This window comes from Numida meleagris, chromosome 1 (assembly GCF_002078875.1).
Source record: "Numida meleagris isolate 19003 breed g44 Domestic line chromosome 1, NumMel1.0, whole genome shotgun sequence".
NCBI lineage: Eukaryota > Metazoa > Chordata > Aves > Galliformes > Numididae > Numida > Numida meleagris.
Window position 1 is genome coordinate 26,532,161 of NC_034409.1, and position 72,089 is coordinate 26,604,249.

The following is a 72,089-nucleotide window of genomic DNA, read 5'->3' on the forward strand; positions in this document are numbered from 1 at the left end:
TTCATGCTAGAAATGGGGGTACATACTTCCTGCCCATTGGAGTGAGCTACTTTCTAATGTCCTCAACAGCAATTGCAACATGCTTTTCTAATAGACTGTACCTCAATCAAGAATTAATATAGACAACTCAAACAACTTGCTCTATACCAGAAGACAGACCTTGTGATTGCAGTGGTACTTCTGGTTCTATACTCTGCAAAGCTACAAACAGACCAGATTGAAATACCGGGCTTTTTTGGTTGGCTTTACAGCCATCAGAACAAAGGCCTCAGAATACGTCAGTACAAAACTTACAATCCTGATGAATCAAAAGAGACCTTAGTGATAGCATACCTTTCTTGGAAGAAGTCTTTTTTAGGAGCTAATATATTAACAAAATAGAAAAAGCAAATAACAAAAATTCTGGAGAAACCACAGGTATACTGTTGTTGAAAGTGGTTCTACAAATATAAAAGTTTGGTAAGTGTTCACTTGTGTGTAAGATACTATTAAGTATATAAGTGAAACTTGGTAATTTTGTATTGCTTTCCAGAAAAAAATCTTATACTGCTTTACAAAAATTAATGAGCAGAGTTACTAAGAAATCCTACTAATTGTTATTATTTGCATTAAGCAGAAGACAAACTAAGAGACAGAGAGTATCCAGACTCACAGAGGAATTCCACAACTTGTTTGGGAAAGGAAGAAAAGCTGTCTGAGAGCTGTTCCCATGCTTTAATCAATTTTTATTTTTATTTTCTTAAACTAGGCACCCTGCAAAAATCCTGGCAGGTGACAATCCTGTTCTGTTGTCAGTATTGATCCAGCCCAATGTACAGTGCCAAAAGACACTCTGATGCTGAAAGTGTAGTCTCTCTGCAATGACATATAGAAAGTAAAGTCCTGAGCACTTAGTCTGTGACTTATTCTCTGTGGCACTTGTATAAGAAAGAGTTGATATTGATTTTAATGTCTTGTCAAATTCCAACTTGGGTAATTAGTTTATTCTTACCTAAACTCCTTGAATTTCTGTATGGATGATACTTTTTATATGCCCCCCCGCAGGAAACAGGACCTCTACAATTGCACCAGGACAGTTTGAAACTGTAGAAACTGTAGAACAAACAATACATCATGTCTGCCACTTCATGAAATGTTTGTAAGGGCTCTTCAGTAAAACCAATTAGTGCACCACTGATTTTAAAAGGGTATAAATAAAAATAAAATAAAAAATGAAGTTTTAATGCAGAACATCTTGTGTCCCTATGCTAAGCAAATTTTATTTTTAAATCCTGTCTTTAGAAAGTTTAGGAATTGCCTTCATGATAGCGAATGTCCATTCTTATGGGTATGTTATTGACCAGAAGACATGATCAAGTTCAAGGAAAAATGGTGAAAATGATGTATATTAGGCAACAATCAGCTTACTGGACTTAAAGTAAGAAAAAATGGACTAATAGGAAAAAAACCAACAACTCCCATCTGTTACTAGCATTGCAAAAAATCAACATAAAATGAACTAACATTATTTTGGTCTTTGATCTCTTGGATGCTTTATGACAGAAGTCATAAATCATGTAATTATTATCTGATATCAAGACAGCTTGAATTAACCTTTTACATTCCTAAGGCAATGAGAGCCCCCATCACAAGTCAAAGTCCGCTTGTGTGGAACAAGTAACCTTACTGGGAGAAACAAATCCCTTTTAGTCTAGTCCAGACTTTTGAAAACTTAGTAGGAAGAAGATGGAAAATATCACAATGAAAGTCATCGAATCACAGGCATGTTCTTTTTGTTTCTGAAAGCTGCGTCTCTGATTAGTAAATCACATTGTCACTTGTGTTCTGGCTTCTTTTAATTGTAGATTTCCTCCTTCCTTTTGCTCCTCTTCATCACGAGAGGTCAGCCCAAGATGCCTCTATGTTCTGGCTGCTGAGATCCAGGAAAATTTAAAAGGTCTTTAATTTTGACATTTTGTTCCTGCCATTGATATGAAACAGCCTACATGTGACGAGCTTCAGAAAACATAGCTGAGAATAGTACACACTTGTTTTTTTTTTTTTTCCCAATTGACAGTATTGAATGAGACTAGGTTTTGTTTTTTTATTCCTTGAATAGAAAAATTCCAGGAATACCAGTGCTTCTTTTTTTTAATCATTTAAAAATTTTTTTACTATAAATTGGCCAGCAGGAATGATGGGCATATTATGATTAAAACACCTTATTTTTATGTATACAGCAGGCAATCATTTGCAGTTGGCACCACACATATATATTGTGAAAAACAGGCACACAATAGAAGTTCCTTCACAAAAGAAATGTACTTTTCCAAAAGAGAGAAATACCAGAAATATCTTATAACAAAAATACAGCAGCTGGACTAATAACATCAGAACCAGGTCACATAGAACCATGACCAATAATTCAGCATTTCGAGTACCGGAACAAGAAAAGAAGACAATACATAAGCTTCATAATGAAAAACATAACAGAATAAACAGAGAAGTATCTTTTACTAGCAGCACTTGGAGCTGAAAGGCATCTGAAAGGGAGATGGGCTGCCAAGTTATGTGCAAATCTTCACAGGAAGGCCACTGGATTAGGTAGCCCATAAAATGATGCACTTGAAAACAGTTATGTTTGGTTTCACGTCGGCCAGGATTTCAGGTCCTATTTTCAGGCAGCTCTGGCACTGGATTCCCCATCGCTGAAATGAGAAGCTAACAAGAACAAATTTGAGAATCTGATCGTTTTCTAGTAGCGTGCCACTTTCACCATGATCAGTGACTTGCTGAAAGATTTAACCATTGTTGCTATCAGACACGGCCATCCACTTCTTTGCTTCACTCCAGCTAAAACACTTGCTTTTCACTATGCTTTATCTGTGCATCTTTATTATTTCTTTGCTCTTTTTAATTTTGGACTTACAATAGTAAAGGTGACTATTCAAATTTCTGAGTACTTACCCAGAATTATATGCAGATAGAGTATTAGATACTGCCATCATGAAACAATTGGCTCCATGGGCTTGTGTCCAGTCAGGTGCTAGAAACTAGACCCAAGCCAACATGTAAGCAGTGCAGTGTGAGTTCCCACACCAAAGCCTTCAGGTAATATTTCATTATAGGTGTAACCAGAATCTGAGGTGCTGTGGGGTCAGCACCACACTGAAAAACCCTTTTCTGTGAATACTGTAATTGTCATAGCAATAGATCTGTAAGATCTGGGGAAAGCTTCTTTTGCCCTTTTGTCCTGCATAGACATGCAAAAGACAGGAACAGACCCATTCAGTTTGCAAAGCATCCAGGCTGCAAGGCATTGTGTAAGAATAATACATCTGATTACTTGCCTAGAGTACGTGCAAACAAAGACTTGCGCAAGTGAGCAGACACAGCTCGGTATTTTGATAACAGAGATAACAAAACGTTTGGAGATTTTCCATGCCGTCGAAAGCTTTTTTTTTTAACAATGATTTAAAATAAAGATTCTGACATGAAATTTGGAATCTTCACTACTTTGTGACTCCGTGTTCCTCCCAACAAAGTGTAACTCAAGGTACAATATGGTATAGGATCAGGCATCAATCTCATACAGAGCTATTTCTGGATGAAGTTAGATAAAGACAAACTGCTATATCATATAGGTTATTATTACCATTACTTAAATGGACTCACAGAAATACTGAAATTCTTTAGCAAGAATGAGAGATTTCAGACCAATCCCTCTAGCATCATTGTCTAGACAAGACTTAGCACTTTTGAGCTAAGTCCACATTCAGTGTATCACAATAAATTAGGGTGAAATCCCCTAAAATCAGGGGAGAGATCCTTAAAACCTGCTGTAAAATGCAGGAAAATCTGATGTAGGAGAAGCACCATGAGAGAATGTAGTAATAGCCATTCTGTCATACCTACTAAATGTTCCAATCAGGCTAACGTTTATTAGTATAACTTCTAACTAAGTTCCCACAAATCTTCAGAGGAGTTTTTGAGAGTTCATAATTTTGCTATGCAGTCTATGATAGGAAAAAAAGAAAGAAACTGTGTAGGCTCTCTGTATTCAAGACTGTGTAATGGTAGATCTTACTGTGGAGTGTGATGCACAAGAAGCACATGGCTTTATGCCAGATTTACATTCTCTTGAAATTGGGGTTGACCCGACTGTCAAGTCAAAATAACTTATTCTTTACGTAAGTCACATTTGGGATAGCTGTAAGAAAAAATGAGGCTGAGAGCAGCATTACTTTCATTGCAAAACATTTTAGACTGATTATATCTATCTTTTCAGTGAACAATATTTTTGTAAACTAAGTTGCAAATATGCAGGAATTTCAGATCATTGCATACTCCTCTAAAGAAGATAAACCCAGGGCAGGGAGCGTCTCATGATATAGAATAAGTGATTTTCTGAAAGCACAGTGTAAGATCTATAGAAATCAACAGGACTTCTTGGAATTTTAGATGGGGCTCTTGAAGAACTTGGAAAAATCACTCCTCCTGCACATCACTTCATTCATCTGCTCAGTGACTACAACGTGCCCACACACACTGTGACAAGTGAGAGTCTGTCAGGTGACTCCCACGGCATTTTCCCCTTTCATCTGGGAAACTCCTTTATTAGCGATAAGCCTCTCCTTCCTGGCATCCATGTACCAGCCGAGGGGAGGAACCTGTTTGTAAACCAGATGCTTTGACGTAGGTGGAACTTGGAAGGGAGGCAGCAGTACTTGGCAAACAAACTTGTAATAAGTGCACTTTGCTTGAAATGTTTATAATTTGTTCTTGAAAAATATGCTGAGAAGATGGGCACTAGACAAACTGCTTGACTTTGAAGTTCAAGTTTGAAGGTGAGGATTCTGAATACCTCCCAAGGGACATTTGAAAAAAACAACCTGGTGTTCTGTAAAGTAAAGAATTTGCCTGAGAAGAGGGGATAGGGAGTGTTAATAAGTCCTGTTATCATGTCATCTGCAATAAATGACCAAGGTATGGAGAAAGACAGCTTCACTGTAAGCAGCAACAAGTTCTTGAGAAGTCTTCTCCATCTGCTAGCAGATTTTTAATAACAGGCACATGGGTTTACCAATTATCTTTCCAAATCATGTTGATACTCTCAGTTTAGCAGCATAGTAAAATAAAATAGGCAAATGCCTAGCACAAAAAGAGTCTAATTTAGTGCTTGATCTTTCCTTAAAATAACTCATAAAGGAGTTATTTTGCTAATCTGAAATATGTGATGCCTACTAATGATACACAAAATGCCACTCCTAAGAAAACAACAGCAATTAGAGTTCCTCCTGAAGGCAGTCTGATCAGGGAGTTCAAAACAGGACCTCTGGTTCTCAGAATGTGAAGACTTACCCAAAGATTTCTTCCTTGTGACATTTACATTGCATGACAGAGGGGAATTGCTTGCAGAAATGTTGAACAGGGATGGAATGATTTTCAGAAATCAGGTTTGGAAGAAGATTTATTGATATTTAGAATTTCACTGAATAAAAAGGGGACAGTTTCATGGTTTACATTTTTACAGTCAAATACACTTATCTCTGTTTTGATCTCAAGCTGAGGAGATACCACCACATAAAGGTGAGCTTAGGAGTTTTCTATCCAGTCCCTATCCTGTCTCCTCCTTTTCTTTTCCCTCTCTATCTCCCTTTAATGCCTTGCTCTCCTCTCATCTTAGAAGACCTTTCTTTACTGTAAGACTGTCACAGTTGGTGGGAATCACTGAGGACAGGGAGGGAAGAAATGTTTGTATGGAGCTTGTGTCCAGTCAGGAGCTACCTTGGCAGGGAACAAGGTTATTTGTAAAAGCTTAGTGCTGGGAACTGAGTACCAACAGAGTACCAAGGTTGGAAGGGACCTTCAAAGATCATAATGTCCAGCAGCTTGAGCACTTCACGGCTACCAAAAGTTAAAGCATATCACTAAGGTCATTGTCCAAATGCCTTTTGAACACCAGCAGGCATGGGGCATCAACCGCCTCACTAGGAAGCCTGTTCCAGTATTTGTCACCCTCACAGTAAAGAGACTTTTCCTAATGTCCAATCTGAACCTCTCCTGTCACAGCTTTGTGCCATTCCTGTATGTCCTGCCATCAGTTACCATGAGCAGAGTCCCGTACCTCCCTCTGCTTTCCTTCCTCAAGAGGCTGTAGAGATGAGTTCACTTCTTGGCCTCCTCTTCTCCACACTGGACATCCCAAGTGTCCTCAGCGTCTCCTCACAGGACATACCTTCCAGCCCTGTTGCCCGGATTGTGCTAACACAAGATCAATCTTTGGGTGATGCTGTAAAGATTTGGTGGCTGGTGGAAGGCAAAAATCCAGCAGGGACAATGTGGTCTGGCTGAGGCTGGCTTGGTGAGCAAAACAGTGAGGGAGCCGGGGCTGGCAGAAACTGGGAGAATTTAAGGTGGAAAGCAGGATTGTGGCAGGTTAGCTGGAAACCGGAATTTCAGGGAGGAGAAATCAGCAGTATAGGCTCTTGTACTCAGGGTTGGTCAGTGTGGCTCAGAAAAGCCCACAGTAAAGACAGAAGGCAGAACTTAAGTAGCTTTGGAACCACTGCCTTAGAGTCCATGTGAAAAGACAGGTAAGATGGAAAGAGTAATTGTAAAAAAGTACCTAGGGATTAATGGTTGCACAAAAAGCAGTCATAATCTTAAAAAATTTTGTCTGTGTTTAATTAAGCATGTGAATAGTTTTGCTGATACCTAGTGGGAATACACAAGAGTAAAGACAAACACACAAGACAGAAACATGAAATAAGAAATGTGCATAAAACCAGGAATAATTAATAAAGAATGGGAAGTGCTGAGGAAAAAAGAGAGAGAGAAAAGAGAAGGACGTTTTTTTTTTTTTTTTTTTAACAGAGGGAAACAAATTAGAAGCAAAAAAAATGTGATACTTTATTGATTCTTTTCTGTTGATGGTTTAGATGTATGAAAACACAGCGAATACTGATATTGCTTTTAAAACCTCAACCTAGAATACATTAAAGAAAGTACATTCAGCTTCCTTGGATTAGCAAGCAGGCAAGATTTGCATTTAAAATAAGAGTCCAGATCGTGCACCCCCTCAGACAGGGTTAAACCAGACCAGAAAAAATTGCAGGGTCAGGGCCAAGGCAGCTGCCTGCATGCCTGTTATGTCTGTCATTGTTTGTTTTGTCTTTTTGGACTTGTAAGCTCTGGGGCTAGGAGAGCACCGTGGGGCCCTCCCGCCGGCCCTGCCTCAGTGGCACTGGGTAAGGCTTTGTTTGCCCAGCAGTCAGCGCGGAGGACTCGGGGCCTGGCTGGGGCCTTCCAGGTACACACACGTACTGCAAACTGCCAGCCTCTCGCTGTCACCAGCAGCCACCTGCACATGTCCGTGCTTCTGCAGGTTCTCTCCTACATTGGGACTGTGCAGCTGCTGCTCAGGCAGAGCTTCCTGTCTGGTCACTGCTACGATCAGTGAAGGCAATGTTTACAGGTAGATGGAAAGGAACTTTAAGAGCCGTCTTTAAAAGCGTGTCTGCTTGTAATCATGGTAGATGTGGCACGAACTCAGAGGTGGAGAGCTCCTGGTGGCTCTTTTTGGTGGACTCTGATGATTTGCCATCACGTTTCCATGTACAAAGAGTGACAAGCACCGCCAGGGCAGAGGAGAGCTAAGCAGGTGCGAGAGGAGCCCTGCCAGCACCTGAAGCTCGGCGCTGCTAAACGCTCCATCCGCCCTGGGCCCAAGGGGCACGCAGCGCACCTCAGCCACACCACGCGCTACGCGCTGAGGGGAAGGCCCCGCGGCCGCCGCCCCTCCCCGAGCCGCAGCCGAGCGGCGCGCAGCGGGCGCGCAGCGAGGGAAGAGCGGCGCTTTGGCGCCCCCGCGTGGCTCGAGGCGGAGCAGGGCGGGCGGGGCCGGGCTGTAGTGATTCCGCGCTGTGGTGCGGCGGCGGAGCGAGGATGCGTTGTTCTCAGAACGGGGCCGTGCGGACAAAGACTCCGGGATTCAAGAATAATAGAAGAAAATCCGTTACTTTTCGTGTAGAACAACATAAAACACTTTGAAGAGCTGCCTGTGAGGAGATGCGCTGGCTGCTGCAGTTGTATTTCAGCTGCAGCCGGTACACAGGTTGGGTCACTGCAGCCCGCAGGCAGCGCACCGCTCTCCATCCACACGCAGGTGATCCAATACCAGCAGTCACGGTTTTGGGGCTGTTCCTGATTCCTGGAATGCAGCACACTGAAGCCTGCTCTGCCTATTTTTTCCCTCCCTTCCAAAATCCGTCCTCTCATTTTTTGCACAGTGCATTTTCTCAGGGTGCATCCCTCAGAATCACTGGGCACTTCATTTCTCTTAATGTTTCAGAATATTTGAAAATATTACTAAACCAGAGAATCCAGAAAAAAAAATCAGGGTAAGCTCTGACTTCTGGAGTTGGAAGAGCCTCAACATGAATCAGGTGAGTGCCTCCTCACAAGAGTTTCACCAGGAAGCTTTCAGCCAAGGAGAATGCTAAAAGTGCTGCCACTGGGGCTTTTCTCTCCATTCTGAGGAAATCTGCAGTTGCAATAAAAAATATCTGGATAAAATCCAAAGGTAGTGCTTTCTGGGGAAGGAAGAGTGACCACTAATGCTATTAAGCCTCTGTACAAAGAATCACTGAATCATAGAATGGCTTGGGTTGGAAGGGACCTCAAGGATCATCAAGCTCCAACCCCCCTGCCACAGGCAGGGCCGCCAGCCTCCACATCTAATACTAGACCAGGCTGCCCAGGGCCCCATCCAGCCTGGCCTTGAACACCTCCAGGGAGGTGGATAGTAAAAGCTTCTCATAGTGTGGCCATTTACCTTTTTGGATAGATCTCTCCTGTCCTTCATGGCAATCTGTGTCAAGGAGTGGGATCAACCTCCTCTTCATGGTTCAGATTTGGGGAAAATCCTGTCGGCAACTGGTGAAAGGGCTCTGGGGGCCTGGAGTACTGGAGTACTCTTTATTACAGAATCTTTTCTTGGACCTTCAGAGCTGAAATATAAAATTTGGGTTCCTGCAGGTGAAAATATATTTTGAGTGTTGTTTAGTGTGTGCAAATATTTAGAATGCTAAGTATAATTCTAGGCTGCCTTGTTTTGTGAGTCTGATCTAAATTACAGAAAACAAACTGGAAGGCTAAATCCAATAGTGCTGAGTAACACTTGCAGTGGTAATTTTTTTTTTAATGATTTTGTACCCAGGAAATTCTGACTGCATTGAAAACAATGAAATTCGTGCTTTCTAGAGTACAAGACTTCTTCCCTATCCGCTGCATAGAACTGCCCAAAGAGAACCACAAAGACTTCAGCATTTCAGAGTTACTTCTGGAAACAAATTGACCGGGAATTCACAGGTGTTATGCATGTTCCCATGTATTGCTTCAACATCACTTTGCGGACTGAAGAAGAAGCCTCTACATGCCTCATCCTAGGGTTAAAATTCATATATAATAGTCTTGTATTAAGATAAGGCATTACTGTCTCAATCTATGTATACATCTTCCCGTTTATGAGCAAAGCTACTTGTTAATATTGATAGAGGAATGCATTAAAAGATTCATATTGTGGAAGAAATGCAAACACTGCAAGCTGAGTGAGAAAGACACCGATATCTTTTTTTTTTTTTTTAACCTAAGTGAAAAGTGAGGATCCGTTGCATTTTGGAATTCAGCAATGAACAATTTTGCATATCAGAACATCACCACACTTTTTAGAGTTGGCATTAGCTGACTCACTTGCTACTTTCATTTGTAGCTCCCACATAGAGAAGGTATATTAGAAAAATCAATAGAGAAATCAATACATTTTAGCCAAGATATCAGATGTGCCCCAGATGCTTATGTTGCTAAATAGTATTTGATTCAAATAAAATGTATCTTGCACCCTTTGTATTAAAGTGGGAGTTGACATGTATTTATCTTCTCTCCCCTCTCCATTCCCAGTTGAGTAGCATTTGCACTCTTCCACCAATTTATGTGGAATTTCAATGTGTTTTTGAAATAAAATTGATTAGCATTTTCTTTCCTGAAGAACCATCTTAACATCATCCCTACAATTATAGGAAATTAAGTTGTATAAAAATACTTCTTAGTTTTATTTCCCAAATAAAGAAATAATGCAGCATAATGAAGGGCTGTGCAGGAGAGCTCTAGGAGTACTTTAGAAAAAGCAACAGTCAGTGAAGTGGAAAAATGAGGGAACAAAAACTGGATTTCACAGTAAACTGTTTCCATTGGATTTCATCTCTAGATATCACATTGATACTTATGTGCATACAAATTATATTCCATGGGAACACTATGGGGTAAATTAACAGTGCATTGCATATAGATTAGACATGCAAATGACTAAAATGAGAGTTAAGTATGTAGAAAATATATCCCTAAATCAGCATTTACTTAACTCATTGACAAACAGGAGCATCAGGAATGCATTTTAAGACTTACTACATTTTGCATGAAGACACACAGCTCTTAGTAAAGATGTTGGTAATGTCCTCAAACTCTTTCACAACAGCATTATCTTTAATATAAGACCCATAAGCATTCTTTTGGCAAGCTAATTGTTAAAGCAAATAAACGAGAAAAGAAAAATCCAGGGGCCACATGGTTTCATGGTGATAACGGAACACGGTGGTTCTTATTTATAGGTCACACGTTGGAATCCATTCAGTGAACTTCCAGTGAGGTGGGAGTTTCAGCTATTTCCAAAGCTTGACAACCACCCAAGAAACTCACTGCAGTTTGCACTGTTGGTACCTGTTGCTGACAGATTGAAGCGGCTAAGATTTGAAGGAATGGGAACACTGACACAAAGTGAATCTGAGGGAAAGGACAAGGTTATCCACACATGTACTTCACCTGTGCAGTATGGATTATATCTATAAAAGCAAACTTGCACTCATGCTGTGTAATTGCAGTGATATAGCTGGCAGTTTAGTCTGGAGTCATCAGAAATTTCATATTGAGTAAGCTAGCTGGCGCTGACAACTTCTGAGGTTAAATACTCACTGTGAACTACTACCCTGTCTTAACCAACTGGGCTGTTCACCTGAATGATCTTTACTACTTCATCATCACGGTGGCTAGAAGATGCATTTCGTTAAGCGTTGGCTTGAATCTATGTGCCACATTTGTATTTGTGTTTCCAGTTAGAGCTCTGTGGATAACTTGTAGCTCCTCACTTAATTTGTAACATTAAAGATGAGAAAGTCATGGAGTTCGGAGATAACAGCTCAAACATTTTGAAGCACCTAAGAAAATGGCAGTGCAAAGTCTTCACTACAATCTCATACAACTCTACTACAGAACATAGCCCCCTGTTTCAATGGTACTGAAACAAAGGACATGAAGACGTCTGGAGAAAGCTAAGGACGCGTCATGTCTGGGCAGTTAGTTAGACTGCTGTTGACAGAGAGGGCCAGCATCAGCCAGTATCTTGTTTCAGACACAGTCAATGCACAAAAGGATTTTGTCTCCTGCTTCAGCCTCTTGTGTCAGTCTTGTGTCACTTGCTTCCATCACAAACACTGATGTCAGGCACAGTTTTGGATACCAGGACACAATTGATTCACTCAGATTCAACCAAGACCTCAGAAAGATTGACCTAGCACCCCTCTCCTTCAAAACTGTTGCCAACCAGCCTTCTGCCTCTGAAAATATCTCATTTTGAGATGAATATCACTGCTCAGAGGTCTGAAGAGCATGGTTGCACATGCTTTAATTAAAGGTCATGGGTCTGACAGGCTGTGACGTTATCTAATAGATAGCTATTCCTTCAGAGCTGCAGATTGCTATTTTGTGAGCTTGTACCTTTCCCTGACTCATACCATTGACAGGATGGTCCCAAAGTAGTGACAAAACTGCAAGAACACTGAAGCTCACCTCCTGCCAGGTCGCTGCCACTTTTTCTCTTTTCTCTTGTCCTCCTGACTGAACCTGAGGCAGCTTGAGTTTGTAATAAGCCAGTGAGGGAGCAAGTATGTTCCTTCAGGATTATACAGACTTTTGGTCAGGGCTTCTCCCCCTTTGACCTTCTTCTCTCTTCTCCCCACTGAAACACATACCCCTGTCTCTGCAATGGGCTCTTTGTGGTGGCTCCATCTCTATAAATACTTCTGTTTGTAGAAGCCCTGTTCTTGATTTCCTCAACCCCCCTACACTGACCATGATGTATATTTAGGTGAAAACTGCAAAAAATAATAAATCAAGGAGAAAAAGAGGAGATCATGGAGACTTGAGATTCTAAGTCCAAAGTGAAGTGAAATTTTTAAAGGCAACAATTTGTAGGACATATAATAAAGAAGGAGGAGAGCTTTTCCCCTTCCTAGGGCCACTCTGTGGGCAGATAGCTGCCAGGGAAAGCATACACTGCAACAAGGACTGAGGTCCTTCCATGGGAAAGAAAAATGCCATGAACAGAAAGATGCTAAAGCAGCTAATGAGTTAAGATACAGGCAGACTTTGTTGAGAGATATGTGCATATGTACTGCTGTTCTCACTTCAGCATCCCTGGAAAGTCACATCAACTTCAGCCTTCACTAGAACTTGTTCTATAAACTTGGGAGCATTTCTTTTGTTATCAGGCTTCAGTACACACGCTGTCCTTACTTCTGTTTCCATCATGGCATACACTCCTTTTGACTTTTCACTTCAGAGGAGTGATCTCTGTCACTTGGTGCCATTTAAAAATTCTGTCCAGATCTCTAACATCTCCATGAGGCTGGGACAATAAGTGTCTGTGAGCTGTGAGCTAATCTTTACTCATCTAAGGCATTTTGGATCTTTCTTTTATTGAAAATGATTGTATTGGCACTTTTAGGAAGACAGAGATGATTTGTTTCAAGTGTCAGGTCATACATTTTGCCAAAAAGTCATGTACATTGAATATTGTAAATCTCTGCCATACAATTAAGAAAGTTCTACACAGAAGATACTCCAAATCATTCATTTAAGTCTGTCTCCTCTTATGAGTCATAAAAGAATATGTGAAACAAATGTCTTTACTCACATGGCCACCATTGGCCAGACTTTGCATCATCACTGACATAAACCCTTCAGTAAAATCTCTGACACTGTTATTTTGCAAAGAACAAAGACTTAATGTGCACTTTTCCTGGATATATCAACCTCCTAATGAAGACAAGTCCTAGGTAAGCTGTTAAGATACTATGGAGAAGTTTACCACCCTGCAGACAAATGAGTAATTTTACTTTGGAGAGTAGCTGCTGTAAGAGTTTTCAGAAATAAAATAATTTGCTTTTAAAAAGCAATGCTTTATTTTCTGTTACAATTAAAACTTTCTTCTTTTAGTATTTGTCCTCTGTAATCTACTGTTTAAAGTACAGCATAAATTCACAGCAGCATCCACTGGCCATGGTAGGGCATATTTCTTCTTTGATCTTTAAAGTGAGAGAGTTCTATTGAAGCACAGTTTGAAAAATTAACCTTTCCAGTTGCCTTTTGCATGTATACATCAACCTGCAGTTCTAGGGAGCAATTCATTGGCCTAGCATGTTGGATCTTGGAAACCTGTCTCTGCTTTTGTTTGCTAACAGATTACTTTGTTAATTCCAAAGGTTTTGCAAGCACCTTGTTTTTTTTCAACAGAATTTCATTTATCAGTTCTTGTTCTGTATGAATAGATTTCTTCTGGTCACTGAGAGATAGGACTTTTCCTTTCATGTTCATACATTTTCCCCTGGCTAATTATTTTAAATGTTTGACACCCCAGATGTACAAACATCCACTGGCCTCAGTGGACTTTGTCGGGCTGCACATTGGCAACAGATTGAAAACATGCACTTGGGCATGCTTTGAGTCCACCAGAGAATGTATTCACATTATATATATTTTGGGCCTATTCTCTACTGCTCTTTACAGTCATTCACATTGGCACAAAAATCTGCAAATGTTAAGAGTCAAACTGGGAAGGGAAAAATATATATCATTTGGCAAATGAAACTCCACATTGCATTCTCAGAGTTGTCATGATCAAAGTGTGTCCTTTTCTTTTCTTTTCTTTTCTTTTCTTTTCTTTTCTTTTCTTTTCTTTTCTTTTCTTTTCTTTTCTTTTCTTTTCTTTTCTTTTCTTTTCTTTTCTCTTCATTTCTCTTCATTTCTCTTCTCTTCATTTCTCTTCTTTTCTCTTCTTTTCTTTTCCTTTTCTCTTCTCTTCATTTCTCTTCATTTCTCTTCTTTTCTTTTCTTTTCCTTTTCTCTTCTCTTCGTTTCTTTTCATTTCTTTTCTCTTCATTTCTTTCCTTTCCTTTTCATTTCTTTTCATTTTTTTCCTTTCCTTTCTGTTTCTTTCCTTTTCATTTCTTTTTGTTTCTTTCCTTTCCTTTTCGTTTCTTTTCTCTTTTCATTTCTTGTCATGTTTTTCTTTCTTTCTTTTTGTATGTGTTCTTGGTGGTGATATTTTTATTTTATTGTATTTTTAATTTTCTGTTGCTTAGATTCTTCTCTTAAAAGGCTGTAGTGTTACTGGCATTCAGAAGTCAGATCCTTGGAGTATCATAAGATTGTCTTGAATGTGGTCCATTTTGATCCTAGCCTGAAATTATCAAAGAGGGAAAAGAATCACAGAGTGAGTGAGCAACCAGCTCACTCCTCTGAAAAGTAGAGGAAGATACCTTCTCCAATCCCTGATCTACTGTATGTTTAATGTTAGTAGTGAAGGACATGCTGCAGTAAGTACTGTATTTCAGAATTCCCTCAATGCTGGAAGCTGCCCCTTGCCCCTAGGCTGTAGGAACTTGTGATGTCTAGTTGATCTCTTACTTTGTGTGGTATAGCTTGTCAGTGGGAGAAGGAACATTTTCAACAGGGAGATCTACATACTTGAGGAGTATCCCATGAACTGTTGTATCGTGCATGCTACTCTAAACTGAGGTTCAGATCTTATGGAGATAGGAGGAATGCAGTTAAATGCTTTGAAATCAGTAGAACCTCAATTTTGATTTCAAAATTAAATAAATAAGCACTAAAAATGGCACTGTTTTTCCAGCTTTAAGATACATCAGATTGACCTAAGCCTCTATGCTTCTGATGCACAGTAGTCGTCAAGTTGGCTGCTGAATTATTTCCTTATAAGATCATTTAACTTCTAAACTTCGCACTGTACAGGTCACATGTTCTGGTGATATTCAGAAGGGAATTGTCATTTTCAGACAACTAATATCAGTCATTCTTCTATCTATATTTGGATTGCAGGCTCAGGAAAGTGTGATGGCAGTTATTAACTGCTCTCAAGAAATCCACTTGCAAGATGGATTTATTTCTTGATTAATGATGGAGATTATTCAAGTATTAATTCCAGTTTTTTATATCACAAACTTGATATCATCCTTGCTCTCTCCACCCTTAAAATTACTATGATTACTCTAATTGTTAGAAAGCTATTATTTGATTCAGATTTGCAAAGTAATTATCATCTAGTAGCACATCTGCCATTTCTCACTAAATTTTGGTATGTATTGTTGTATCTCAATTAACAAAAGATCTACTAACTGAAGCATTGCTGCATGAATTCTAGTAAGGCTTTCAAGCATGACATAAATTTTATACTGATTGATTCTGACTCTTACTGTGCTGTTTAATTTGTTGCTTTGCATTTCAGAACAGTTCTGTGAACCCAGTGCTTGATGGTTTATACAATGATTTCCTCATCTGCAGCTATCAGATGTACATGTAGAGGTTTTAACCGATGGAGCATCCTTTATGACATTATTTTTACTTCTGCTTTTCAAGTTGTTTTCTCATTGCCTTTTTTCTTTGATTGTGTCACAGGCTACAGGGATTAAACAGAATTACAGTTTTTAATCTCATCTTTGAGGTGATACTACTAACATAATGGGATAATTATCTACACGTGTAGCTTCTCTTTCATGAATATGAGGAGCAGCAAAGGCAGAAAACATGCCAGCTATTAATACTGAAGCATCATTGATTTGCTTTTTACACCAGCTGTACTTACATAGTTGTTCAACTCGTTGCAAAATTACAAACAATTTAAAAATTACAAGATTTTGAACATTCATTACTATGCACACATGCTTTTCTGCGTGCACACACACTTATGTATGTGTACACCACAGATGTCTGTGACTGTTTCTGTATTAAACAATTTCAATAATTTACTACTAAGATGTTTAAAATACATCTTGCACTGAAAATATACTAGTAGTGCAGTTCATGCATAATGTTGCTTTCTTAACACTATAAGCATTTCTGGGCTATGAAGTTCAGCTCATATGTGTTTTCTGTAAAAACACTTTAATGATCTTTTTCAGAAAATATTATCAAGCAAAATCCATTTCAAAACATTTTCTCAAACTCCTTCTATAGCCTCTAGATTTAGAACAATTTTTGCTTACAATGATTATCCTTTGCCACTTTTTCTAATTTCAATAATTCAACTTAAGATTTATTATATAAATAATGATAACCATGAAGATATTGTTTGAATATTGAAAGTTGAAGAGGAAAATTATTTAATTTGTGGAATCCATATCTAGGTGGGAAGATTGGATTATATGATGCTTTAATTATATTTAATGGCTGATTGTTTAGATATTTTTATTGTCCTCAATATTTACATTTATTACTATTATACCATGAACTCTAGAATGTTACTTGTGAAATTTATTACTAATATTACTAATATTACTAATATTACTAAATAATTCTGAAAGTCTTGAACCTGCGTCTTTGGAATTTTCACGGAAGAGTTAAAAAAAAGTTTTCTTCTGTAGTGGGGTTTTAAATGCCAGCCTACAGAAATATTGCTTTATTTGAATTGATATCTCGACTTTTTATAATTTGCTGGGTTTTGAAGCATACAGTACAGTATACTTGTTATATATTTTGATTTTTTATATGTTTGATTAAAAGGATTAAATCATGTTCTGTTATCAACAATTATATCCTGAGCACATGTGGTTTAATCTGATTGATATTCAGTATGAAATATGTATGCATCTGTCAACAGAAACACTAGAAGACTGGAGTATTGCTCCAAGTAGAATGCCATAGCATTAATGATTCCCTTTTAGACTTGCTGTGCAATTGGTTTCTACAACAGCAAACTGTTTGAATTACATGCTAAACTGGTTTACTTAGGGTGAAATTCAGTTGTTATCACACTGCTATTTCTCATGTCCAAAATTTGGTGTGTCACTAGAGTAGCGTTATGGAAGAGGAACCATGCTCTCCTGAAAATGGAGACCTGGGCTTTCCTGTGCCAGTATGGGGCCACTCTGGGAGTCAGGAATCTTCCATTTCATAGTCCTGCATGACATTCAAGCTTCAGCTTGAATTCAGCTTCTGTTACAAGCTGGGTGACCCTCTGCTACCTTTCTTCCCTAAGCTGTAAAACCAAGTATATACAGGCTGATACTTAGAGGTTTCCCTTTTCTTGTGATTGTGGCTTTGTTAAGTGTAGTAGCTTTACTAAAACTTTCTCTTAGACGTATTTGGACAGCATGAAATGGTGAAACACTTTGCCAGCAGGCAGATGAGTGGCTTTTGTCTTACTAATGAAAGTGTGGTAGCTGTTCTGGTGCCATTCATTGCTTAAAAAAGCAGATGTCTCCTCCAAAACAAAATCGATAACTGTCTGTTGATGGGCTCCCAGCCTCAGCCTGATGCACTACTCTCCTGCTGTTTGTGACTGTAACTTCAAACTTATTAGCTGTTTCTTCCTGGTACTGGGGATGCCCCCATTACTTTTCTACTCTTTCACTTGCAGAGTGGCAGCTATTTGAAAATCCAGCTGGCCAGGCACTTTGGCTTGTTTCTGTCTGTTTGGATATTCCTTTTCAGCTCAAGACACACTAGACCTTTTAAAGACTAATTCTTCTCAAATGTAGTATAAACCATGCACTGTCTTCAAAGGACCCAAATACGCAAGCTCTATGTGCTGAAAGTACAATACAAAATCAAATGCTAAAACAGTAAAAAATGCTGCAGAAACTATTGAAAGCTGCAAGAGGTTTTTTTTTTTTTATTGAAGAGTTGACAGCTCTATCTGGAGACAAGATTTAACAGAACTTCCCAGGAGCAAGTTCTTTAACTGAGACTCTGTTTGCTGAGCTATCAGGTTGACTCAAGTATACTACATACTATGCTGAGAAGTATGTCAGGCAGATAGGAAAACTAGAACAGTATGGTTTTATGGTACAGATAAAGTCTGCAAGCATTTCTCTGGTGTGTGGATGCACCTGGTCAGGGGTCTGTGCTAGATAAAAGGGTTAAAATCTTGGTTTATTGTACAAAAATTGTATATTTTGACCCATGCTGACATGATCCATTTGGCATGGACATATAATGTTATGACACAGATGCAATTACATTTGTATGCAATTATCTCTATTTGATACATAATATAGATAAGAGATGTTACAATTGATGCATAGTTGTAACATAAACAGGCCAGATAAGAAACATGGGAAGGTTCTGGTTAAAGGTACACTTCAAAGAAATTAAAAGTTTTAGGTACATGAGGGCACATTTAAATTAATTAATCATAGTCATGTCCTTTAGTGATGCTATATATTTCTTTCATAATTGTGATTGAGGCATTTTCATAATCTCATTTGAGATTATATCAATACTCAAAGGGTTTGAATGTTTCCTTTTTTTTTTCCTCCTCTCATGGTGTCCCTACAGGCCAAACCTGACATAGCCTTATAGACGCATGTGTGCAAGGCTCACCAGGATGGAAGAGGTATTTGTGCTCTGCAGATTCCGAAGGGAAGTAGTTGTCCACGAGCTGCAGCAGGTGTGAAAGGAATGTGTAACTGTTGGGTGGCCATAAGTTTCTGTCTTGAGGTGTGAGTGGTTTGAGTGGTTACACTACTTAGAAATTTCTTTTTCTACAAAGCTTTCATTTGTGCCCCTGGACAGTGGTTTTCTTCCATATGGAAGTCAAGACTGAGTCAGCAGTTGTGCTGGGCAGCAAATGTATCAGAAACTAAACTGTATACTAACTGGCTGGGTCTTACAGGCTTAAATAGTTTACAGAACTTTTAAAATAAACATTTGTATGAACTGGTGAAGGTCAGCTGCAAAGGGAATATTGTTATTTACCTTGATATGATTATCTTTGAGGTGCTTTTAATAAGAGGTACTAGTGTTCAGGTCTAGATTTCTTACTACTCATCATTAAGATACAGTTTATTTAAAGTGCTAAGAAATGTATGATTTGAACACATTCTACACATTATGTAGAAGTCATTTTCTTTAGTGCAAAAAAGAAGAGAGCAATTGATATTATTTATTTATGAAAGCATACGTGACCTCCATTCCAGCTATTTATGTCATACACTGGCATTTCAACTGTGTACTCCTAAAGTAGATCTGCTGTAAAAAGGTGACCTCTGTCTTATTTCTGGGCCAAACAGAGGTAACAATGGTCAAAACGCTGAGAATTTGATTCCCTGGCATTTTTATCAACCTTGCTGATGCATTTCAGCTGGAAAATGCTGAAGCTAAGAATATGTAATTTTTGGATACTGTGTTAATTTCAGAGTTTCTGTTGTTCAGCATTTGTAACTTTTTTTCACTTCTCAGGGAGTCTTTTATGCCACATGTAGTGCCTCAGACATTGCTGTACAAGCGTATAATTCATCCATTTCATTTTCAGGAACATTTGTTTCTTCTCATTAAACGGTAGTTTCCTGTATCAGAAATGTAATGTCCTCTCTAATAGTAGGGTGATCAAAATTAGAAAATAGTGTATTTTTATATGCTAAGTGGATTTGGGGTTTTGGAATTCTGGTAAAATACCTAACTTGATTTGTTTCATATTGCTTTTAAATTTTGACTTCAGGTTGTTTGCAAATTAGTACTTTGACATTTTCATCACTAAATGACATACTAACCCTACCCCTTCAGCTGTGATGAAAAACATTATTAAGATTGCAATGTCAAGCTTTCACAGGCAAGGGAAAAAAATTGGCATCTTGTCTAAATTGTGCATTCCTAACTTGGCCTTTACCTTAGTTGAAGTCATTACAATATTGCCTTTAATTGTATGAAAAAAGCCTCTGTTCTCTTCCCTGATTTAATATCCAAAATACATTTCTTTGGTAGATGAATTAGAATTTGTATAATGAAGAAATGCTGGGCTTTGTTGTGGAAGTTGGAAAGTATTTTAAAAGCTGGGTTAGGTATTCCAGGAAGAAAAAGGATGTCTATATTACAGCAGTTGAAGTTTGCCTTGAAGAAAAGGATTCCTCTCTTTTCTCTGCTGCAGTATTTCTGGACAAGTTATCAAAATCAACATTTTCACAGGCAGTCACTGATTTCCTTGTGGCAGATGTTCTGAGCACTCAGAGCCAAACACCAGGGCACTGGGATCTGGGCTTTGATCACAAAAACAAGATTTCAGAGGTGTGATGTCCAAAGTGAGCATGTACATTTGGCCTCAGTCTTTTAAAGCCTATGTTTCAAGATGCTCCTCATCAATCAGGATATTTTAAAGTAGATCGTATTATGACTCTGAGGGATGATAACAAAATAGTGATGTATTATGAATTTGAAAGATAATAATAAAATAGTGAATTGAAATTTTGTCTCCAGGTCAGTGTTTAAACTATGTATGTAAGCCACAGATATGCACTGAATATGAGGAGAAAAAAAAGTGGTTGTTCATCGCATGAGTAGAATCCTCCTAAACATCCTCCTGTTACCGAACTCCGGCGAGCCTTTTCGTATTACCCTTGCATGCAGAGAACTAAAACCCGGTCCTGGCCAGCTACTGCACAAAGCACATCAATATGATGAACAGCAAAATGGCATTTATTGGTAAAAGCTACAGAACTATATAGTATTTCTTATCTTTTACTAGACTGTTCCAGAAGCTCACGCGGGCTTCTGGCCAGTCATATTGAATATCCCGCTCTGTCCACTCACTTCCGAAAAGCCCATATATAGAGTGGTCATACACATTGTTATTAAAACAAAGAAGTACAGCCTCTTAATCCTACGTCATGGGTTCAAGTAAAGTAGGTCAACCAATAGCAAGTGAAATGGGGAACGGCCTTCCGCGTTACAGCCCAAACGTACCATTATACGCCTAATACAACAGGGTGTGCAGGTGCTATACAAACGAGCAAAAAGTTAAAACATGTTGAAAAAAAAAGAAAGAAAGCATACTGACAGCTACATAATCATACTGGGAATATCTAAAATGGGAGTTCCCAGGCTATGGTATGTGTGATACTAGCGGTATGAGAACTATTAAAAAGTGATCTTCAAATAAAATCTAAGCATCTGAGCAGAAGAAAGACTCCTCCTGCATGTAAGTTCCTCTGGTCTCATTTCCACGGGAAACTGGGGCATAGATCTGATTTAGTTTGGTACATACCATGTTTCCACCGCTTTCACTAATGCTGTAAAATGAAATTCTCTTCCCAAAACAAATTAATATGGTTAGTCTAGGCTTAAAGGTTTTCCTGTTAAGCACGAGAGACATCAGCTCAAGTAAATCTCTATGTTATACACTCAATACACCATTTCCCTCCTCCAACTCTCATTTGTCATGGAAAATGAAGTCAAATGGCACTGTGTCCACATCCCAGGTTTTCTTATTCTTAGCTTTCATTTTCATCTGATTTTAATTGCCTGGCATTCACAGTCTGCATTCCTCAAACTTCTCAGAGGTCCTGCTTCCTTGCTCTGTGAGTCTGATCTTCTTTCCTAACCCCAGTTATCTCCTTCCTTTTCTCTATCCTGTCTCCGTATGTGGCCAAGGGCCCAAGTCATTATCCAAGTCTCGTGTTTTGTTCACATACTAGGGCTCTTCATGACTTTATCACAGCAGACTCTTTAGAGCTTTATCGCTATCCACCTTTTCAGTGAGCATATGGAATCACTGGATCATAGAATCATAGAATTCGAAGAGTTGGAAGGGACCTTTACAGGTCATCTAGTCCAACTCCTCTGCAATGTAGAGGGACATGCACAACTAGATCAAATCGCCCAGGGCCTGATCCAGCCTCACCTTGAAAATATCCAGGGACGGGGCATCCTCCACATCACTGGGCAACCTGATCCAGTGCCTCACCACCCTCACTGTAAAAGACTTTTTCCTTATATCCAACCTAAATCTACCCTCCCTGAGCTTGAAGCCATTACCCCTTGTTCTATCACCACAGTCCCTGCTAAAGAATCTGTCCCCTTCTTTCCTTCAGCTCCCCTTTTACATATTTAAATGGTGCTATCAGGTCACCTCAGAGCTTTCTCTATTCCAGGCTGAACAGCCCCAGCTCTCTCAGCCTGTCCTCAGGGTATTCCATTCCATGGATCATTTTTGCGGCCCTTCTCTGGATGCTTTCCTGCAGGTCTAGGTCTCTCCTGTACTGAGGACTCGACATCTGGATGCAGTACTTTGGGTAAGACCTCACCAGTGCAGAGCAGAGGGACAGGATCACCTCCCTAGACTTGCTGGCCACAATATTTTAAAGCAAGTTTTTCTGAAAGTTTACAACTTAGCAAAAGCTGACTGTTTTCATTGGAATGATTGCTATGCTTTCCTGATTAAATGTTATCTGTAAGCAAACTTTAAGTGCTGCTCCCATAATACATGGCTATGAGAATACCAGTTTCCACCCTCTACGCCCCTTCAGTTCTCATAAAGTTGAAACATTTTAGAAGAAAATAAGAAAAAAAAAAAGAAAAAATAACAAATAAAACCAGCTGAAGGCAAATGCATCAGATGAGTATGGAAAAATGTTTAGCAATTGAAAATAAAATATCCATAAACTCATAAGTACTCTCAATCAAATACAGAACACCCACATAATGTAGGATAAGTTGTTTCAACAGTCATTTCAAGCAGCCTTAAGTATAAAACTAATTTTCTGTACTTTGAAATACTCAGCTTAATATAATGTTTCTATTATAATAAGGTTGTTAGGTAGATATTTACATTTAATAAACATATTTGAATACTTAGTATCATCATGTACTCTATAACTATGTGAGTACTTGTGTCAATACATATGTAAACTAAAAGCATAGGTACAAGCTTAGCAGTTTTGCATAGGTGACGTTATCTAAAGAGTGAAAATTTCTTTAATAGATTGTACCCAACTAATGGTTAAGCCAGAAATTAGTCATGCTGTCATTAACTAATCCATTAAAATTTTGATATGCATTCAAGAACTGGGCTTGAACTTAAAAGTGTATTAAAAATAATGCAGACCTATTTCACTTGAAATATTTATTCATCTGAACGTTTATTCAAACAGGAGCAAGTATACATTTAATTGATAAAGGTATATAAATGTACAATGATCTTTGGATCAATACACTAGAATTAAGCAAGTAAGTCCTAACCAATGTATAAAATTAAATGAAGGATAACTCACTTAATATTTCCAACAACGTGGTAAGCAACAAGTAACATTTTCTTGAATTTCACAACTGACAAAGGAAAAATGTATTAATTCTTCCCATTCTACATGCCATGGTTGCCCCTAAAGTAACGCCTCCTATTTTATTGCGCTGGCCCACGACATCAGAGGTGAATGTTGGTGGTATGGTAACAGAGGCTGAACCTTCCCACCGATACTCCATTACATTTCGTTGCTGTGTGACAGATAGCAGCAGAGGGGCAGTCTGACAGAATGGTGTTTGACATGGAAGTGCGGATGGAGCAAAGGTGTGTCACTGAATTCCTCCATGCAGAAAAAATTGCATCCGCTGACAACCATTGATGCTTTCTCAGCATTTATGGAGACCAAACAATGGATGTGAGCACAGTGAGGCGGTGGGTGGTGCATTTCATCAGTGGCAACAATGATGTGAAGGACAAACTGTGTTCTGGATGGCCATGCAAATTTTTATGAGTGCAGCATGCAGGCTCTTGTTCATTGATGGTAAAAATGCATAGCTAATGGTGATGACTATATTGAAAAATAAGGTTTTGTAGCTGAGAATTTGCTCTATCAAATAGTGTTATTGTGTACTTTGTATCTGTTGTAGTTTCCATGGAAGTAAATAGGAGGCATTACCTTCAGAGCGATCTATGTAATATAAATGTAATTGTATAGATGGGTGTACATATTTAAGTATATAGTTATACATACACAAATATACGTATTAATGTAAATCTAATTGTGCTGCAGTATACTACAATGTAATTAATACAGGATAATTTTAAAATAATTTTATTGGGCAGTCAGTGCTAATGGAGAATCACAGAATCACAGAACGGTTAAGGCTGGAAGAGACCAAGCAGGGTCACCTAGAGCCAGTTGCCCAGGGAAATCTACTCATATTTCATAATCAATGCACTGCTATTGTTCAGTAGAATTATTTAAAAAATATATTCACTGCAGTCATTTAAAAACTAATACTCTTAGGTAAAAATCATTGGCAATCACTGGCTTACATGAGTAAGAAAGTTCTTTTGCTGTCTTTAAACATAACATAAACATTCAAAACTGTACGATATATATCTTAATATATTGTATCTTGACAGAGTCCCAAACACAGATGCCTGTGAAGCTACTGCACTTCAAGTACTGTCTAGTACTTACAGATATGTCTGAATGCTTAACTTCACTGCTGCTTCTGAGAGAAAAACAAGGAATTAGGCAATGTCTGCTGAATATTTAGGCAAATATTCTGATGCATAGCTGAAGTAGTAGGAGATCTGTAAAACCAGTCTATAGAAATGCTCTGTGGTTTATTAGGCTGTAGTGGAGGTAAAAACTTCCCCATGATCAAATCACTGTTTGCATTCCACTTTTGGTATTCACGCATAAACTGCAGTCTGTCAGCATGCAGCATTTTCCACAGAGGATCCTGAAAATAATGTGTTTGGTAAAGTACACCTGGTGCTGGGTAGGAGAGATAGTGCCCCCATGGCATGAAATAATTCATAGCAAGGCAACGCTCTAGCTCCTTCTGATGCCCTCGCTTTCGTGCCCGTCGGTGTTGTCTGAAGTCGCCATGAACAAAGTCATTTAAGTTTGATGGGTGGATACTCCAGTAGTTCCCCTTGCCATCCTCACATCTTCCCACCTTGATGAAACAATCATTTAGTGAAAGGTTGTGCCTTACACTGTTTCTCCAGCCTCGACCTTTGTTCCGGTAGAAAGGAAAATTATCTTCAATATATTTGTAGATAGCAGCTAAATTCAGTTTATTTGCAGGGGAAGAAAGAATTGCCTTTGCAATTAAGGCTATGTAAGATAGGGGTGGTTTTTCCAGAAATCTTCCTTCATCCACATGTACAGAAAGACCACTTTTGGTGCATGTGTGTGAGCTGGGAATCTGGGCTGGAATCCTGTGAACCAGATTTCCATCTTCTCCTCCTACAGTAAGGAAGGCTGGACTTCCTTCATTGTTTTCAGAAAAATCTTCAGTCATTATAGCAGTATGAAGTTTAGCATTTATTTTAAGTGTCCTGATATTTTACTGTAAGTATTCAGTTGAATAATTGATTAGCTGCATATAAGCAGCAGGAGAAAAGGAAGCAGGACTTTAAATATGCTGCTCTCACACACACAGATTCCTATTTTATACTCTGTTAAGTCAACATCCTTAACAATGAAAACTGAACTGCCAATGTTTACAAAAGTCAAGGTGCAAATCATAGCTGAATGAAAAAAATATAAAATAATTATACTATGTTAAGTGTGAAGATAAACAGACCATGACGTTAGCCTTTTACTTCATTATAATCTGAGAAAACACCCTTCAGTGTTCCCCATTGAAATGTAATGATTAATGAAAAAACGACTGTGGCTTGATAGTGTTGTGAAAGGATTAGACCCTCCACTGATATGCAGAACAAATTGAAATCAACATGTTGGTTCCTGTGTTCTACACCTAGTCAAGCATGTTGTATTTAGTACAACAAACATTTGTTTTACGCTCTAAAAGAAAGTACTGCATGACACTTGCTATCAAATTTGGTAGCTGCAGCATACCTATTCTTGATGAAATTGAATTAAATTGAATTAAAGCACAAAAAAACCATGTAACTCTCTGGTCCCAGTTGTGCAACTAGTTTTCAAGCTGAGTATGCATGTGACCTGTCTTTCTGACCCAAGAAACCACTTGAGGGAGCAAGTAGCACTCAAAGTAAGTGAGTGCTGTGCACTGGGACCCCAGTGCATGAACTACCACTTGAACTTTGACACAGCCCTCGGAGTCCTGAGCTCTGACACTATTAAGGACAAGACAATCACATCATGTAATTAATCAAGGAAGTTGATTAAATATGCTTAAATATCTTCTAAAGTAAAACAAAACAAAGTAGTAGAAGCTTTGAAAGAAAACCTTGCTTCTCAGAGGAATTATTCTCTTTGCTTATTGAATTGTCTTCTTCTGGGTCACTTTTGAGGCTCAAAATATGTCTTCCCAAATGAGATCAGCGTTTCAAGGCATTAATAATAGCCTCAAGGATTCTGTCTTACAAGGCTGAAGTTGATACTGTTCAGGCTCTGATGGTTTCTGAAAATAACTCTTTGTGGCTTCCTTCAAGTGTGAATTCCAGCAAAAAACAAAGAGAGACAGAGTGCCTAGACTACCCATTAAGCGGATCTCTATCCCTTTGAGCTTGGAGTTCACATCTTAGTTGATCATCTTGATTGGACACTTGTAACCCTTTCTCAGGCACTAAAATTCACTAGCTTATGGTTCAGTTGGTAGCCATAACCTTTTCAGATCAGGAAACAAGATTGGTAATATAATGCTACTGTCCACATTGGTCTTAGCAATGATTTCTTTTGAAGGTACTCATTTGACCTGCACTATCCTTACTAGAAAATTCCTTCCTGGCACATCCACAAGTTGCAACCATCTTTCCATCATACTGGTGGTTTTCATAGCCTTCTGTTCACTTATTTATCAGTTTTCTTCTCCTTCTCTCTTACTTTCAGTGGAAGAGTTGCAAGATCATGGCAGAAGCTGCTGAGGTTATCACTGAAGTATGTGACCTGGTACTTTAGATTGTTTATTACAGATCATCGCATTTCTGTTACTGCAACCAAATGCCAGTCAGGTCTAAATGGGTTCCTACAATAATAACATCACAAGTTTGATTTCACTGCATTCAGTGTGGGTTATATGGTTATTTCTGCTCAAATATGTGTCTTCATGGAACAACTGCAGACTGGATAAGAAATGCCTCTCTTTGACAAGGACTATATATTGTTTCTTCTGTCACAAAACAAAGAAGCACAGAAACAACCACATGTTCTGCTACTTTAGCACCCACTTTTTAAATGTGGAGAACTTTAGACAGGACTTTGAGTACCTACAAATACTCAAATTAAAGAATAAGGAAAAAACATTTTATTGAGGTTTTCAATCTTAAGGGCAGGCTTTCAGAAACTGAAGAAACTGAGGTTATTAAAGGGAGCCAAACTGAAGAGTTCATGAATTTAAGTGCAGTAAAGACTCAAAAATCAAAAGCATAAAAGCTGAACTCAAATCCTAAGCAAGAAGAAGAAATGTGTAGAAAGGGTCTCTATACATGAACAGATGAACAATCCTGTCAGCAAATAATACAAGGAAAGAAAGATTTTAAGGAGAATGAAAGATAAAAAAAGATGAACAAAAGAGAAATATTCTGAGGAGCTAAAACCCCTGATCTCCAGTGTAAAGATTTTCAGGCATGCCCACAAAGAAAATATCCATCCCGTACTTCTGAGCATCTTGTTTGTTTCTCCTTTCTCCATGTTATTTCTGGAATTGATTTTATTTTCCTTTGAGTCATATCTCTAAAAGCAAAAGAGTAAAAAACTCCCCAAATCAAGGTTTCTTATACAAAATATAAGGCAAATTCCATGTTTTATGCCTATTCTTTGTGGGAGTTTTCTTGTCACTGCCTGAAAAGTCTGCAAAGCTTTGACATCAGAGTAATAACTGCTCTCACTTGGTCAATGTCCAATTTTGTCTGAAAAGAAGAAACAGATACAGTGAAAGTATAATGTCTATTCTTCCTATACAGACTTTCTCTAACCTGGGGAAGCAGATTCTTCTTCTTCTTCTTCTTCTTCAAAAAATACACATAACATATTAAAGCAGCATTTTTTTTACTGTATTTTTATATCATTGATAAAATACTGGATTCTCACAATCCTGGGATTTTCCATCAAAAAAAAAAAAGCATAAAAAAGAGGAGGATAGATTTATCAACTAGATGAGTTAAATTCTTTTCATTTTCATTTATCATATATTAAATGTACTTGAAGAGATGAACCTGGAAACTGGAGTATCTGGAAATTCTGTTACAGTAACATAAACTGTTCTGAATTTTCACTGGGTAGAGATGGTCTTGGTTGTCTTTTCCTCTGCCACTGTTTTGCTCTCTATCATCAGTTAAGGTTAAAGAGAGTTAGAGAGTTTTGCCAGTTACTTAGCTGACAAAATTCCCTTACGACAATACTAACGTTCACATTTTCTAAACATATTTACAAAGACTGAAATTTTTCCACTTGGATCTGTGAAAAAAGAACAAATTGTGAAGAGTGAGCTGGCTTCCACCTTGGATCACATATTAATAAAGTTGATTGCCTAGTGTACATAGGATAAAGTACTTTAAAAAGTACTGCAAGCCGTACAATCTGTAACAAAGATCAGAAAACAATTGAAGGCAGCTTTTCTCCTCACTCAGCCTTTATTACTGATGTTTAGCTTCAATCATGTGAAATTTAGACAAAATAACTTGCTTAAGTGAGATGCTGTTCTTACTCCCTTAGCTCTACACACTTTGAGAATGAATTGCTGTTTCAAAATCTCTCTCAGTATTTGCCAGCAATGTTTTTTGTGTTTTTTTTTTTTTCCCTAAAGTATTTAACCTTTTAAGTATTTCTTCTACCTCTTGTTCAGCACTTTTGACCGTTCAGCAGTCAACTGGAATAGTGTTCTCTGCAAGGAGAAAATGTTTTTATGCTTGATCCTAATAGATTTTTTAAATAGCAGTGAAGTAATACATCTCATACTCTCAGCTGAAGACGTGCAGTTTTCTGGGGCATTAGGGAATATACTATTAAGAAACCAAGTGGAACCAGATTTTATACTGCTCTTCAGTCCATGCTTAAGATGTGATTGTTTTTCAGTTGACATAGAAAGGTATATTATACTCCAGATAAAGCTAAGAAAGATCATCTGGCCAGTGGTAACAATAAATATGCCAAAAACATAGGCAGGTGCAAGAGATTTTTAATTAAACTTCTATTTGGCTATTGCTTTTGGTGTTCTGCTGAGTGTTTGATTAAGTCTAAGCCTGCTGTCTCCATAACGTTCTCCTCAGTAATGTTTACTATACTGTTCACTAAAGAAGCAACTCCATATGGTGCCATCTTATTTTCTACACGTTCTTACTCTATTCTACCTGCTATTTCCATTGTTAGTTAAACAGTACTTAAGAACATCTGTACAATGCTCGCTTTGATTCAACATTTAAATTTAGTACATGCAAAAAAGGTAAGGAAGATGAGGATTCAGGGAGTAACTGATTAAGGAAATTGTTCCTTGAAGACATTCTCAAATTACTCATTGCTGATAAAATCCAAAAGGAAATTCTTATTCTGTCATCTGATTTAGGTATTTTGGGCACTATATAGGAAGATGCAGAGAAAAAGCAAGATATTTTCATTTTATTTTTCATACTGTATTTTTCATAGCAATAATTTTACAGCATTAATGCAATTCTTACATGCATAATTATACTTGCTTTGGTGTACCTGTACATATCCATCTGGTTAAATACTTACACCCTCATGAAAAGTCTAACCTGGGACAAAATTTCCAGACAAGCCCTAGATCAGGTGTAGGAACAGTCTTTAATCTCTTCCCCTCTGCACTGAAGATGAGGCTTGTGGATAGAAAATTACCTTCCAAGGAAATGTGATATTCCTCTGTTCTCAGCTGTGTTTCTTGACCTCCATCTTTGTAACCACTGACATTTCTTTCTTGTACAAAGAATCTTCTTTTTTTTTTTTTTTGTTTTATTTATTTCTTATTCAATATTTTTCAATTTATTTTTTTTAACTGGCCTTACTGAGTACCTGCTGCTTCTCTCACTAAATAATGGCACAAGATTGAAAATTTGGCACTCAGTGTTACCCCTTAGGCTAAACTGCTAAATAACCCTTTGTTTCCCAGCTCCCGTGTTTCTTTACTTTCAGGGTAGGCGATGAATTCAACAAGTGGCAAGACAGTTACATGTGCACAGACTTGTCTGAGTTAAGTCACTGTTATTTCTTGTTTATAGAAGTGCCCTTGAAACAGAAATAAGAGTAACCAAGAGTAACAATGTCATAAATAAGTTCTACTTGTCTGCATAATTACTACTGTAGTATTTTCTTAGATTACCTTGACAGAAGAAATAGAACTGCCATTAGAGCAAGAAGCCTTATTTCCAAAACAGCACTTAATTTGCATGGTACTAAACCAAAATGTGCATACAGCAGGTCTGTTGTGTGGCTGTGTGTCAGACAGTAAGAAGGATCCTAGAAGTGATGCTTCTAGGATCTCACTGAGTGAGACTCTTCCATGGGAGGGGCACTAGATCTCCTTCCCTTCTTCAGCCCTCAAGAATACATGGCTGGATAGCATTACTGTCTTTAAACAAGAAATTTGCACTGTAAGCCTTTGTTGAAAAATTCAGCATTGTACAGTATAGTTTTAAAATCACTGAAATCCCAAAGGCTGTGCTAGGAGTTCTGTAGTTTATGTTAGAAAGTGATTTTATGAATTTCTCCTTATAGGCTATTTTTTCAAACTATGATAATACTAGTGAAGTATGGATGTTTTATAATAGCAAATAGGACAGCTGTTTAGAGGTTAAGGTGGAGAAGCATTAGAAAGACTTGGAGATGCTCTCATGGTGGAGAAGGCAAATCACTTGTAACAACAGGAGAAAGGATTCAAGAGAGATCAGAAGACCTGAACCATTTGAAAATATGAATGAAGAGATCTTTGACGATGCCACTAATGCCGTCAGTCTCTGACATGGCTAAAGCAAAGCAGGCCCTGTTGTATTTATTAGCTTGCACTGCACAATTTGATTGCAGCATAGATTCAACCTTTGAGAGAGACACAAGGAAAACAGGTTAAGTAATATGAAGCAAAAATGTGACATTTTGGTTTCATCATCTTTGCCTCACAAACACTGCATTTTTGTATGCATGGAATACCATGAAATTAGGAACAAAATTCTGATTAAGTTGATTGAGAAACAATTTGTTTAATATTATGGGAAGATAACCTGCACAAAGGCTGAAAAAAATTAAACAGCAAAATGTGTTTCTCCTGTTTATAGCAGTGTGACACGTGGTTTGTGTTTCAGGGTTGGCTGCACAAGTTAATTCTGTGACTTGATTTTGTCTCCAGTTGGTTGGATGGTGCTCAATGCAGTCGAGCACTAGATAATTTTGTAATATAATTAGTGGTGAATTCAGTCCTATTTACAATGGTGGATTACAAATTCATCTCTAGGATGCTTACTTCAGAGTTTTACAACATTCATGGTCCATTTAAATTGTGATGGCTGATTCTCAGCTAGGAAAAGTTGGCATAGTTTTAGGATCTGGCCCACTGGGTTAGCATGGTATAATGCCAGGGCAGAATGTGACATTGTACTGCTGTATCTTAAAACATTGCAAAAAAAATGTCCTTGAAAATATATATGGACACAATTGAAAATATAGTAATGACTTACCTGATACATTCTAATCAAAGATTAATAGCTCTTCATTTGTGGAAAGTGATGAATTTGTTGTGCACATAAGTTGTTCATCTAAAGATAGTTCCATTAGGTTAGCTAGATTTTGAATATTTTTCTTCATAGCACACAGAGCCACACAAAATAGGGAATGCAGTATTAGAAATGTATCATTGAAATTATAACATCAAATACTATCAGATTAAAAACAAGCCAACATAGCTGACACACCACAGCATCTATTAATAGGTCTGAGTCCCTTTTGCAATGTCAACTGAAACATTAATCCTTGTTTTAGATCACAGCGTCTCAAATATCAGCTGCTACTAGTTGTACAGTTCTCTTTCAGTTTATATCAGAGAGCCCAATGGAGTCTTTCGAAGGACCTAGTCAGGCTAGCAAGGCTAACTTATTAGAAGTCCCTACTGTGAACGATTTCTCTTCTGAAGATGAAGATGTTAAACCTGACATTAAACACCGTTTCTCTCCACTTCCCCGGAGGCGGAATTCTGCTTCTTCAGAGGAAGAGGAGGCAGATGCCCCCACCACCATTGCAAGAAAAGTTTCATTTGCTGATGCATTTGGGTTTGATCTTGTGTCTGTTAAAGAGTTTGATACCTGGGAAATTCCAAATATAGCACAAAACAATGACTTAGAAGACGAAGCTTTCCCTCAAGAGGAATTTTTTTTAACTCAGCTATTTACATTACCTACTTCCCAAGAAGAAGTTTTGCAAAAAGTGCGAGAACATAAAGTACTGTTGGAGTCAATTGTGTTCCTGCCTGGGATTACCTGTATGAACGGCATTATACGAGTCCTCAATATATCTTTTGAAAAATCGGTGTATGTTCGAATGACACTGGATGACTGGGTCAGTTATTATGATATCCTAGCAGAGTTCATGCCTAATTCTTGTGGCAGTGAAACTGACCAGTTCTGCTTTAAGATTTCTTTGGTGCCTCCTTATCAGAGAGATGGAGCCAAAGTGGAATTCTGTATACGATATGAAACATCGATTGGTACCTTCTGGGCAAACAACGACGACAAAAACTACACACTGATTTGTCACAAGAAAGAAACTGTACCCAAGTTGGATAATAAACCACACAGAGAGGGTGCTGATAGACATCTTAAAGGCTGCTTAAAGACGGCACCAAGCAGGTGAGGTTATGTCTTCCCTGTTGGTAGCTTAAAATAGAGCTGGCTAATTCTAACTGTCTAATTGTGCTTGCCAGATTTAAGATTCTCATGCTACTTTTTAAAAAATGATAAATGAAGCTAAGACTTTTTTTCAAAACAATTATTGAATATATCAGGTAGTAATTTTCTGCAGACAGTTTGGTTGGGAACAAACATCAGAATTTTAATACATGACAAGCATGCCACTTATTTGGAAAGTAATGTGAAGGACTACAAATTATGTGCAACACACTGATTTTGATTGCTGTATCATATAAATTGAGCTGACATCAGTGAGCTGGTGAGTCTAGTTTGCTCTAGACTGAGGTAGCCACACTTCACATTCAGTCTCTTGGCAAGTCTACAAGAGTTTAACAGCAAAAAAATGTGATTCTGGATTTTCACAAAATTGATTTTGTATTTTATTCTCAACATATAACTTCTAAAAGAAAAATAGCAATAATGGTTCAGGAAGCCGGTAACTCAAGGAGGGGTCCTACTGCAATTAGAATAGTGGGTACAAACTCTTCTGCAATTGTCTGGGCTGTTCTGTAAGTGGCACCTTAAAGTTGCAAATCTGTCTTCCTTTCATTGCTTGACGTTTTCGTTTCACAAATGGTGAAATGAATAAAGATTTATAAGGTAGAGTTGATAACATATTACAAACTATATATACATTAATTAAATGTAGTCAAGTATTCTCCTAACTGAAAAGTGGCAGTACTTAACATATAACTTGACCCCATGTAAAGAGATAAGCTCAGGAACAACATCTTTTACATTCCTACTCTGTTTTTAACACCATTTCTTTCTTCTCTGTAAGTAAAGAAATGTTGATCATGAAAATCTAATTCTCAGGTTTTTGCTCAGTATATTTCCTATAAATCTGTAGGTGTTCTGCAGAACCAGATCTGTATCTTACTTGCAGTGTCCTCTGCAATACTTAGCTCCCAGAACTTAATTTCTGTTGAATATTTACTTCTAGTCATCTTGCCAGGACAGTGCTGTTTGATTTCCCAGGTTTTAACTGCCTGTACTCTTCCACTGAACTGAACTTATGGGGAAGAGGGAATAAAACTACAGTAGTGGTTGGAGATTGAGGAATGAGGAGGCCTTCAGGGCTTTCCCCAGCTGAGCCTCCCTGCCCTTTCTCCTTCTGAAGGCCAAGCTTACTGAGCTGAGAGCCTCTGGCAGTTATGATTTCATGTGAGTCCTGTGAGGGGATGTGTGCAATTCAACTTAGTGCCTGCATCACCATCCCAGTACAGGGGCAGTTCCCAGGGACAATCCAGGGCTCAGATCATAGCCAGACCACAAAACTCTCCCAGGAAATGTCCCCCAGGCCAGCTTTGGGGCCATCCCACTGATGCTGCCCCAGGGAACATCCTTGTATGTGAGAGAAGAGGGAGTGATACGTTTACCTACTGTGAGGCCAGATCCTGACATTTGTGCCTGGTTCTGTACATCGTATCTGTCCTTCAAGAAGTGTCACACGACGCACTCAGGGTAAATAAGATAGCCTGAGGTATTCTGTAGAAGGGCCTTGATATCAGATAACACAGGCATATGCAGGCAGTGTGATTTCAGCCTGAGTTCAGGTAGCTCACATGGTGGAGATGGACGCGGAGAGCTGAGTCTTCATTTTGAGGGTCCTAGGCTTCCAGCTGTGTTCAGGTCTGACCTGCACATTTAGATACAATTTGGCAGTTGAGGTCAAGCGATGACAAATTGTCTGATTCCCTTAAAACTCTAAAGTGACATCCGGTGTTAGTATAAATTGTAAAAACATTTTGTCTGGGGACCACTCTTTTGCATGTATATAATGAATGTATCATAGGTAATTTAGGCACAGAGGTATGTAACAAATGGGAAAGGAGAAAACGTCTATTTCTTAGCATAAAATTAATTACCTTGTTCCCTACCAGAGATACAAAGTTGTCTCCCTCAACATGAGAATGCAGAGGAATGTATATATATGTATGTAAGTGTGTGCTGTGTGCATATATGTGTGCATACATATGTACGCACACGCACATTTGTTCATATATACACATGCACACACATGACAATTTGTGATATTAAAATCAAAGTGGTCATCTTCTTGTTTACATTAAGTTATATTACACATTTTTGGCAAATGATTACAACCACGCACTTTCAAGAACTTTTAGTGGCAGAAAGATGTAAATATACCTTACAGTAAATTCAAAAATGAGACGAAAGTATTTCTGAAATAAGGTTTCAGTGGTCGCCATGGCTTCTGAAAGACAGTTCTGGCAGATTGTAATCCTGGACCAATTTTATGCTACAGGGACTTCATTGACTTCACAGGAGTTACAGCTTTCACCAGTGTAAATGAGGTCAGCATCAGGGACTTTCGTTTCAAAAGAGCTAAGATGCCAACCTCCATTGCTCACTTGTTTTTCAAAGTGTCTTTGTACGTGTTGCCCCTTTGAGTGAGGAGGAACACCCTGCAGACATCTGCAAAAGTACCTCATTATTCTCCTTCAGACCCTCATTAAAACTCCTTTGCTTTGATGTCTATAAAAAAGCTCAAGAAAAACAAACCCCCCAAAATTGGCAAAGTGAAGCTGCTGATGTGCTGTGACTACTTCATATCATGTTGAACAGTGCTGTCTGCTTCCCAGCTCTCCTCCACCAGCCTGTCTCTCTCTTGCCTCTTGTTCTACGCTCAAATTGTAAACTCTGAATAGTGTATATATGCTCTAATGTATGCATATAGAGCATTTAGTAAAGTAGGGTGCTGGGCCATAACTAGGTTGTCCTAGGAGCTGCAGCAATGCAAGCCAATATAAAGAGAAGAAATAATTTTATCTATGGATCACACAATAAAAACACAGGTAAGGAATATTGCTGTCCATGTCCACAAAGTGGGCATCTAAACTAATGATTTCCTTATAGCAACCTAAATACAAGTGTATTTAAAAACAGCATTTATTTAGGACTCTTGTTCAATTTTAAAAACCTGTTATCATTATTTCTTTTTTTTAACTTGGCTCTGTGATGTTTATACTTTCTCTTAAAATTTACCTCTTCAGTTAAAAAACTAGGACTGTTCAAGAGTTTTTTTTTTTAAGCCGATAGTCTGATCCACTCTAGGGCATAGCTGCGTGGCTCATTAGATGTCATTAGTGAAGATTATTTGCGTTAGTTAAGTGAAAGGAATAATACGCACTTTTAGAGGAAGTTACTGAGGAAACACAAAGCAACTGTGTCAAGTTACCCTTAAGAACATGAGCCAGGACAAAGTTGTGTGAATACAGGCAGTGAGATGGCTTCTGACATAATTACTAAAAAACAAAATGAAAATGCACTCAACCCTTGAAAGTCGCACCTAAAAAAACTGATAGTGAAAGGCAAAAGTAATACTGCATGGAGTAATTAATGCTGAAAGGTACTTGGATTCAGATGATCAAAACCACACGTCTATTCATTCCACGTTTCATTTGCTCTTGCTTCTATGTCTAGATATGAAAAAATAGTCTTCTCTCAAACTTTCATAAAATATTTGCCTTTAACTGTATTTTTCCAAGCTAAAATTCTCTTCAACATAAATTTTAATAGTTTGTACTGTTTTTCAAAAGTCATGAAAAGATTCACAGGCACAAAATGTAGTTTGTAGAAATAATATTTGAATGAATTACTTTATCTTTTAGTCTATCTAAAAGTATGCCTTTAGCTTATAAATACTCACAGATAAATTTTTGGTGAAAAAAATTGACTCCCAAAGCTTTGAAAGCTGCTACTGGAAAAAAAAGAGAGCTTCTGTCAGAATACAATTCTAATTTCTATCATATAAACCACATCTGAACATTCGGACAAATGTAACTGAATTGTATCAGCTCTACTTTTTCCTCTTTTTGTTTGATTCTCTTTCTTTGGGGGGCATGGATAATTATCCCAAACACAAATTTCTCCTGGTCCTCAGCTTTGGACCACAAGGGTATGTTGTAGAATGCACCCTCCTTCACCGGTCTGATCAGACCGGGACTGGTTGTGTGTTGCATAAGGCAAACTCCTGTAAATCACGATGCACGTGCATGGCACAGTGATAACGACCTGCAAACTGTTTCCCTGTCACTGGTGACGTTGAGCCCTATTTCTGTGCCTGGTCCTGATATGCCATCTGTCAAGAGAGTAACAGGAATGATAGCACAAGGAAAATGGCTGATAAGTATGAGAAATGTTTCTCAAAAGACTGAAACATATAGTTGGACTCCTGATATCTTAGAAGCAAGGGAAAGCTAGTACATTTTTCATAACTGTTTGAGTTATCTCCCTTTTAGTTCTCTGAGCCCCCTGGTATATCACTTTGATGTCCTGTGCTTTTTAATAATTGCTGGACTGTACCTTTGTCTGAATGGTATTACATCAATTTACTTTCCTCTGTGATGACTCTTTAAAACAAAACACAAAATTGGGTGATGTTTTGTACAAGAGCTGCTCAGTGTACAAGGCATGATAGGAAGGAGGAGATTAAAAAACCCTGGTCTGTAGTCCATCAGTGCTGATTTCAAGAATATAAATACTGAATAGCCTTACTGCAATTGCCAGTGAGATAATTTATTCTATGCACATGTAATCTCCTGTCTTCAGCTCCAGTCTTATCTGCTTTGTGATAGAAGGTAAAGGAGGTATGTTGCTGAAGATACATCAGTCAACAACGTCTTTTTGCCACAAAAAAAAAGGTCAGTGATATCCTGGGCTGTATTAAGTAAAGTATTGCCAACAGGTCAAGGGAGGTGATCCTTCCCTTTGCTTAGCGTTGGTGAGGCCACACCTGGAGTGCTGTGTCCAGTTCTGGGCTCCTCAGTACAAGAGAGACATGGACATACTGGAAAGAGTCCAACAGAGAGCCATGAACATGGTAAAGAGGCTAGAACACCACTACTGTGGGGAAAGGCTGGGAGTGCTGGAAACTGAGAAAGGCTGGTTCATCCTGAAGAAGAAGCAAGGGGGTGATCTCCTCAATGCATATAAATACCTGAAAGGAGTGTGAAAAGAGAATGGAGCCTGGCTAATTTTGGTGATGCCCAGTGAAAGAATAAGAGGCACAAACTGAAGTACAGGATGTTCCCTCCGAACACCAGGAAGAACTTACGTGCTGTGCAGATGATGGAGCACTGCCTCAGATTGCTCAGACTTTGTGAAGTCTCCTCCTCGGGGATCTTCAGAAGCCATTTGGATGTGGGCCTGGGCGCCCTGCTCTGAGTGCCCTTGCTGCAGCAGGGGTTGGGTCAGATGGACCCAGAGCTCCCTGACAACATCAGCCAGTCTGTGATTCTGCGATACAGCCTGGCAGGCCTGTGCTGTGCTCAGTCAATCTTCCACAGGTAGATGGCAAGCCTGTGTCTAGCTTGTCCTGATCAATGCAGTTCTGCATCACTTCCTCTTGGCCTTTCCCACAAACTGCTAAAAATCAAGGACTTCTGAGGAAGACATTCGGAACTAACTTTGCATACATTTTGCTATGAGGTACAACTGTATTATTCCCAGCTGGTCCATTTAAAATATGGCATTTAAATTTTGTTCCCTTTTAATCCTTGTTCTTTTGATTATTTCACATCATAATCAGAAAGGGAAAAGGAGAGAGGTGTTAAAACATGCATCTTCTTTATGTACTACTATTTAATTTCAAGGTTGTTTCTGGCATCTCAAGTCACAAGTTACACCTTGATCAGCATACAGATATGCGATTTGACTAAAGTTTATTTCTATTATTAGGAAGTGACTGCAATCTCTGTTTTTACCAGGAGAGCAGCTGCTAGAAAAGCTATCCATTCACAGGGAGCCAGCTAAAAGCAGAACTCCTCCACTGCTGAATCTAATCTAGTATTCCTAGCCCTTCTCTTGCCTCCTGGTCAGCGCTAGTCTTTGGCAGCTGTAGAATTAGGGAGCACAGGAACAAAAGTGAGACTTTTCAAGGTACTTTAGGAGCATGATTATTGGGGAGATAGGATAATTATTTAAGATGATCTAAAATATATTATTCAGACAAGAGGGATAAAAGCAAGCTGTGGAGCTGAGGCTGAATGTTGGGAAATACTTCTGTAGACTTATATTTTGAGGAAATTGCTACAGCCTTACTCTCCAAAGTCATTTAAAATAAGCTAAGATAAACCACTGGAAAAATATTCTACAGGGGACAATCTTATTTGGTCAAGAAGTAACTACACACAGTAATTTAATATGTCTTTTCTTCTATCTATCTATCTAACAACAATATTTCACAATCCAGACACACTTAGTATTTGAATTATGAAATATCTTAAAGACTCTAAGGATACATACCTAAGATAATAGCTTAAGGTTTTGAACACTATCACAGAAATGCAGAAGAAACAGGTGGAAGTTATGGATGAGAATGGTATGCACATGGTAAATAGACACCTGCTAATCATACTTGTGGCATACATTTGGACAAATAGAAATACAGTGCTAAAGGAAATCCTGTGTTCCATTGTTCAGTGATTCTTTTGTTTAGTTAGATATCTATTTTGCGAATTGACCCTGGATGGTAAGGAACATTTCAGTGCTCTGTCTTCTGTCCACTGTCCAGGTATTGCAGTTCATAAATGTTCAACTGGAAAAAAAAATTTCTATCACATTCACCTTGTCTTGACTAAATGTTACTCCTGGAAATATGTTTAAAGTCAGTAAGACATTAACTGAGAGCACTAGAGTCATATTTAATCAATGCATTCACTAAGTGTCATCTGAGCTGTTTATTCTGATTATGAACTTTAAGCCATGATCCAGCTCTAAAATTGAAGCAATTGATTCAGCTACAATGTAACTCCAGAAAACTAATCACCTATCATGATTTTGATATGGATTATGAATGGATTATTTTTTCAGTCACAAAAGATAGAAAAAAATGGCCCAAACAAGTATTTTGCAAGTTAAATGCAGTCCCTGCCTCAGGGCAAAGGAAGAGCTGAGACCTTTTAACACTGAGGGAGCATGTTAGAAATAGCTATTTGATCCCTAGGCCTTCAGTGACACACACGAAAATATTAGTTGATATGCCAAGGCATAATGGGGGGCTTGGTTTTCTGACTCTCTCTCCACTCCTCCTGATCTGCGGAGCCAGCTGATACTCTTGGCAGTAAACCCAAAGATTTATTACTGCTGGTTACTAATAACAGTCCTAAAGAGTACTGAAGAGCACTGAGCTATGCAATTGAATGTAGAGCTGCTGTGAGGAGTCCATGTGGACTAGGTAAAGCTGGCAGTTTTTTCATACTTTGCACTTAGATGTACTGAGTGAATTTGCCTGTAAATTTTGCATTGATGCATAATGGTTGTTCCCACAACAAAGTTTATGGCTGCTAGTAGTGTAAGATGTTCAAGCCTTGATCATTTCATATTATAGAGGGTTGTGGAATTTGTCAGTCTTTCTCTCTTCCCAGCGACTCCAGTAAATTTGTACTAATGTCCACTAGATTACATTCCAGATCTTCTTGATATGTATCACACTGTGACCTTCTTCCTCTGTGGTAGTAAGAAAACATACGGAAAAAAAATGTTAGACAAGTCTCTTCTTATTGTGATAACACCTGGATGTTTAAGCCTATAGGGATATTTACTGAGCTTAGAAATGTTTTCCGAGTTTTAGAGCATAGGTGTCCTCAATTAAGAGTGACTGACTAAGGATTTTTGTGGTCATCTATTCTGTTCGCTCCAAGGGTGGCAATCTGTGCTTTAGTCTCACCTGACTGCCATCTATCTCTGAGGCATCTGTCATCTTCCTGTGTACGTGCCTCAGCATACTGCAGTCAGCCTCTAGGAAATGACTGTCCCCTGACGTGTTGGTAGAGGACTGCTCTTTTTTCTTTTTCTTTTTCCCTAGCTAAGATCCAAAGAAAGACTATATACCACAGAATATAAGGTCTTTTTCCTCTGTGAGCTATCCTAAATAGATGCAGCTTGGGAGAAATGTAAGACTTGTTGCTGTTACTTGCTTTTCTATCCTTCTATCTTTTAAAGCAGTGGGAGAAAAAGAAGCAAGAGAAGAACAGAGGTTCTCCACCTCCAACAAATTTCTACAACATCATTTTTATATTTGACCACGGCCCTTCCAGACAAACCTCAGCCTAAGCTTAGACCTTAGGAAACTTTACTCCTGAGTCATTTTTTTCTCTTTTTGGCCCTGGAGATAGTGACCCCAGTAGTAAGGTGCTGCACTCCTAATTCACAACAGAGTTGTCAATAGATTGTCTAGCCCTACCCAAAGGAATCTTTCCTTAAAAAACTTGTTGCTAAAGTACCAAGCCCAATCTGTTGAGGGACTAAAGTAGTTTTTTGACCCATCCGTGTATAAAACAGTGCAGGAACAAGTCATCCCCACCGGTTTCAACATTTTTTTATGTAGATATCATAATAAGGTACCACAATCATGACGGAGTTGTAAGAAATTCTGACAAAAGTTGCAGTCTTCCTGTTCGTAGTTACTGTGGCTTAATTTGAGACTTATGTGTGGGTTTTTCTGTATTCTTCATACCTATAGTAATGAGATTTGAGGATAGAAATGGCTATATTAAAAGCTAGAATGTGGCACCACATTGGAGTTGTGCTCCCATTTCAGACATGCAGGCACTAAAATCTTCAAATGGACAGATATTCAACTGTACCTAAAAAAAAAGTACGAATGTTTTGCTATTAAAACTCAAGGTCTTTTTTAATGAGCTAGAAAATAAAGACTAATTTCTTGGGACTCTGTTTGCTTTGAGGCTATGATTTTTCTCATCCCAAACCAGGCCAATGCATTTTGTTCTGTGCCACCTATGTCCCTGCTTCAATCATAAACTAAGACTGAAAAATGAAAATATTAGTAATTGGAAAATATAATCCCCTGGATAGCACCAATCCAATAATCTTAATAAAAATAGGTTTATTACAAACATTGCCTGAATCCTACTGGGACTCTTCTTTAAAAAAAAACATTCAAATTCCCTCACAGCTGTTCTCTTGATCAATTGTCCCCCTAGATACTATTAATCATCATAGTATATACTGCTCATTCACAACATCTTTCTTCACTTTCCAAATTTCTTTTTCAGTTTCTCTTTGTTTAGAAGCTACTGACAGGCTTTTATTGTCCTTTTGCAGGCCCACATTTCTTTTTTTTTTTTTTTTGTTTCAGCCCCTTTTCTTAGATGAGATGACCAAAACTAAGAGATATTTCCTCTAGGTAGGAAAATTCCACTAATTAATATTATCTTTCTAATATTTCAAATATTTAAATAGAGGTTCTTTTTGGCTCCATTTTTGTGCAAACTGCTTACGAATGTTGCTAAACTGACTCTCCTGATAATGCAGTCTTCTGTTCACAGCTTAGTTTCAAAATGGTAGCTGCTTTGCAAACCACAGCCATGCCAGTGTGCAAATATCCTCACCTACCACTTAATGATGAGTGGGTCACTCTGTCTCCATGCCTCTACCCTCTGTGTCCTGACTATCAACAAGGGAGCTAATTAGTGTCAGTCCTGTTTGTTTGGTGACACCTATTTACTAAGAACTAGATTGAACCTTCTATAACACTGCTGGTAGTTGAAGGTCACATAAGAAAATCAATCTGGCCTAGATTTGTAATAATGGTTCTGATTTTACATACAGCTTCATTCTAATAGGACCTCTTTTAATGGTATAATATTAAAAAAAATCTGTATTTCTAGTTAATGTTCTCAAAATCATTCAGTTATGGCTGTTCATTTTTTATTTTTTTGCAGTTTTTCCTTTTCCTGTGTGATCTCAGTTGGTTTAGAATTTAATAAAAATAATTTAAAATATTGTTTTCCAGATTGTTTAAATTATTTTTTTCTGTTGTTTTTCTGTTTTTAAAATACCTCCTTAAAAAACTAAACACAAATAGAAGACAATGGTACTACTGCACATGATATGCACACTGAACTGACACGCAATAGCAACATTGAGGTTCAAGCACACATAACACACAATGAGGGATCATTTGAAGCCAAACCATTGAAATAGGAATTGGCCATATTTTCAAATAGAATTATCCTGCAAGTAGAAATTTGGATGTGTGTTAGGAGTGCAAACTAAAAGACCAGAACTAAGAAGTGTTACCTGAGCTTCAGTGTCACTCAAATGGATTCCAACAGGGCTGCAATGCCCCTACTTCAAGCGCAAGCATTAGGATCAACTCCTCTTAACATTATGTAAAAGCCTGGAAATGACTTAGAACATTTCCCTGAAAGGTGGTACAGCTGAGCACTTATTTCCCTTGCAACTTTCTTTCAGAGCCACTTTGTTTTTTTTTTTCTCCCTACTAATGGATTTGGTACTTCAGAGATCACATTCGCTGCAGTGTTGACATTGATGGCCTTTTTTTCTGGCTGGTGTCTTTGTTCTGCTGCTCACTTTGTCCTGTCCTTGCAAATCATGGACAGACTCTTCCCAGTTTTGATTTTGCATGCCGAGGACCTCTGTCATTGTGGTCAATCATAATTCTGAGTCAAGTTTGCAAGTGCCAACACCACAGGATTCAGTATTTGAATGTTATCCCTATATCCTCTCTTAGAAGAGGTGAGGACTCTTTAATTTTCTCATGTAGTAATATTTCTTTTCTGATATTTTTAAAATATTTTTTTCACATCTACCAAGGTCTATTGCAATGCATCTTCTTGTACAGTGCATATCCTTTTTCTTCATATGAAACAAGTCTTGTTCAAATGACTGAAATCTTTAGTAAGCATAAATCTTACTCTGTATTTAGATGATTCCTCAGAAAAATATATTCCCTTAATTTCTAGCAAATTATTATCAATACCTTTATATACAAATTGTTACAAAGATAAGCTATTCTTATCTAATGGTTTTTAGGAGTTCTTAAATGTCTCAGCAGGAGTTGCTGAGGGATGAAACTTATAATGATGATTTAAAGCAGTGAAGTGTGTAGGCTGAAACTGAAATAATTATTGCTGTAACCCTCTAAGCACTCTAAGTTCCTCAAGAGAAAATACTTTGTTCAGAACAGACCCTGAACAACAAAATGCTACAAAAGTAAAACAAAAAAAAAAAAAAAGAAAAAAAAAAAGAAAACCCTTGGAGCAGGATGATAATTTAGAACTAGGATCAGTATAATGTGAGGATGTTCTCAACAACTGCTCACAAATGCATCAGACATCACAATTAAAAAAGAATAATTACGGTCCCATTCTAAAGTATGTAATATTCTATTCCATTCAATAAGACACGAACACTTTAAAACCATCAGTGTAATCCACAAACCTATATTTACAACATTAAACTGGATGTTCTGCCTTTTCAATAACTGTCATCTCATCTCTATTATTTTCACCTCAGACTCTAATTGTTTCTTTTATAGAAGCTAACCTACCAGTGTCCTTGGCAGTACAGTTTATGGCTTATGCATTTACAGTAATTGTTTGGGCAATTTGCCACACAGTATAACAATCTTCACATCACAATCAGTTTTTATAATAAACAGCATTAGTTGTGAAAAATACAAGTGATGCATGATTCTTATGGTAGATAAAGGGCACTGAAGATGCCCTTTAGAAAAAGAAATGAAAATGCTCAAGCCTTGAACTGCTTGAGAAAAATACTGATGTCACAATAGAGCTAATTAATTTGATGGTACAAACAAGAGGGGGAAAAGGCCTTGCATTCATTAGTGTCAATTCCAGATGAGAGCATACTGTTCATAAAAATAATATTCTGCCTTCGTTTAGACAAAATATGCAGGTAAACAAGTCAGAAATAAGCACCAGTTCCTGCAATAGCAACGATTTCTCTCCTTAGCTTTCTGAAGGCTCTTTCTCTTTAGCTGCAGGGAGCTCAAGGCCTGGGCAGGTGGAACCAGCAGGCAGCCCTGGAGAAGTAGGTTGGGCCCTGCCAGCCAGCAGCCTGGCTGCCTCCTGCGGGGCCTGAGCACCTGATGACTCCTCTCCATGGCAGAAGGGTGGTTGCCCATAAAGGAATCCATCTGCATGCAACTCCGCTGCAGGTATTTTGTGGCCTCTTGACTTTCAAGCACCCTGAAACAGCAGGGGAAGATTTACTCTATCGGGAGGCTGTTTGGAGGCCCTCCAATGGACAGAGCTCCCTGGGTTAGAAAATCTCTGCTTCCTACAGCAGTATAGGAATGGGCATGGGCTGATAATCCTCAGCCTCCCTGTCATCTTCATGCAAACTGAAAGTCCCAGCTTGTGCTGAGGCATGGCCCTAGGAAGCACAAAGGTTCAAGCCAAGGTTGCTACACTGAGAAATCTCAGGCAGTGCTAGGGCTTGGGACTAATACATTCAGGGCATTGGAGCCATATCATAAGAAATCTGGAGAGTTTTCATTACAAGACTATAATTTCAACAGTTGATAACATGGACTTCAATTTAAACCAGGAGGAGATTTGTCCCTATAGTGAGTTTTAGACTGAGTCTTATGAAGACAAGGAATGAGATCATCTTTACTCATTAAATGTTCAGTTCATATATACAGTGAGGAAGATAGAACTAATTATGGAGAATTCACCACTAGAAAAGTGCTCCAGAGATCCACATGCTGGGATTCTTGGTGGATCCTTAATCCCTTTCAAGAGTTGTACAAAGACAGGCCAGGACATGATTTTTGCTGAGATCCCAGAGGATGGCTGGGAAGTATACTTCTAGTGGTATTCTCACCATGATAATGATACAAGAATCAAACTTGAGGATTTTGTTGTTGTTGTTGTGTACAGTACCGGCTTTTTTTTCTCCCCATTTTTTCCTCTGCATTATTTGTTGTTGTTGTGTTTACTCCCCTGTCCCACTGGTATTTTAACATCAGTAGTGGAACATTTTTAATGTAATTTTCCAGAGTACCAACTGTTTACAGGGATGGTATCAGTGAAAAAAAAGGAACGACAACAACGACAACAAAACCTAAAACAACAAAGAAATCTTGTACTGTTTCATAAATTTAATAAAATGTTAAACTTTATTTAGATCTTTATGCATTCTTGGCCTTTTCTACTTCTTTCCCAAATTCCTTTTTCCTTAGATTTTTTTTTTATGTTGTGGGTTTTTAATGACATTGAATATAATATTATTATTGTTATTCAAGACTGCATGTGGAAAATCCTCATGAAAAGAATGTATTTCATTTCTCACTAATGTTATTTTAACCCAACACCTCCAAGCATTTTACAGGCTTTCTGTTTATAATGTATGCATAATTTTTTTTAAAAATGTTATTGTTTATTTATTCCTTTTGCTGTTAATGATATACAACATAACCAAACCAAACCAGCAGCGCTTCCTTCCCCCAGTCTTTACTTTTCCCTCCAGCTCTGCGGGTTTACAGTTCCAAGGGACTCTTGTTTGGCTCCAATGACTTCTCAAACCCAGCCACTTACCTGCACAAATTTGTTTTTTGCTCTTCTGCTTCTCATGAAACAATATTGTCGCATTTCAGTACTTTTTTTTCAAGCATCTCGTGTTGTTTACATCACAGTGTCATCATTCTTCAGAAAGTCTGGCTATTTACAGCACCAGATCCAAAAGCATCTGTGGTATCAGACTTTGATACCACATCAGGCTCTTCTTACATCTAGAAATTAGGCTTGAAAATAAAACAATTATTGTTTAGTTAACACTTAGATATCACTAGCCTCTCTTACTTTTGCTTCACCTCAACTTCAGGGTAGAAGAGAATCATTTTGATTGTGAATCCACCTTGAATTAAAAACTAGAAGCATGAACGATTCTGTGACAGTCTAATCTTATCTGGGTTTTTAAACAAATTCTATCAATTTTTTTCTCTCTTACATATGTTTTTAAATAAATATTTGTTTAAATATAGTCTTTACATGTCTTTACATCACTACTCTTTAAATTTCAGACTAAATAAAGTATTATTGCATTTTCTTTTAAATAAGAGATAGCATAAGATTGTTCAAGTGGCATTAATTTAAAGAATTTTTCAGGTACATTTTTGTCTTTCCATATTCTGACAATTGAAGCCTTTTACCATATTCTGCAAAATAAATATCTTGCAGTGTAAGTGTTCAGATGTAGTATGAATGTCTATAACACAGAACAATGTGAACTGTGTGGCAGGTTATACAAACATGCAGATACAACTTCTGCAAAATATTTGTGTGAATTGAAACCACGGCAAGCTATAACTACTCCACCCATTATGAAGAGATTAGTAGCTCCTAGCTATAGGCCCAAACAATTTCAAACAAAACCAAAGTACCTGCTGTGGTGAAATGGGCACTTCTGAAAGTGTAACTCTCAGGGCATATAACTGTATATGAAATAGGGCTGGACTGGGCCTAGGTGACCATGAAGTCTTATCCCTAGGGAAACATGTTGTGTAAGCCCAGTAATAAAAGTATGTTTCTATACTGAGACCTTCTCAGTTTCTTTTGTCTGGTACTTGCACTGAAAAATTGGTATAGGACGTACTTTTCTAATGCTTATAAATCTTCTTTTAAGTTTCTACAGGGCTCTCTTTTTATTAATATATTAATAGAGTTTTGCTGGTTAATATCTCTCCTACCTTCTTATTATTTATTAAAAGAGGACATTCATTTCTCTTCTCCAAATGTATTTTGCTAAACTGAAAATAGAAATGCTCTATTTGTCTCCTTGGTTATGATTTTCGCCTACTCATCTTGTAGTCCTCTTCTGCGCCTGTTCCAGTCTGAAATAATCTTTCCTGAAGTTCTTGAAGTGGTAAGGAGTTCTTACCAGTGCCTGGTGCTGGGATATAAACACTTACCAGAAATCTTTTGTTACAAGGCATATCCTCCCTAATATATTACCAGAGAATCTTGCTTGCCTTGTCACCACAGCCAGTTCTCATGGTGGCCTTTAAATGTTGTCCGACAAAAACAAACTCAGATTTTCCTTGTTCATCTGTTTCTTCCAGTTTGTGAGCTCTCATTTTGCAGAAGAAACTCTCCCTAGTCCCTAAATGTATAACTTGGCACTTCATAATTTTGAAGCGCATCCCTTATCTATTATTCTGATCCTCCAGGCCTCAGATTTCTTTCAGTCCTCCTCTGTGATGGTGATGTCTCCCAACTTCCTATCTGCCACAGATTTAATTTAACTTTGACTTTTTGTGCTGTGGTCTGTAATAAAATGACTGAGTGATCACACGGCTGGTCCTCTCGAATTCCAGTGTGATGTCTGCCAGCTCGGTGCAGCCTGTCTTGTGAGGCCCCGCTTGGCACCACGCTCCTCTCCCACCTCTGAGCTCCTGCTCTGATCTCCCTCCTCTCCAATTTAATTAATAAATTTCCCATGTGGCTGCATAACAAATGCTTTAATGAAGTCCAGATAGATCAGATAACTGATTTTTAGACAAGGGAAATACAGTAATCTTAACAAAGACAGATATTATCAGGTGAGTCTGGCACTTTTATGTCATTTTCCATTTATCTGTATTTATTCTCTCATTTAAGTTTTGTCTACTGTGAAGACTTTTTGAAGACACCTGGGTCTGAAGTTGCCAGACACTACTTCTCTTTTTCCTAAATCTTTTTCCTTGTCTTCTGATGTTGTTACAATAGTATCTGGACCAAAATGATAGATTTGAATAGAAAAGAATTTCAACTATGTGGTATTTCCTCTCTTGGGTCTGTCACTATTCTGGGTTGGAGATTATCTGATTCTCTTAACTGGAGCATATCTAAACTAGTTTTACTCCCAGACTGAATTAAATAATGCAATTTTCTAAATCTATTTTCCCATCAGTTATACCTTGCTCACAGTGTTCTTCTAAATGACACTCTGTCCCATTGCCAGTGCTGGGGTAGAAAAGCTTCAGAGAAGTCTTTTGACTGTGGAATTATACATAACTTATCTGAAATCTTGATCAAACCTCTCCTCTCTAAAAATCCTATTTGACTAAAAAAGGTTAATTCCAAATCCTTGACATACCTTACTTTATCTGAACCCCTTCTGAAGTCAAAACTATACTTTTTTGTTAACTAATTAATTTTTTGACATCACTCATATATTCTCTCCCTACTCTTCACATCTTCAGATGATCATCTTAAGATTCAAGTTTACATTTTTCTCTGGGATGCAAATTTTACATAAATATGAGACTTTTGAACTCCTTCCCATAATGTCCATCAACTCTCCGGTCCCCACAGTCCTACTAACTAGTCCCTGAGTTTCTCCTTTGTTCTCTCTAAATGCAAAATTATACCCGTAGCTTATTTGCATTCGTACTTCTTTTTATCACTCAGCCCAAATGAATGGTAGTTCCATCAAGACTGAATCATATGAACAAAAGTATTTTTTGAAGCCAGCAGAAATTTCTGAGCTCCTGATGTACTTTATGAAAATGTACTCTGCTCATCTGAAGGGAAAAAAAACAACAGCCAAGCTTCTACAGGTATACAGGTACTTATTTTGGAGGCAAACTGCATTGGCTGACACCAGGAATTTTTCTATCATCTTGTATTTTTGTCAGAATATCTAGCTTCACTTAAAACTAAACATTTTAAAACTGAACACAAATTTTGTGCCTCTCAGTACACAGTGTAGGTACATTTAGATCCCTCAAAACCACAGTGAGTTAATTAATGTAGAGCACAAAAGCTGAATTATTGTTACAATTTACTTAACTAACTAGGCAAACAGCTTCCATGAAGAGCAAAGGGGAAAGGATACTCTTGAAAAGCAGTGTTATCAAATGATTAAATGTCTTAATAGTAGAGATTTTTTTCCTAGCTAATTATCACTGTTTGTTGAAATGGATAATATTTATAGGCTTTGAGGAGATATTTCACTCTTTAAGGTGTACATATACATTTGAGATTGTTCTTTAGTAATATCAACCTATGGACTCAGTACCTTCATAACATTTCTTAGATTAAAATAGTGCTATTAAATTACTATTGTTTTATGTGTACTGTGATCCTCAAAGACTGCAGTATTAATATCCTCGATTTAGGTTAATTTCAGATTTCCCACTAGAATAATTATACGAGGACAGATATTTCTGATGTAGAAGTAAAATAACAGTTGTTGCACTGAATTTCCCTGCAGCCATGCATTTGCAGGACAGAGGTGCACAAATTATGGGCTACAAACCAACAATCTTTATAAAATTCAGTGCAACAAGGAAGAAGTCATGTTAGAAACCTTTTAGTGGTGCACTATTTTCTTTTGCTGTGGATTCATGCTATGGGGTTATATTATCATTGATATTTATTATCTGTTACAGCTGTGAAAAGAAATTTGTAGTCCAGGGCTTTAGATGACACTGGAACAAGAGTTAAGGACAAACACAGCCCTAATCAAGCCAAGTAAAACTGAGGTGCTCGGGTCACACATGATATGGTACAGACCCAGCTGCTAAAACTCGTTAGCTACTTTCCAGTTTGGAGTCACACTGTGGGATTCAGTTCAGCTGATTATAGTTATATAAAACTTTTGGTTTCAGCCTAAGGCAGTCACTGTAGATTTCTTTTCTGGTCAGTTCTTCCAGAGGCAGAGAAGCTCCTTCAAAGGATATTTCTCTCCATCTCACTGGCAATATCCCAAACAGAGGAAGCAAGTCTCTTTTCTGAAGTGTTAGTTTTTCATCAGTGATGACAGGGGTGATGTACACAACAACTGCCTGAGCACAGGTTCTTAGGAAACTAAGGCTAGGTCAGCTAAGACCCATTCTGGCATCCACCTCAAAGCAGCTTAATATATTCAGAAAGAGGTTCTCCTTCTTAACAATCTTATTCAATAGTGTCTGTATTTTACACTGAAAAGATGTTTGTTAAAAACAAAAATAATCACTGGGTAAGAAACACATGGAACTGGAGACAGAATCCAGTTTCTTTTTTCTCCTAGAAATGACGAATAAGCTAAACAGTTATGCTAGTACATCCAATTTCAAGAGCAGCAGTCACTTGGGTAGTTTTTGGGTGTATATGCAGTGTGTTTTTTAATCTCCTCGGGCTGTGATTGAAGTTGAGTTTGCCACTGCATTTTGTATGCAAGATCCGCTTGACGATAGACTATTGCTTCAGATATGGGCATCCTTTCTTCTGGGAGTGCTTCTCGAAGGACAAGAGTGGGTCAAATTCCATTTCTTTAAGGAGCAGATGAGGGCCCTGTTTATCAGCAAAAGATGCCACCTCTGCTTCCTGAGAGTTGTATCCACTTAGCTGAAAACTGCAGGTAGCCAGCTACATTCAAATAAAGGCTTTGAGATTTTTTTTTCCCCATTGGATTAACAGTAGAAAGTCCTCTGCTGAGCCCATGTGGTTTCAAGATCATTATTTTGGATGACTAACTCAGCTCACGTGTTATACAGAGTTTTGGTTCCGAACTCAAGGCTTTTGCAGATACCCCATTCACACCTAAACTTCTGTATGCATCTGTCTCACGGTTAAGCCCCAACTTACTCTGTGTCTATGTTTATGGAGGCAGGTGGCTGAAAAAATTGCAAAGGGATGAAAGAAAACAGGGTTCTTCATGTAACATTAAGAGTAAAATTAGTATGTAACAGTAGTGGTATGAAAATAATGATGAATCAATAATAAATGTGATGTTTTACCTTAAAAACCACATCAATCTGAAAATAAAGGCCTTTCTCTGCCAGCCTTTTCAGGATGAAATGCAGATTATTCTGATTACAGCAGCCGTTGGCAGAGCAAAGTACAACTCTGTGTGAGTAGGAGAGTGAGAAAATGTATGGAGGCTATACATGTAGCAGAACTCAAAAGTGACATAACATTCATATGGATATCAGGAATATTCAGCATTATTGCAATTAATGGGAAAAAAGAACCACTGAAAGAGTGTTAAATCTGATGCCTTAAGGACAATGTATAACAAAAGCTCAAGAAGAAATTTAATAGGGCAATTCAGATTATCCCATATCTTTTCCTACAAGAACTTTACATCTCCCTCTGAAGTATCTGATGGTGGCCAGAGTCAGAGATCAGATGCTAGACTGGAAGAATCTTCTCTCTGCTTTTGTCTGGAAATCCCTGGAAAGGCTGGATTTTAAAAAGTTGGTGACAGTCAATGTCTAGTACCTTTTAATGAAGTATAAATTTAGCATCCTCCTTCTGAATTAAGCATTTTAACTGGCAGAGTTAATGTTATATCAATTTGAATGGAAAAAAAAAACCACCCTAGAATAATATAGAAGGGGAAAAGATTAATATTTGAAAATTAGAAGCTAACTTTCAGTAACACAGGTGGACGGCTAGCTGAAAAATGCATAAATTAAAAACCTACAGAAAAAAGAATCCATCTCATAGAGAAAGCATTAGGAGTGACTTAATTTGCATTTTACATAAGTGGCATCCTTTTTACATTTTTTCCCCTTTTTACTAAATATTGCATCCCTATGAGCAGACAATTCTGACTGCTATCACTTTGCATTGATACTGATGAGGACTGCAGATGCTCAGCATCTCTCTGTGGGTGTTTGTTGTGTTGGACCTGGACTTTGTTTTCACAACGTACAAAAGCAACAGTAAAAAAAGCACTGGCTGGAGGGAAGCAGAATTCATTCCTATCAGCCAGCCACAGCTTAGCAACAGGATCTATACTGTATGCACACAGAGATAATCTTTTGATTTGTTTCAGGTTACAAATACATCTTTTTCCAGCAATCTCTGTATACAAATATTTGAAAAATATAGGCAAGTGAGAGGTCCAGTCTCCTGTGAACATATATACTTGCAGGCTCTTGTCTGATCCCAAAGTTACTCTCTCCTGTCAGTGACCCATCTAATCACCTTTGTTCTGCTTTCTCAGAAAAGGCCTGGGAAAACCCATCAGCTTTGTAATATAATTTGAAAGTCAACACATTCTCATTTTCTTGGCCAATTCTTTCTTTGACCAAAACTTAATATCAGGTCATTCAAAGAAACTGCATTTGATAAGGTTGTTATCTTAAGAATTTCAAACAGCATTCAAAATTTTGTGTAATTAACCAGCTGCCTTTCTAGCTGAGTCTAAGAGCAGTTAGAACAATATTTCTCTGCAGAATAACACAGAAAGTTTCTTTTTGTTTAACAGCAAAGAAGAAATATTGGCAACATCTGATGGTGACATATGGAATAATTCAAGAACTTCAGGTACTACACCTGGTTTAATTAGTTCTTTCTTACTGCCCATGTTAATTAAAAAAGTGTAACAAATAATTCCATGGAAATTATTCAAGCATGTTTTTGTTAACTCTTCAGATGCAAACATCCCAGAGATTGTTTGTTCACAAGCAGAAGACAAAGAGAGTGTACCAGCTAATGAAAATATAAAAGATAAAAATGCAGAATACAACCAGGGTGATCACGAAGATGATGAAAAAGAATTAGAGTTGCTGGTAAGTGTTATACAATTATATCTACAGTATTAAATGATATGAATCCATTTACGCTTCAAAGCTGGTGAAATGCCCCCTTTTAACAGAGCTGACTGATGTACTAATTTACAAATGTAAAGCCTTGGTCTGTACTTTCATTGAATCTCTAACTAATTCGACAATAGAAGGTGCTTTGATTTCAGCATAGTGCATCAACTTTTTCTGGTCTTAAATTAATGACTTCTCCCTTTTACCTCTTTACCAGAGGCTCTAAGTGACAGTCTGAAGGAATTAGAAGACTAATATTTCAAAGATCTCTCATCCTTGTCTCTAGGATAGGTATATTCTTGTAGAAATGCTTTATATTTGGTATAATTCTTCTATTTATGGTACTGTTAGCCTTTAGTTGTTATCAAAGGATAACTATGTAATGTGCTATATGAACAAAATACATACATTTATATAGCACATCTTTCTATATCAGTATTTGGTACTAAATTTGTTATAATAAATTTTACACTCAGTGAACATTCAATCTATTTGGATTTGTGTGTGTGCATGTGTGCGGTTTGGCTTGCATTTTTCAGTATGAAAGAAAAAAATGGCAATAAATGAGACACATACAGCAATTTATTATTCTCAGTGTCTGTTCTCAGCTCATGATCATTTGGGTGCACAGATTCGTAATCATAGATTAGAACAGCTATCACCTGTGAAAATGTGAATGCTGAATAAGACAGGAGAGGAAGATGAGAACCATTTTTTTTCCCTTATTGATAGAGAGAGAATAAATTCCTCTTATTTGAATATATTTTTTCTTTCCTTTTCTCCAAAAAAAGTTCAAAATTGTTGCCTACTGTGGGATATTTCACTGCCTGAAAGTCGACCTGTTTCTCTTTTTTTTCTTTTATGATGAAACATAAAAAAGGAGGACCTCTAAATCCCCTGTTGTTCTCAGTCCACTCTGTTACAAAAAGCAGGATCAAATATAACCGTTTGTTTATCAATTGCCAGGATTGTCTGTACAATAAATGAAGGGGGAGCTATAATTTAGATGTTAATTTGCACTATGCGCTCTTTAATGAATTAAACAATGAAGGCTTATAATAGATGGAAATACAACCAAATCTTTGAAACACGCAGGCATTGGCTCACAAGACAGCTGTGCAGTTGACAAGTAACATGAGCCTTATGTGAGAAGAAGGGGAAATCGTAAGATTTGCATATAATTATTGAGATCATGCAAATGTCAGTTATGAGGAGGGGAAAAAAACACAGGCATCTCACTGTTAAATCCTGACAGTTGGCATCACCGAAGAACTCAAATACACTTGAGCACCGGTTGGCAGAGGGTCATTAAAACAGAATTTGCAGAGACATTAGCTCCCTCACTTTTCTTTGAGTGACGTTTTACTATTAATAGTTTGCAGAGGCTTTGCAGAAAACATATTAATAAGAGAAACTGTAATGGGGGTATCTTCAGCAAGTGCAAATGCATAAAGGGGTGCCCAAGAAGCTAGCCTCTAATTGATCAGCTACTGCTATCAGTGTGACTATGCTAAAGTGAAAAGGGAATGCAATGACAAGCAGCCATAGCTGAATAATACAATATGATATATGGGAGCTAGGAGGGAGAGTGATTAGTTTCTGGCCTTTTACTTCACTAATCTCATTTCCAACTCATGTCTTACTAGATTGTCTAAAATCAGTCTGGTTTGAAGCCTGTAAAATGGTCCCTGAGAGAAATGAAGCAAAGATAATCCTTACAGTATTTGTCAGTGTGAAATGTGTCTTTGTTTTACTGGACAATACTGTACATTACCAGGCTTTGATGTACTGTATCAATGCCCTCATTTAAGTGCCAATCCTCCCCCTCCCCAACGCCTCTCTCTCTCCAAACCTAGAACCGAATGTGCAGAGAATGAATTAGCCTCCCTTTAAGGGAATATTCTCTTCAGATTTAATTTGTATAAAATGCACTAGCAGCTTACTGAACTCATGAATAAAGAGAGAGGGTTCTGAATTCTATTTTATTTCCTGCTCCTTTCAACACCACCATAAAGCTCATTACCTATGTTAAAAAAATACATACAATGCAAATTTTGCAAATGATTCGGAACACGTTTCCATAAAAGCTTTGTTACCAAAAACAAAACTTTCCATAACAAAATCCTGCCTCATTCATGTGGCACATTTTTTGTCAAGCGTTTTTTGATCATTCTTTTCTATTCTATTGTTTCAGCTAAATCAGCACTTCACAGGAGCTAAAGGTACCTCTTCCAGAGATGAAAGGAGTTTAGACACAACAGAACCAGTTAATTTTCCAAGTGAAACTGTAAGATTGGAAAAAAATCTAACCTGTGTAGAAAGAAGCAGTGACTTGCTGAGGCACCCAGTGCCTATCAGTTCCTTATCTGAAAATACTTCACAAGCGATAGGAGAAGAATTAAAAGGTAATGCTAAGTATTCCATAGGAGGTTATAATAGTCACCCATCAGGAAAGGAAGTCTCATCAAACAGCAGCGAGCAGTCTTGGGATTCTACTGGTACCAGTGAAACTCTTTCATTGGCAAAACACTTTCCTGGAACAAAGGAGAATGAGGCTATTAATATTGCGGCTACTGTCTCAAACCAACAAGGAGAGAGCCACGCAGATACTACAAGAGGTGAAGCAGATAGTGCCTCAGGAAGTAAGATTATGGAGAGGTTATTCATCAGTGAAGATGATACCTTGAAAGAGGCCTGTGAAATGAGGCCAGCAGCCATTTCTTCAGTGCATGATGAATCCATGCAATTAAAAGCATGCATAACAGGAACGCTGGATGGCAATGCTAATCCAGCTCCAGAGCACCAGGCACCGCAGATGTCTCACCAAACTCTGGATTCATTGTCATCAGCTGCTGACAAAAATGAAGGAAAAATCGAGAAGACTGAAAGCAAAGTTCAGGCACATTTAAAAGGAGATTTATATACCGACACTTTTGCATACACTGACATCTCAATAGATTCCACAAAAAGCCAATATACTCACAAAAAAGGAGTTTGTGAATTGTCAGAAAAGAATTATAGCACTGATACAGAGAAGGAGAAAAGAGTCATCGAAATAGCAGACTTAGCACTAATCGGAGAGGAGGAAGCACCCAAGCCTTTCAAGTCTCACAGAAAACATGCCTTCAGCGCATCATTCCTGCCAGATGAAGACAACAAGCACAGAGCCAGGCCTGCACAAGCAGGACCTGGGGCTTGCTTGCCAGGGGATGAAAGCAGAGCTGAAAATGCTCAGGAACACAGAGGATTCACAAGGTTAAAAGGCAGAGGAAAGGCAGAGAATGGAAATAAAGGAGGACTGATAGGGACAGAAAGTGAAGAAAGCACCACTGGACAGGCATGGAAGAGAGCAGATAGTGGAGTGCGGTGGGCAGCAGGGGGTGATGCAAAGGCTCAGAGCTCTTGTACAAAAGAGTTATTTACCTGCCAAGAGGCAGAGAGTTGTGAAAAGTCTCCTGTCTCTGAGCACGGTATTACAGGGAAAGCAGAGGCAGGTACGGCTTATATAATTAAAACAACATCAGAAAGTGCTCCAGAAAAAATGTCTGCCAGTGAAAAAGCAGTAATTGCTAAGCTACCTCAAGAGATTGCACTAAGTGACAGGCCCACAGAGGAAAAGGAAACAGCGTTTGATACACATGAAGGGAGAAATGATGGTTCACATTATGCTCTTTGTCAACTCAACACAGTGGGTGTATTATATGACACCGAATTTGAAAAGGAATCAGTTTTAGATATTTATAATGCACGCGTACATGAAACACTGCAAGGAGAAACGATGTCTGTATGCAACAGCAGGGAAAAATGTGCCAAAGCAAAGCCAGACATTGGAGATATTCCCCCTGCAGAAGGAGCCATAAAAGCTTCTTCTGCAGGAAAGAAAGAAGGCTTGGGGCAGGGTTTATATTCAGAAGAAGTGTCTAAATGTTCCCAGAGTGCCCAGAAGCATCGCTACAGTGAGGAACTGAAAGACCTCTACAGCGATGAGAGCTACTATGGAGCACCTTCCTATCTGCATGCCAAAGCTCAAACAAAAACATCACCTTCTGGTACAAACATTATGCCCAGTTACCACTATAAAAGCTCTTCACTGGCATCTTCTGCAGCAGACATGGACCATCCATATACTCACTCTGAATTCAAAGTCATTGAAAAGGTAGTTGCTGAGTCAGGACATGAGTTAAGTCTGCCAAATGAAATGAAACATATTAATAAAAACCTCTTTCCTGAAGCTGAAAGAAAAGAAGTACCTTCCACTTCAGACACAGCCATTGCTAGAGAAGGAAGAGGAAGCAATATAGGTCAATGTTTCCATCAAGCAGAGTTCAAGCAAGAGAAGTCATCGAGGCCAGAAATTTCAATTAGTAAGGCTACCAAAGAAGTTAGTGGGAGAGGCTCTGATCCTGACCATTTAATAACTGAAGGGAAAACACTAAATTGGTTTGATGACTCGCAGAATGAAAAGCAGCACATTTCTCATTCTGCAGTTATTTCTGACCAGAAGAGTGAAGAACAGATGCTGTCTAGTGAGTCTCCAGGTTTAAAACATATTGGTTGCAAAATCTTTTGTGTCTTCTTCTTTCTTGTGTTTGCTGCAACACTTTACCACTATGATTTGATGGTTTGTCTTGCACTCTACCTGTTCTCCTTGTACTGGCTCTACTGGGAAGGAGGAAGAAGCAAAGAGTCTGTCAAGAAGGAATAACATTATTTGATTATCACCCGTGCTCAAGATCCATGGTCTGGTCAATAGTCTCCAACCCCTCCAAAGCATTTCCACTGTTAAAGAGATTATTCATTGTTAGAACCAAAGCAAGGTTTCTACCGAAGCATCTTTTTAAAAAGATTACATATGAAGTTGAGCCTTCATATAAGTAATTATACTATAGGACCATCATGTTTGGATCATTAAATACCTATATGAATATGAGATCTGAAGCACGTCAAGTTAAAATGAAGTACAGCTGTTGCTCCTTAGCACGCTATGAAGAGGCAATGCTTCATATCTCTTTAGTACTTAAAAACACCATTTTGTTGCATTAATTTCTTTTGCAGTAAAGCTTCATATTTTTCAGAGAGGTTTTTTTTTTTTAAGATTTTGTGTAGTATGTAACAACACAAGAAAAGGTGTAATAACTAACTCAGTATTTTGGTACTGATACTGCAGTTGATAATCTGCTAGTGTAATTAGTCAACACTAAGAAATATGACATCTGATGATAGGTTAATTTTTTGTCCCAGATTTTTATTTCATAGTTTTGACTTAGTGCTACAGTGATATTCCTGTTTGAAAAATGTAAGGTTAGACTCCAGTTGCATCATGTAGCTTTCTGGATGTAGCTGTGTAGAGGAACAGACAAGCTGTTTCCACCCTGTGGCAGAAGAGATTGAAGGCCACAGCTGCAGGCTTCTTAGTGTTCATGCACTTCCACAAACATTTTTGTTTTATTTGTAAATGAAGATTATGTAACATGATTGAGAATTTCCTTGAACTGAGTGTTATCCCAGACAAATGCTTTGAATTACATTTTTTTCACCAGTGTTGCTTGAGCATATCTAAAAAGCATTAAATAAATTTTACAAAGGAGTGCCATGACTGTGTTGAGCATGTCTGAATTAGGCTTATTACTTTTCTCTATGGCTTGTTACCTAGTGCTGGTTGCACACCAATAGAAAACACAGGGCAGGTGGGGCAGAAATCTGCCCTAAGAAGAGCCACAGAGACCTAGTGCAGCGGGCATTCTGCAGAGCAGGCATGCTGGGGTCTCCACTGCTACAGCGGCACTGATCTGTCATGTTGGGTCATGCCCAAAGTTTGTCCAGGAAGAAAAGAGATGGATAGATTACGTTGCAGTACAGCCATTTTCCAGATGATGGCCACAAATGCCATCATAGGCAGTATAATAAAAGAAGCACCAAGGCTACATAATGTTACTGGATCCCTAGAATTTAAGAAGGAAAGGGGTATTTTAAGCTATGTTTGTTTCCCTCTCCTCAGCTCAGTACTGCCAGTATGGAACACTACATTGATTGTGAAAGGCTTGGTTGCAAGATATGGCTGAAGCTCCATAATAGTCTAGTCATTTGGTCGTTAGCTCAGCTCTGAAATAAATGGTTTAAAATTTAGTTATGTGTTTCAGGGTGCTAGGAGACTCTGCTACAGGAAGGACCTTCACATTCTTGTTCTCCAGGGTGGTATAACTTTAGAGCACTGTGGGAATGGTGCAGTCAGTGGGAGTGAGCAAACAGGGGTGATCTGTTGCTGATGAGTGTGTTGACAGCTGGATACCCTGACAACTTTTGACGGCATCCATAAATGAGTTTTAGTGATAGGCTGGATATACAGAAGAAGGACACAGAAGGCTCTAATACTGGTTTGGTTTTCAAGGGTATATAGGAGCTAAATGTTCATTGAGATAATAAATTAATTCAATAGGCATTAGAAGCTAGGTCGAAAACAAAGTTTAGGTTTAGAATTAAATCAAGATTGAGGCTGAGTCTGTGTAATTCCAAAATCATAGAATGGCCTGAGTTGGAAGGGACCTCAGAGATCATCACGTTCCAACTCCTGAGTATATAATGATCTCAAACTCTGCTTTAGCTGGAGACCACAAACACTGAAAGAACCTAGCCTTTTTATGGTGCACTTTCTTAAAAGAACATGACATTCCTTTATGGTTGGCAGTTTGCTCTCTGCAATTTGACAGATCCCTGGTCTAAGTGGTTCAGCATTTAAGCCTCTCTGGTTTAGAGAACTCCAGTATTATGTAGGTCGCTCCAAAGTAATGCCTCCTATATATTTCCATGGAAACTACAAAAGATACAAAGTAGCATCTGATATCTTCTTACAGGAGCAAGGTCCTCAGTTAGAGAGCTAAAAAGGTGTAGAAAACACCCTGCATCTGACCTGATGAAATTGTTACTGTTTACTCTGGCCGTGATGACAGAGAGAACAAGAACAGAAGACACATTATACTGTAATAGTTGAAATAATCTGATCAGAAAAAAAACATTCAGATACAATCCCGTGGTCAAAAACTTTCTCACTGTAATTTAAATTATAACTTTTTAAAGAAAAATAAGGAAAACTCAGAGTGAGGATCAAATCTCAGGTTCCCTCCCTTTTAGGAAAATGCACCGTCTACTAAATTGTAGGATTCAAATTCACGTTTGAATATCTTCAGCTCTATGGAACTTGGGCATTCCATCCAGCAGGATGTACTTTGGCAATTAGACTACTATTGTTTTCAGGAGGAATCTGGTCTCCAGGGCTTGGAAATACCTGAGTGCATAGGTGAGCTCTCATTTTTTTCAGCTGAGTTATCTGAGAGTGGTTCCCTGCTCAAAATTTTTGCCTCTTGACTCTCCATTTAAATCTAGAGAGTTTTATTTGCAGCCCAAATTCAAAGAGAGTTTTCTTCTCTCAGATCTTTGGTCCTAAAAGAGCTCTGTAATATACATGGGATATAATTTTTAGAAAAATCTAGATCAGATCTAGTCCAAATGATTAAACATCTGACAGAGCTAAATAACTGAACATCCTGAACACAAATCTTATTGGAAGCAGAGCTAATCAGCCCAGCTGTTATGGAAGTGGGCAAATCTGCTTGTGGTTTCTGATTGAATCTTGAGGAATCCACAGTGTACAAAAAATAGATACTTTAGGAAATTTTATGCTTTTTGCTTTTTTGACCTGGGAGCCAGGATACCATGGAGCTACAGGAGCCTTTGTGTTCTGGCTCTTTGTTTGCAATGTGCAAGTGGAGAGTGGCTTCTCTAATTTACTTCAACCCAAAATGTTTGTCAAAGATTCAGCTCAACTGATTGGACAGCAGTAAAAGAGTACATGGATAATCGATAGGCCCAGGACTATGGGTGAATAAAAGTAATTGGACTGAATCAGTCTCTGGAGAACAGCAGAAAAATGTTATGGAGAGCCCAGCAGCCATTATGACCTGGATAAACAGAGACAGGTGATAAATAGAGATGAACTATTACTAAAGACATTCTTTAAAAATGAGTGGGATTCTATAGTGTATCATAAAATATTTAAACCAGTTGCTAAATTTTAGCTAAAGTTTACTTGAGTTACTTCAATTTCCATTAAAACTTAGCTCAAAATATCTTTATTCTGGTCTGCCATTTTAACACATACAGTCATTCAGAATTGGAATTTAGGGTAAATATTTGAATGTTAGAATAAGCATATTTCACCTACATACAAGTGGAATATTGTTAGCATTTCTCAGATTTGGAATGGGATTTTTAGGTTCTATATTTAAGATATTTAGTCATCGTATCGCACTTTATGATTGCAAAACAGGACTCTAGACCAATCTCTGAACACAAGTGCCTGAACTTTTAAGTACTTATGTACTTAAAACAAGAAAGCAAGTAATTTTATCTTTTTTATTTATCATTTGATAAGGTATCTTTTTTAAAATCCTCTTACTTTTGTTTGTAGAATGAAAACAACACCTTTAAAACATTCTCAAAATATTCAGCTTTTACTTATTTCAAGGAAGAAATGATGTGTTGATGTTTTGCAGTGATTCATATTTAGCTACCTACTAGGCCTTAGGAACATAGTAGTTTTATTTCTACTAGTTTTTAGTTATTTCTTCAGGCTGCCCTACAGAAAGAAGATATAATCCCACATGGCAGGCCCATGGCCATGAGAGGTTCAACTCTTACACAATATAGAGATTTAAAATAATATATAGTGGAGAAAGGATTGCTTGCATTGCTACAGGTATACGAGATAACTATTTCCCATACCATGAGAGGTATGTCCCATTACTATTATCTGAACTATACATGTAACGTATTAATTTTCATATTACAACATCTATAATCTATTGAATTGAATTAAGTAGAAATCCGAGGCAGCAGGGAGAGGAGTGGGAAGAAGGTCTGTATCCAGATACCTTACTAGGAGTTAGTGAGAACAAATGACATAATTAGTTCCCAAAATATTTGATGTTGTTAATTGCTTTCTGTTTCTTATCCATCAGTGACTTTTGTTGTGACACTTGATAGGCTGCAGAAATAAGCTGTAGGCTTCTAAAGGTCCATGTAATATTGAAAATGAAAAACAAGGCGTACAGAATATGAACTAAATCTGTAAAGGAAAGTTAATACAATATTGTTCTGTGTCTGTACTCATTTTTTGGTACCTAAGTGGTATCTACACAGCTGACTTAAGCACATAAGGTCTCTAGTCATCAAATCCGCCGTTGAGAATCAAAATAGACATTGTGTTGAACAGGGAGAAGCCAAAGTTATCTAATAGGAAACCCTGATGGCGGAGTTGGGTCTTATACACTTGCCCTGTCAGGGGGATTATTATGCTGGGTTGCAGGGAAATGTTTTTATCAGATCAGATTTCATATCCTGCAGCCCTCTTGTGCAGTGAAGTATCTAAGCTGCTACTTTCATAAGCAGAACACTGCAGAAAACAACCTCAGAGTTTTGGGACCGGAGAAAGGAAAAGTTTAACCTCTTAAAACACACACTGGAACATTCATCTAAGAAGGAACACTTGGATACAGCCCCTGTTCCAGGAACATTTTGAGCATTTTTATGTGAAATTCTAATCAGATCAAGTACAATACTGACACGGGGATTTTCATATCTTCTCAGTCAGGTCACCCTCTTCCTTAGTTTATAAAATCCATCTTCCCGGCCTACACTAGTGTCTTGAAAATCAGCACCTGAGTGTAGTTCTAGCCATGAAGGTATTATATGTAAAGGGATAACATCACTAATGGTTAAACCCACTGTACTCTTTGAAGAGCTTGATCTTGTACTTGCACTCTACAGTCAGGCCCCACTTGATTAAATATGGTCAGGATTGCTCAGCTGAGTTACCTAGACTGGACCAAGAAAATGAACTGGTAAAATACAGAAACATCACAAAAGATAGGTGGAATTTGTGGATTTCTCCTAAACTGTAGCACAGGATTGAGTCTTCAGGCAATTATATCCTTTTGTAGATCTCTTCTGAGCTCTCTAAAACTTGCAGTTCTTCTGAGAGCACAGTCTGAGAGCAAAGGAGAACATAGAGGTACATAGTGAGGGAACTCATGATGCTTTGCTGAACTAGGAGATCTTGATCCTTGCTGAGGATTCAGAAATGAGGTGGTAACCCAAAGCTTTGAAATTCTTTGGGTACTGGGAGAGATTTTTAGACCAAAACTTAAAAGATCAGATGTCTGAGTGAAGACAATATTGGTGAAAGAGCGTGGGTAGATTGAAGGGAACTGGTAGTTCCTGTGCTCTTAACAGGCAGGAATTAAGTGAGTTGAATCATTTAATGAGTGAGGTACATATGACTTAATGGTACATATGAGGCATGTGTGGCGTATGTGTGTGAGTGACACAAAGACAAGTGGGTAGAGTGGTGAGAAGTAGAATTCACAGGTGAATGAAGAAGAAATAATAAACAGAATGGCTAATTGGAAAGTTTCTGAATAGCCTTCTCTAAAAACATGAGAATTTAATAAGTTCTGAGTATGTTGGGCAGATAAATATGGTATTAGCTATACCATAGCTAATTAAAGTAGTAAAAATGAAAGTATAATCTAACTTCTTTTAGTAACTGCTACCAGTTGCTACTTAATAGCATTATGGCAGAGAATATCTCGCCCTTGACCTTAATATTCAGTGATTTCAGATCAGAGCATGGCTCTGAGGACCAGAACCGAAGATTCATTCTCAGGATGCTATAGCCCTCTATTTACTCAGCTCAGTCCTCCGTGACAGGAAGCTATGGGTGTTGGCAGTGAACAAGGAATGCATAGTACACATCAGGCTATAGGTATCAGTGTGAAAATTCAAAAATGTTTGTAAATAATTAAGTTCCTGTACTCCCTCCGTGGCCTCATACAGCTCAGAACTGCCAATGAGTTTCTTTATTTTTTTGGCTACAGTAAGGACACTCAGATTCCCAGGGACCATAGTGCACAAGTGTGCCTTTACCTATCCTCTTCTATGTGATGTCAGGGAAATCATAGGATGCATAATCTCATATACTGGTTGTATTTATTCAGAAATTTCTTCTCCTTTTCACCAGGGGAATCTTTCTGGGGCTGAGCTTGCCAACCACTTGTTCTCCTGGCATTGCCTTCTCCAAGGGAAGACAGAAGAATGCTCCATGCTTCCATACTTGCCCTCTTTCTCTGAAGTGGGAATGAGAACTGCCAAGGGATAGATAGTGAAGGAGCCAGCTTACTAATTAAGGTCCCTTTATTAGGAAGGAATGCCTCCCTATTCCCAGGGCAATCAGGGACAATTAGAAGCAGCCTGAACTCTTTAAATACAGCAGCAGTGATATGTTTGGGGAAGAGTCCTGGTCAAACTCCTCAGAAGCTTCTTATTTCTTCATCCAAGCTACATGCTTTTCCATTCCCCTGTGTGGTGTGGCTAAGTTGAGATCCACCACTGACAGATGACAAGAGTAGTAGGCCTCTGGTGTACATTTGTTAGCCTCCTAATTACTCTAGGCTACTCAAGGGCGGAAGGAAGAAGGATAATGATAGAGAGGAAGTAAACAAGCACATCTGTGTTGTGCCATAGAAGTTCAGAAAGAGGAGAATTATCTTCTGAGCTTGTGATCAACACATCGCTGTTCTCAAAGACATGCTGCACTCCAGAAAAGGGCACAAACCCAGACAGTGTCTTTTCATTTTCCCCGCCAGTATACCAGTAATAACAAAAGCATCAGTAATAGAAAGCCAAGTGATGATGTTTTTTTTTTTTTTTTTCTGGGAGTGAAAGCAATGCTTCTGTTAGCCTTGCAGGCAAAGAGGGCAGGCTGCTGTAAATGCAGAGCATTTGGACGGAGTGGCTGGGACGTGCTAACTGCCTGCTTTGCTGGGATGTTTCACGGACACCCACTCATGTGACCATTATCAATCATTTAAGTCACCTATGTACTGGAGCACAGACGCTTGCCCTCAATCTTATGCTAATGTGTATGGTAAATTGCAAGTACCTGGTAATGCAGTTTTACTCATTACATGATATGTAATTTGGTATAAAGAAATATTTAAATAAGCTGTTCATTGTCTTGAAATTGTCAAATATTGCAAGACATAAAGTGCAAGAAACTCAACACTAGAAACTGCTGCTGCGACCTTTTAGACTAAGTGATCTGGATAGACTTACACCTGTAGCTGTACATCATCTTTTAGCACAGACATATCAAGTGGAAGCAAACATAATATTTTTCAAAAAGTGTGTTGTTTGAAATAGCAAAAAGCAATAGCATGACCTGCTATGGAATAAATATACTTTCTTTTTACTTCTACAAAAGCAAAGATCTTATAAAGTCAATAAACATCGATTATAAATCAAATTGATGGCAACTGTAATCTCATTAATTTTAATAAATCAGTACTAAATCATTTCCTGTTGTAAGTAAACAAAGCTACATTTTTTACTACAAACAAGGCATCACAACTTCATATTTATTTGATTTGAGTGACATTTTAGATAGTCGTACTGTTGTGGGCAAGTCTTCCCTGCCTGAAGGGGTGGACCTAGAGAAGGGCCCAGGTACCTATGAACTGGGAGTACAACCCAGAGCCTTTGTGTTCTCTATGCAATGCAAAAGAAAATGAGGCATTTCAGAATGACATCTCAGAAACCTACTGACTACAGTCTCACCTCTATTTTGAACAGAAACACATCTGGTGAGCATAGATAAATCCTGAATCAGTCAGAAGCCACGGGTGAATGCACATGGTGGGGAACAGGTGCCAGTACTCTGCAAAGTCTTACCCCTGTGAGATCTCTGCTCTGAACTCCAGGTTGGAAAAGACTGGGCTGCCCCAGCTCTCCTTGTACAGCTGCATTTCATTCTCCATGCTCACAGGGAGGAAGGGATGTCAGCTGTATGGCAGGTCTCCTGATGGGGATGATCAGGGCAGAGTGTGGATCCTGCCTTACAGTGAAAAGCCATCATGAGTCACTAGATTATGATTTCAGATTTACATAACTCAGCTGCATCTAATTCTTGATTTAAGCTCTTGAGACCTTTACAGAATATAGGCTATTTCAGACTCATCAATGTGCAAGAATGGATAGCAATTTGGAATAAACTTTAGTGTTACTCTTTAATAAATTAGTAATAAAAAGATGCAGCCCCCTTCAGTTCCTATCTTGCTTGTTCTTCAATGGTATATTGCCTCCTATTTGATAGCAGAGCTATAATTAAGAAAGCTTTCTTTTCAAGCACCCCTTTCTTTAATACTTACATCCTTTTAAACATTCAGATTACACAAGCACCCACATTCAATTCAACATCACACTTAATGCATTTGGCTTTTTATACTTCTGCTGAACACAAAGGCATTTTTATGCAAACATATAACATATATTTTACTCATATGCAAATAAAAACCATAGGATTATTTAATCTATTATTATTATTTATTTATTTATTTATGACAATTATATTAATGGTATCACTTGTGACTCAAAGCAGACAGATGGCAGCTAGTCTGGTGCTGGCAGTCAAGCAAGTAGAGCTCTGCTATGGAAAGTCTGGAGAGAAGTGACTATAAAAGCAGAGAAATCAAACTCCTGGCCCAGCACTGTCTATTCACTGTGCATGCTCTTCAGAAAAGACAGGAGTTCTTCAAGTACTACAGATGCTCAAGATTTCAGGGAGAAAACTGTAATCCTTATGGCTGCCTTTCTGTCTTCATGATATTTTTCCTCCTATTTGGCATCTATGGCAAAGTTCTTTATTATTCATGCTATAATTCCCCTTTTGTCATGAAAGCTTCTGCAGAAGCTGTGCTGTGACTGTAGGTATATCTAAATAGTTCATTGCTGGTAAGTGGAGTCTTGGTCAGCATGAGAATCCTCACCCGCTGGGCAGAAATGGTTAAACACACTGTCAGGTGTGTTAGTGGTTGAACACACTGTCAATTCTTCCCTGGAAATAACTACTTTGAACCACTCAGATGGGCAACTGGTCTTTGGCTCAAAATATGGCACAAGGAACTCACATCTGCTTGGATGGAAGGAATAAATAGCTCATGCATTGACTGAGTAATGCTGAAGGGACTTAAAGTCATCCCAACTAAATTATTTCACAGAACCCAATCTGAAATATATAAACGTCAAGTAAACGTCTTCGCTTGGTTTTGTTCATAAAATTTTATTGATCTCATAGAAACAAAAAAACTATATATAAACTGTAAGTTTCATTGTGTCTTTTTGCAGCTCAAGATACTTAATTCCCTCTGTGTAACAATGGAAAATATTTCCTGTAAAAGTCTAAGCTCTGGAAAATGACAATGAAGAAAGTTTATTTAAAACTGATATGCCTAGGAAATGACCTTTGGAGCAGGTCTGTGTTGCTTGAGGAAGACTGGAAAGTGTAACAAATTTCACTGTATGACTTTTTGGGTAATTTTGCCTGCAGATTTTGTTACGCTGATAATCTATTTCATTGCACAGTATTAAAAGCAACTCCTTGCTATTATTACTTGTGCTCCGTGTTATGAAGCCTGTGTATTTTGAGATGAATATTTCTCCATAACAAGATACTTAAAAACACAGCTAGTTGTTCATCCCTTGAAACTGAGTGGAAATTACAAACACCAAATAAAATCACAGAGACAGCAAGGGTATTTTCTGAGGATTTTGACTGCTCACCAGGAGCTGCAGACACCTCTTTTTCTCTATGAAATGAGAGGAAAGCAGAAAAGAGGACAGAGAAAAAAAGCATTGTAGCATAATGTCCTTGGGTGAACTTCCAAACAATAAACCCTTCCCAACTTACAAGCACTGCTCAGGCCAGAAACAGCTCCCCTGCTTAGCACCTGCCCTACCTAGGATGGGGCTAGAGAGGGTTGGATTTGTGTGATGAAACATTGGGTGGCTGGCTCTGTCCTTCAGTGAGCATGAGGAGAGATCCCCATGCTCCTGGCCCCCTGGTTCTTTAAGAGAGAGTTAGGTCCAGTTGGCACTCGCAGCCAGCAAAGCAAGGGGGAAACACTGAGGGTAAAAATGAAGAAAAGTTGGCATTGGAACAGAATTTGGCCCCTTGCTCTGCAGCAGGTATGCCAGCTATTCCTGCCTGAGACAGCTTTTAATTCGATGTTTGAAAAACTCTTGGCATAGCAAGGCATTCTGAGGAGTAACAGCCATGTTTTTAAAGGTATTGAAATAGTGAAATCAGTGAAAGATGGTTAAATCACCTCTTAATCGATCCCTTACATCTTAATAAAAAATATGGGATATTAGTTTTCTTTTGTAAAACATTTTCAGAGCAATTGCTACACTATTTTCATTCTAACAAGCGAGGAGATTTTATAGGCCAAGTTTCCATTTGGTAATAATAGGAGCAATGTGAGAGGTGCCAACCACGTGGGGACAAATATCTATAAAATTTGCTGGTTGTCTCATCTGCAGGAACAGGGAAGTGTAGGCTGATGGCAGGTGACAGGAGCCAGAGCTAAGTGATGTGGGATGTGAGTGGCCCAGGAGCCAAAATATTCTTTGACATCTCTAGCAAAAAATGACCATCATTATTATGATCTCCTGCAAAGCACAGATCATGGTGCTTCAAATAATGATCCCAGGATGAGAGACACCGTCTTTTAAAAATGGACCTACTCTTGATTTAAGGAGAGAGAATGAGAATGTATTGTATCATTGATAATCTGTTCCAGCTGTTAATTATTCTCACTGTTGAAAATACATGTATTTTTTCTTGTTTGGATGTATGCTAATTTCAAACAGGTGTTTGGTTTGATTGTGCAATTAAAATGCTGTGGAAAAGAATTTACCAGGCACTGTAGGCAAATGAAAATTCAGAAATGCTTCTTTTTTGTAAGACTTTGCAATTTTACAATTATGGTAAAAGATTTTCACCTCTCCTTGCTGGTTTGTAATGATTTTTGAAAGAATTTGGCACTTTAAAGCTAGACTTAGGGGGCAAAGATGCAAGACATTTTTATTTCTATAAAATACATTTAGATTTTATTTTAATTGGGAGAAAATAACCCATTTAAAGTCAGTGGCTTATAATCAGCTTAAATCTTACAAAGACACTCTCGTAAGGATTGGTTTCTGCCTCTCAGTGTGGGACTGCACTCAGTGTTGGATAAACCATTCTGAATCAAACAATCAAACCCAAAATAGAATTAGTCTCAGGGTAAAGTGAACCTTGCTTCCTAAAGAATGGGGAAAAATGAAACTGTAACAAGTTAAGACCTGTATGATGATGTTGCACAGCCATTATGTCCCATCTAGAGTAGTGTGAGCCCATGTGATGGGAAATATATCTACTGACAGCAGCATGGTGTGGGATGCATGGGCCCCTGCCTTCTGCATGCTGCATTTGGGGAGATGCTCATGTGTGCTGTTTGCTGCCTGGTTGGTATCGTGGCTTTTACCAAAGCCCCATCTTATGCCCTCATATGGATATCTAGCAAATCTCACATGGAAAGTCTGTGTGTATTTCCCTTCTTCTTCACATGTGTTATTAGCAGAGAGGATTTCTATTATCTCAGAGAAGAACAGAAGCCTGCAAAAGCAGTAGAATTTTCTCTGGCTAACAACCAGATCTGGTCATACAGGATAAAGAGTTCAACTCATTTTGTACAGCTCATTCCTTTACTTACAGTTGATTGGGAGGTAGCAGAGAACCAACAGAATGAGAAGCACTATGTCCTGCTGGGCCATATCTCTTTCAGGCATCTAAGCAGTACTCTGTGAGCTGCAGTGCAAGCTCCTCCAGCAAGCCATCAGGTGGAGATGTGACTTTAAGCGAGCCAGTGGGAAAAAATGATAGGGGAGCTCGCAAGTGAAATGTCAGGAAAGAGGCATAACATTTGGCATGTTAGTGAAGGTGCCTTGTGATTTTGAGTGCTTGGCTGAAATAGAATATGGGCCAGGCATCTTTGGATGGGCACAGGAGGTGCTTTTGGAAATATTAGCTGTGATGTCTCACACACGATGTAGTCACACTGCAGTTGACAGGGCACACTGGGGTCAGAACTCAGCACAGAATCCACACCTGCTGTGCTTGCACAGAAGGACCCACTGCTGCTTTCACACCTGTGTCAATCGAAATTCTCTCCAAGAGTTAGCATGTTGACTTGTATAAAATTAGGATGATTAAGACCATCTACCCAATAGCAACTGTAAAATTTTTGAGTTATTGAGATGTAATACCATAATTTGAAGTTTGTATCAGTGCTTACAAAATATTTTCTTGGATACTGTAGCTGCAACTAAATCTATAGTAAGCCAGGTTAAACAAGAATGAGATTTACAGAATGTTGGTTAAATGCTGATTTTTCCTTTATTGTTGTTCTTATTTCACAGACTGTTGTTGCACCCTGCATTGCTCAGAAACTTATTTAATAAAAGCCTTACCCTGTTCCTGTGAGATGTGCTTGTGAATCACACTGCACTGAGACAAACAATGCTATGCTGGGCCAGCAGCACTGATGCAGCTATTGAAAGGTGCTGTGTCACAGGCAGAGCATGGATCTCTAACAAGGCCATTGGTGCTCCACCCAGATGCTACAGTTATGTGTACATTAAGAATAACAGCTAAAACTATACAGAGAGGTGGTTTCCAAATCATTTTTACTGATGCTTCTGTTCTAGATTTGGCAAAAAGAACACAAATTGAATTTCAAGTGCCCAATGTGGTAAAGCTGAGCTGTCAATGAAAAGGGAAACTGCTTTTGACATAATTTTCCTATATGAATATATTCTAATTCTGCATTGTAAGACAGCATTAATACAACTCTACAAGTAAGAATGTAAGAGGAAACTAAGAATGCTTGTTGTATTAAATACACACATTTCTTAGGCTTCATATATTACTTTCACAGTGTCAGTACCATTAGTCTCTATCCTGTTTAGTCCACCACACCAGAGAAGTGTGCTAGACAAAGTGAGTAAGTGAATTCTCCATCATTCACTTCTTTATGTTATTGAGAGGATCGATAAGCGTCCATTCAAAGGAACTGAAGTTAAGCCACTCATTAATTCTGCCTCCCAGAGATTCTAAAATATGATTTTCTTTTCTTCACCTTTAAAGCATGCAAAATGAAGTGTATTGAAAGTGGGGACAATATAGAAAAGAACTTGAAGGAAGATTAAGTAAGAATGTGTGTAGAGCAAACAGCGTTCATTGAACAGGTCGTCTTGTAATCTGGTGTTTGGTCACTTGTAGCACTTTTCTCTTAGCAATATTTTTGCACTGGAATCTGATTTCTGCCTGTGTTTAGTTATTTTTTTTCAATAGATTAGTGTTGCTTCACAGTCAGAAAGCATGCCCTGAGTGTAAACAGCATTTTGGCAACATTTTTGATACAATAAACTTGGAACATAAACAAACCGTCAATGCATGAGACCAAATTCAATGAAAAGCTGCTTAGAACTGACAGACAGTTCAGAATGGCTTTGCTTATGCATCCCAGTATTTTTTCACCTCATATTTTTTAATCTTCTTCTGTCTGTCTATTCAGTAAAGAAGGAATCACTGCCACTCAGGTTATACTCTAAGGTTCTTGAAACACTGAAGGATGGTGCGACTGTCGCAGCACTCCTCTTTGGTCACCTGCAACCAAAATGCACCTTCCATGAATATTGTAATACATTTATGCTTTTCCTCTTGGGCTTTCAGCACTGGGACTCGCAGCAGCAGGTGCTCCAGCTGTTTGAACAGCACTGTACAGACCAGCTATTGGAAAGGTCTGCTTTCTGTTTGATTTTGTGTTTATTTTGGCAAAACCCCTGAAGCTAATGTTTATTATTCTGAAACAGCTTTAAAACTTGCTTAGGACTGAACGATTCAGGGTATGTACAAAC

At 38.2% G+C, this 72,089-nt stretch overlaps 1 protein-coding gene across 1 annotated transcript; it reads left to right on the plus strand.

Annotated features, from left to right (window-relative positions):
- PPP1R3A (protein phosphatase 1 regulatory subunit 3A) lies at positions 32,058-57,947 on the plus strand. The gene is made up of 4 exons (XM_021384446.1): positions 32,058-32,851; positions 52,910-52,968; positions 53,077-53,213; positions 55,435-57,947. Exons 1-4 carry the CDS (start codon positions 32,058-32,060, stop codon positions 57,943-57,945), a joined length of 3,501 nt encoding a protein of 1,166 aa, XP_021240121.1. The 3' UTR covers positions 57,946-57,947.

What these genes read in the sequence shown, in the direction of transcription:
- PPP1R3A (XM_021384446.1), top strand. Translation starts at nt 32,058, where the DNA reads ATGGAGTCTTTCGAAGGACCTAGTCAGGCTAGCAAGGCTAACTTATTA. An exon ending in TTAAAGACGGCACCAAGCAG is followed by an intron (nt 32,852 to 52,909) that starts GTGAGGTTATGT and finishes TTTGTTTAACAG; the next exon opens with CAAAGAAGAAATATTGGCAA. An exon ending in GAATAATTCAAGAACTTCAG is followed by an intron (nt 52,969 to 53,076) that starts GTACTACACCTG and finishes TTAACTCTTCAG; the next exon opens with ATGCAAACATCCCAGAGATT.